This window comes from Mugil cephalus, chromosome 20, assembly GCF_022458985.1.
Source record: "Mugil cephalus isolate CIBA_MC_2020 chromosome 20, CIBA_Mcephalus_1.1, whole genome shotgun sequence".
In the NCBI taxonomy this organism is placed as follows: Eukaryota; Metazoa; Chordata; class Actinopteri; order Mugiliformes; family Mugilidae; genus Mugil; species Mugil cephalus.
The window spans coordinates 10,924,793-10,995,033 of record NC_061789.1 but is presented as its reverse complement, the minus strand read 5'-3'; the positions used below and the strand labels follow the sequence as shown (position 1 = coordinate 10,995,033).

The 70,241-nt window shown below is 41.5% G+C and overlaps 4 protein-coding genes across 8 annotated transcripts; all 4 read left to right on the top strand.

Annotated features, from left to right (window-relative positions):
* Window positions 1–27,743: 27,743 nt before the first annotated feature.
* On the top strand, window positions 27,744–34,612 carry LOC124997263 (prostaglandin E2 receptor EP1 subtype-like). Its single transcript, XM_047570844.1, has 3 exons — window positions 27,744–28,476; window positions 29,911–30,821; window positions 32,366–34,612. The coding sequence occupies exons 2-3, from the start codon at window positions 29,958–29,960 to the stop codon at window positions 32,636–32,638; spliced, it is 1,137 nt and encodes a 378-aa protein (XP_047426800.1). The 5' UTR covers window positions 27,744–28,476; window positions 29,911–29,957; the 3' UTR covers window positions 32,639–34,612.
* Window positions 34,613–34,922: 310 nt separating this feature from the next.
* ilf3b (interleukin enhancer binding factor 3b) lies at window positions 34,923–53,127 on the top strand. 3 transcript variants are annotated; one of them, XM_047571590.1, is made up of 18 exons: window positions 34,923–35,013; window positions 36,384–36,462; window positions 37,235–37,458; window positions 37,553–37,727; window positions 39,344–39,491; window positions 41,226–41,317; window positions 42,428–42,523; window positions 43,954–44,065; window positions 44,221–44,318; window positions 45,045–45,156; window positions 45,253–45,366; window positions 45,997–46,202; window positions 46,314–46,493; window positions 46,596–46,862; window positions 49,220–49,346; window positions 49,431–49,478; window positions 51,221–51,646; window positions 52,359–53,127. In XM_047571590.1, exons 2-18 carry the CDS (start codon window positions 36,460–36,462, stop codon window positions 52,487–52,489), a joined length of 2,559 nt encoding a protein of 852 aa, XP_047427546.1. In that variant the 5' UTR covers window positions 34,923–35,013; window positions 36,384–36,459; the 3' UTR covers window positions 52,490–53,127. The 3 variants fall into 3 exon arrangements, with proteins under 3 accessions (XP_047427546.1, XP_047427545.1, XP_047427547.1); XM_047571589.1 differs by having other exon boundaries at window positions 46,581–46,862; XM_047571591.1 differs by lacking the exons at window positions 51,221–51,646; window positions 52,359–53,127 and adding an exon at window positions 49,920–51,075 and having other exon boundaries at window positions 46,581–46,862.
* An 804-nt stretch (window positions 53,128–53,931) lies between these two features.
* LOC124997338 lies at window positions 53,932–60,432 on the top strand. Of its 3 annotated transcripts, none has more exons than XM_047570967.1 (10): window positions 54,014–54,158; window positions 54,330–54,566; window positions 55,681–55,981; window positions 56,146–56,215; window positions 56,448–56,503; window positions 57,426–57,651; window positions 57,758–57,855; window positions 58,804–58,928; window positions 59,265–59,394; window positions 59,491–60,432. In XM_047570967.1, exons 2-10 carry the CDS (start codon window positions 54,505–54,507, stop codon window positions 60,202–60,204), a joined length of 1,782 nt encoding a protein of 593 aa, XP_047426923.1. In that variant the 5' UTR covers window positions 54,014–54,158; window positions 54,330–54,504; the 3' UTR covers window positions 60,205–60,432. The 3 variants fall into 3 exon arrangements, with proteins under 3 accessions (XP_047426924.1, XP_047426923.1, XP_047426921.1); XM_047570965.1 differs by having other exon boundaries at window positions 56,146–56,233; XM_047570968.1 differs by lacking the exons at window positions 54,330–54,566; window positions 55,681–55,981; window positions 56,146–56,215; window positions 56,448–56,503 and having other exon boundaries at window positions 53,932–54,158.
* A 1,321-nt stretch (window positions 60,433–61,753) lies between these two features.
* farsa (phenylalanyl-tRNA synthetase subunit alpha) lies at window positions 61,754–69,917 on the top strand. Its single transcript, XM_047572761.1, has 13 exons — window positions 61,754–61,943; window positions 62,112–62,249; window positions 62,675–62,773; window positions 62,870–62,988; window positions 63,853–63,945; window positions 65,051–65,179; window positions 65,263–65,378; window positions 65,470–65,554; window positions 65,661–65,760; window positions 66,011–66,179; window positions 66,488–66,565; window positions 66,850–66,964; window positions 69,490–69,917. Exons 1-13 carry the CDS (start codon window positions 61,797–61,799, stop codon window positions 69,593–69,595), a joined length of 1,494 nt encoding a protein of 497 aa, XP_047428717.1. The 5' UTR covers window positions 61,754–61,796; the 3' UTR covers window positions 69,596–69,917.
* Window positions 69,918–70,241: the final 324 nt, after the last annotated feature.

Genomic DNA, 70,241 nt, shown 5'->3' with positions numbered 1-70,241 from the left:
TGCATTTTTTTGACAACACGTGTCTCGCTTGTTAAAAAGCCTTCAGTTCAATGAGTCAGCTGAAACCTTGTCCACAGATGAAGGTGATAGATGAGGCTCTGTGAACCTCCAGTGAGCTTCGTCCTATTAGCACATGCCCTGGAATCTGACTTTATAGTTGAAATCTTCCTCCTGCATGTCATGTCTTAAACTGTCTTCCATTAACACGATTTATGAGACACAGACCAGCATTAATGACCTTATTCGGCACCATTTTGGTACAGATTGAAATATCTCAACAGCTACTGGATCCAGAGGGTGATGACCAGAGGGGTGACCCGCAAGCAAAATGATAAGGTCGAAATCGCCAGTTGTGTTTTTTTAAGGACAAGTGTTGTTTTGTCAAACAAATTACCCATAAGGAAAAGAAAGCATAGTTCAGAGTGCAAAGAAGTTCTAACAGCCTGTCTGAACATCTATGGGAAGACTCATCAGAGAATGGACATGGGTCTTCTGAGGGTGTCCTGTGGTGTCTGGCAGCAGATACCACAGTTAGTGGGGGCCTTTGGGTCCTATGGGTTTAGAGGAGGTGATCTGAGGATCATCCCACAGATGGTTGACCAGTCATGTTCTTCATAGTTGTTTTGAACTGTTTTTTTAGTGTGTCAGGCTGCATCCTGCTGGGGGTGGCTGCTGGCATCAAGGAGTGTCATTGCTATGGGGTGGGGGCGTCTGGTCCGGTCTAGGTGGGTGGTACATATCTAAGTCCAAAAGTCCAAAAATTGTCCGGCAGAACACTGAGTTGTCACAAGTGGGTCAATGTTATTTATTTCTCCTGTCAGTGGTTTTAATGCACTTCACTCATTCAGCGATACAGGAGCTGTCTCTGTTGAGTAGTTTCACAGAGCGCCACACTACCCGAGACCTGTCAATCTAATAAGCCCCGCCCCTATCGCTGCTGAGCCAATCACGAGGCCCCATATTACAGCCAGGTTCCGAGAGCCTATTCACTAAGCAGGTAAAATCCTAGAGGCACCCTGCAATATTAGCAGAAGAGAAGCTAACAGTGCAACTTGCCAAAATGAATCGCTTTGTCACTTGAACAAAAAATAGAAATAAAAATGATGAATATTTTAAACTGTTTATTATTTGAATGCAGAATGCCAATAATGACGTATGTTCATAATTTGCACGAGGCTGAGTTTAATATAGAACACATATAGTAGGAAGGTGGTCCATTAGCTTGAAAAACATTGAGTATTGGTAGAATAATTACTGTGTCAACACACTAGCACACACGCTTAAAGATCGGTGCGGACCCGCTATGGTCTAGGCTCTGAAAATATAAACTCCGTGAAAATATAAACCAGTCTTTAGCCTATTAACATTTTTGTCTAGAAATATTTAGTTCGGAACACTGTTGCTTCTAACTTCTCAGACCTCGACTTCTTTGGTGTAATGCACAAACATCAGTTTGATTTTTTGATGGATGCAGGATTTTAGGGCCAGCGACTTCCAAATATGGTTTTGGATCTTTTGGAACTTTATCAAAAATCACAGTTGTGAGCGTTTTTATCTGCGATCTTAATTCTTCACACTGTGAGAGTTTCAAAAGTCCCACCCTTCTTGTGTGACAGGGCGCCAGGAAAAGCATTTGTACACCATATGTATTTTCTAGAGTTCTAGACTAAACAAAAAGAGCGCACGGGTTTGACGGAGGAAAGGACATTTTGGTTTTACAATAACTCCGTCTCTTGGGCTTAAATCACCTGTTTGTGTGACATTTTATGATTCAAAGCACAGCCTGGAGACACAGAGAGCCATAACAGTCCCGGTAGGGCTGGCTATCTTCAGAGATTTCCCAGTTCGATTTATTTAGATACATTTCAGCTTTGAAAATATTTTTCTTAGTTATGAAACAGATTTTCACAAATTTCATTGCAGATTTGTGCCATTTCCCCAACATCCTCCCTCATCCCCAGTGTATAATCAAGCGTCTACCGGGACAATTACTTGACCAGAAAGTGACTCAATGTAAAAGGGTCCAGCTACTCCTACTGTTGGCAAGTCAGGACATTTGTAAGACTTCCCCAGCAACCTGCCTCTCGTCATATAAAGCTATGAAGTCGATAAACTTAGAGACGATGGCTATTTTTAAGTCTCCGTCTCATGCTGTCGTCTTGATCTGTCAACGTTAAGTTGTGTGGACTCCTAGGTTAGTGAGACGTTGAGCAGAAAAGGCTTAACGGTCTAATGCTTCCAGGATACAATCCCTCATCCTGATATATATGAGTGGGCTGGCCAGCACATATCAGCCCACAACTATCTGCACGACCCCACTGACGGAAGACTGATGCAAAAAAAACACCCTGCTTTGTGTCACTGACAAGGCTACAAAATTCAGACTCGTGTTGAGATCAGAACCTCTGGCAATATCCCACCAACAAAGTATCTATCTGAGTCTAATGCCATGAGAGAAAAAGTGAAATACATCTCAGTCAGACTGTAAGGTGCTATTTCTTATCTACACATCTATTTCATCAGTCTAATCTGTGACTGTTTGTGTGCGGTGGTGAACTGTTTATTCTGGCTTGATGCTGCGTCTGCTGCTGAAAACGCCTTTTGAGTTCACAGAGAAAACGCGCTACTGTGAAATGTTTTTCTTTCCCATCCCTCAGGAGTCGACATGTTTATAGATGGATGCCGTGGAGCCTTAAACAGTCTTGACCGAGAAAACAGCCCTAAATTTAAGCACTCAGCTTCCTCGCTTTGTCCAGATTCTCATGTAAGCAGAGCGCAGTGCTGTTTGTTGCAGAGTCGGGGACAAGTCTCCGGGTGCAGGTGGATTTTTTTTTTTTTACTTCATCTTCTTCTAGGCTCCCTGGAGGAACGTGGCGGAAATGAATAACTTTGGAAAAAGCTGAACTGAATATCACAAACCGTGAAACCATCCCACTGTGAACCTCAGTTGAATTCTATTTCTGAAGATTAACAGAGTAAACAAGTGTACACAAACTTTCAGCAGCAAGGAAATGCCCTTCATTCATGTGAAAGGGGGCTATAAATCACTGTATTTAATTGTGAAGTTATTTGTTTGGAAAAGCATCAACTGAGACCACAAAATAAAACCTATAAATAAATCATCAATGTAGGCAGAAGTAGGAATAGCTTCAAATACTGTGCCAGCTACACTAAATGTTGAGAATATAGTCATTAAATAAAATGTATTATATCTTCTGCTGCAAGCTGCTCCAAGTAAATGTCATACTAAACCTATTTTACATTTTCACATCATGTCATGTTCAACCACCAATCCCTAAAAGTAAGAATAACCTACAGATGGTGAACCACCTTCCCACACTTGCTGGTTTACTGGAATAAAATCCACTTTTATACAGTTTGCAAGAAACCATTTTCTTTCTTTTAACGCCAAACGTCCAGCTCAGCAAGTCTAGGCCAAAGTAGTTAGACAGAAGTAATTTATTTATTTATTCAGAGTTTCAGTGTTTTTCACAAATAAGAACAAAGGTAAAATTGCACACTTTGACATTCCTGCTCATTTGCATAATTTAAATGAAAAATAATATAGAAATATTTTACAGATTAATAATTGACAATATCACAGAATTGTCAATTTATTTGTTGAGTCATTTATATAATTCAGATTTTGTCCATTTTTGTTCTCCATAGGATAAATCTTATATTTAAACAAACAAGAAAAATAGTGCAAAAATAAATACTTTGATAAAGACAAAAATGACTACGTTTGAAAAAAAAGAATCATTTCAGGAATGAAGGTGAATAAATTTAAAGAGAATGTAAATAAATGAAGCAATTAATACAAAAATAACAAATTATAACAATACTCATCTTGGTAAAAGTATTGGCATATAATTTATTTGCCTTTTTATTTCTTTTTGATTTTAATAGAGAAAGAACTATTATGACAAATACATAAAACAAAAATTCCATAAAATTTTTGGTGCGCTATTTGGCATATTAATGTATTTTCCTTCAGTCCTCTTAACACGTTGTCAAACTTGAAACATTTCTGCTTTCACATCTTGACACACGTGGTAATTTAGCTGCCAGGTTCACTGCTATCAGATCAGGCATCAATATGAAAACTGTTATAGTTTCTCGTGTAATGAATGTTCACACTGACAGCCGTTTCAGTCTTTGAAAGTCCATTTAGTTAAGTTCAGTGGGTATGCACCAGGCTGCTGAGGTAATAAACACCATCTGGGGAGGGGGGGTGAACGCTGATTGACCGCAGCCTATAAAGATCCAAAGTCTCTGATCTCTGGAGCCAAATTACGAAGAGGCACATTAGCATCGCCCCTGTTGTAATGGGTTTTAAATCTCATGAGTGTTCGACTTTGTGGTGACTCTGAGTCACTATTTGTCGCTTGCTCCCATAGAGATTAGTAGGTAGTCGTCATCAACGGATGCGCCGTCAATCTCTGCTCTTTTTCAAGCAGCAGGCAACTTTCCTGTTCTGAGATATCACCTTCTTTGGTCAACTTCACTTGTAGCGAAATTCTAAACTTAAATAAAAACTTAAATCAAACATTTCACTTAATTTTGGACCAGTTCCTCTGATTAATGGTTCTACCGATTCTAATAATTTGTCTCAGAGAAGTTTGAAATACACAGAGTGAACAACGTCCCCTGAACTACCAAACAAATTCTCGAATGTGACAATTTAAAGTTCATCATTCAGCACAGTCTATAAAAAATGTTGCGGTGACAGACCACACAATTCCAGTGTCATCTCCTATTAATAGGGAACGTCTCTGGAAAGTTTCTGAATATTTTATCGGCCGTTCTTCACACTCCCTGTGATCAAAAGCTTGTCGAGACGCGATGAAGCTTGACGCTGAGTAACGCTTTCGCGTGACAAACTGGAAACCATCTAGCCTGAGCAGCATGGGCCAAAGGAGTGGGAGCTAATTCCATGTTATTTACAGGCCCAGATGCAGGCTTTCAGCTCTGCCAGCTAATATTGATCTGTTTGGATACTCTCAGAAATCTGGGGATGCATTAAGGAAAGGAGCACTCCCAGAGCCACTCTACGGATGAAAAGCAAATGCAGTTAATTGTTAGTTAGCGATCAGAAGCCTTTAAGGAGGGAAACTCCTGACTGATTCATTGATCTCTGAGGTATAATGAAATAAGTTGTATTCTATTCCAAAACAGCTATGAATTTTAGAGTACAGACGTTTCTGATCCTGTAGTCTGAATGATCCCTAACTAAGATCTACCAGGCCAACCAAATTGTTCGGGTGGGGCTCTTTTTCTAACTATGCCCGGTGTTCCACTATGGGAATCGCCTTGGGTGTGATCAACTACTACCTATGACACCTTGTCTGTATCTGTCAACCGACTCATTACTCATTCTCGCTGTCTTCCCTGGAGAAACTACAATGTTGTTTCCCTCAGCGCACGTCCAGGCTAGCTTGGAACAGTTCTCAGGCGCCCCTGTCAAGGAGAACACAGTTTTCTGGCTTCGTTTCAATTGTGCCGAGTAAGTCTTTCAGAAGTAGTTACGTAGTTAAGGGTCAGTGTCTGCATAAAGGCGAGCTGTCACTCGGTTACTCTGTGTTCCATTACTTGGTAGCTTGTGACTGTGTAACTTGGGCTAATGTGTCGAGACGAGCTCATTCGGTCTTGGTTTGGTTAGCATTAGCTTGTTGTCTGAACCTAATCGGGTTAAGCTATCGCGCTGTGGCGGGTTAACTCAGTCAAGTGCGGGTAGTGTGGTATTAGCCCCGTGCTTCTTGACCTGAATACATACATTAAGAGCAGGCAGCTCCTGCACTACATGCTGTTTGCTGGATATATGTATAGCTTTTATAAAAACAGGCTGCAACTCAGCACGATCAATAGCATTTAACCTCCTGAGACCCTGTGTCAACATATGGGGACATTAGGTTTTAGGTTTGTGGTAGCTTATTCTGCTTATTCTGTAACGAAAAAACTGACGACTAATTCATCAGCATGACCTAGTAGAGGCCAGCTATGTACTGCAATTTGTGCATAACATATTTATTACTGCTAGTTGGACTTTGTGTTCTTTTTGACACAGACACAGGTGGTTACAGCTTCGCCTGGTACATCTTAAAGTTGCAAACGTTTTGTCTGTCACGTGTAGTTTCAGCCTTAGCTGGATTCAGCATTTCCAACCAACTCAAGAACTAACAAACAGTGAGTAAGTCAAGTATCTATTTTTACAATAATTGGTGATAATTGTCGATAATAAATGCAGTAATTGCTGCAAATTGCATGTATCGAGGGAGAACAGAAAGCGTAAAGGGAGTAACAATTATAAACGTAGGAGATAAAAATACTGCCTTTCCCGATGAATAGTTCCTTTCTATAAGGCATAGGTCTTCAACTGGGGATCTGCGGGGGGGGGGGGGTTGCAAAATCTAGATATTTATATATATATATATATATTTAAATTTCCCCCTTTGAATTTAGATTTCTTTAAATGCACATTACCATGAATCCAACATATCTTACTAAAGAAATAAATGGAGGCAGAAGATGTCATCACTTCATTCAGTGATACAGGAGCTGTCTCAACAGTGCACCGTTTCACACTAGACCTGTCAATCTAAGCGTCCTGTACAGTAGGCCCCGCCCCTATCAGCTGCTGAGCCAATCACGAGCTATCATATTACACGCTGACAGTCGGGTTCCGAGAGCCAGGTCAGTCCCCAGGTAAAATCCCAGGAGCATGCTTTAATATTAGCAGAAGAGAAGCTAACAGTCTAACTACTGAGGCCAAAATAGATCATTTTGTCATTTGAATAAGAAATAGAAACAAAAAAAATTATATTTGAACTGTGTATTATTTGAATGGCTTAATATTAAATGCAGAATTATAATAATAATGTATATTAATAAATTGCACTAGGCTGAGTTTAATATAGAACACATATAGTAGGTAGGTGGTCCCTACTTAATCTGTCCATCAGTTTGGGAGTGCTTGGCATGAAAATCGTTGAAGACCCCTGGTCTAAGGTTTGTATGTTTTGCAGTAAGAGGCTGAATGGAAGATACTCAAGAGTTTTGAGATTAGAATCTCTTCATGTTTTTGCATGTAAACAAGACTGAAGTTGCAAGAGACCAAGGATATAATTACTTACATAAATATGTACAGAGACATCAAACATGACCTGATTTACTTTTCTGAAAACTGCACACAACACTTTTTCCGGGAATTTTATTTTATTTACCTCAACCTGTATCCTCCACTTCTGCCCTGTTTATCCTACCTGATGCTTTACACTTGTAGAATGGTCATTGACATATTATTTAGGGTTTGTTTGGAGCATCTTATCAACCTTCCCAGTGGATATCGCCTGACGAGTAAAGGCTGTGTATTTCGGGGCTTCAGGTGTGGTCAGTGGATAGGGCTTATGGAAAGGGAACATTATAGTGGTGTGTAGTTTATGTGTGTGGTGTTTCTAATTACAGCTCAGTGAATTTCCTGACTTGCCAAATTATTTTTCACACAACAAACATTTGTAATAAGATTGTGTTGTTACTGATTTTTTGTTGTTGTTTAGTTTTTTTTTTGTTCTGTTTTGTTTTTTCAAATATTTCTTCCAAACTCCCATGATGAACAACATAGAATGAGCAAGACTGTGACTCTCTCCACTGTGATGTGAGATAACGCTAGCTTGGTGTACACTCTATTCTTATCAGAATATGAGTCTGGTGACATTTGTATTACATTATGGGATGTGTTTCAACCAATATGGAGGAAGAAAAAGGCCCTGCAGGGAATTGGATGGTCCCAAAAACCAATAAGAGCTGTTTTGATGTAAACAAATTGAAATGTGAAATGATTTGATTGGGATCTTTTCTGGTTTCCAACGAAGATACTCCAGACCAACTGCACCATAATAAAATGTATAGGTGAGGGAGTTTGTCTGGCTTAACACACACTGTTAAAATTTCACTGTACATTTATAGTCAATTACTGGCTAATAATCATATTACTTGTGCATTACTTTTACATTTTATATTACATTTTACAGTAATTTATTGTAAATGTATATATAAAAAACAATTTTCACAGTAATTTACTGTGCAAATAGTTAATACACTTAATTACAGTATTATATTGTGAATATTACAGTAAAAATACCGTAATTTATTGTGGAAAATTAGTAAAATGTTCCTTGAAATATGTTACACTGCAGTAGAAAGTGATGCTTTGCTACACGGTTGAACATTGTCTATTAATGCTTATTAACTCTGAATGAATGAAGACTTAAATGAAGACTTTAATGAATAAGTGTTCATTCATTCATTCATTCATTCTTCATTCATTAACTTTTTTAGTTAGACATCACATGCAAATTTAACAAATAATAAGCTACAGCGTCTCTAATCAGCAAGAACCCATTTGAGGACATTGGGATTAAACGTCCTGCTCAAAGATGATGCTTAGTTTTTTTAATTCTTAAGTCCTTGGAGAAATTAACAACACATAACAAATAAAAGCTCAGTAGGTTAATGGTAGTCAATGCAAAGCCACATAGCATATGTATGGCAGACGGTTCTTCATGCAAATAACTTGGTTAAGCGGGAGCTTGTCAAAGGGGCACTTGGTGCATCTAATTTATTTTTACTCTAAATGGTGTAATGCATAATTGGCAATACATGTGTGAGGGGACACAACTTCATGGAGCTGTTTACCTGTGTGTGAAGATGAAATGTCTGTTTGACTGTGGTATATTGCATGTGGTGACTTTATATATTGATTGCTGTGTATAGGTTGTGCGCGGTTCATGCATGTCTTCATGTCATATCTATTTATAGACAATATACTCTTGCAGTCTTGATGGTAGAGTATCTCCATGAAAATCACATTATGTTTTATTTCGTTGGTGCACCAGCTAGCATTTTGAACCTCAATAGTTTTGGCGAATTAATTTCTATACAAATGCATTTTTTTCCCACTCACAGTTTCAGAAATAGAAAGGAAACAACACTCTGTGTATGAACATGAATAGAAACATGATTTTGTAATAAATTCTCTCCGTCACAGGCTCCATTTCTTTTACTGCTCTTTTATTTTCACTCAAACTTTTATAGTTTTTTTCTCCCAGTCATCAGTTGCCAGTTACACAAAAACATGTGTTGTTATGGGCACAATAAATCAAATTTTTCTCCCTCAAATGAAAGCACAGGTGTCGGAGAGAACCACTGGAATTAATATGGAGCTTAGTACTTGGCTCCAAAAAATAATTATATGCAGATGTTATATGCGAACTTTCTTCTGTTGTTGTCAGATGTTTCTGGTTTGTGGCTTATTATCTGGTGGTGTAAATACCTAATTAGTTTATATCTGTCCATCACTTTATTCGTGTTATGTCACCAACACGACAGTTTTTTGAACTTTCGTGACAGTAATGAGTCAAACAAATTAGATCAATAAAAGCACTCATGCATCTAATCCTCTGGAGTGGATTGTTTAGTCATTGTGAATCACTTGTGATTGTGTGAATGCCTGAGTTTCCCTTCGGTGCCAAATTCCACACAGAACACTGGGTATACCATCTTTCATCGTCAAGACATTATCAGGGAGTTGACATCATGTCTGCATGATTTAAAGTTGTTTGATCTAACTTTATTTAGATCGCGGCTTCCAGATGTTTGTGTGTTTTGTCAGTGAGAGTAGTGAGTCATGCTCTCAGGCTTTCTGAACTCCTCTTCCCGTATTGGGGCTCGCGTCAGCTCCTTTCAAAACCAGGCCAGCAGTTAGGCCTCTTTAGGAAATCATTTTTTTTATATATTTTTATTTTTTGTACCCTCTGAACTTTTACATAGGAAGGGAGGTTATAATCCGGACTTCCTTAAGCAAAAGGATGTTGAATTTGAGTGTTTAATTTAAAGTCTGACACGTGTTAGTAGAAAGACGCCTTGAGATTTGAAGAAGATTAAACATCCTTTGTTTGTTTTATGAAATGAGGCTTTTTTCATTGATTTGATTGTGTGAATTTTCAGCTCGTCTGTTATCCCTACTTGACCCGCAGCGTCTCCACTCACAGCGGAAGGGCTGAACAGACGTAAGATTGTGGGGCTTGCTGGGAATAACAAATTACGTAAACTAATGGCTCCGTAATGGATCCTTTCGACGTTGCAGTGAGAAACATAGTGAATGCCACAGATGTGACTATGAACAGGGCTGTTCAATTTTAAACACACAGGAGAGGAAAGAATAAAAATAACACCAGACCACGTAGTGATGCTGCAAATGTTCTGAATGTATTTTGGGAATGTTTATATTCTTTGCACCGGGAAAAAAAAAAAAAAAAAAAAAAAAAAACATCTACACCTCTCATTACATCTTTATTGACCTAAATCGGGCAGAAAGAAAATCAAATGGCTCATTAGACATTTCTGGAAAACAAGTTTGTAATTCAGACTTAAATAATGAAGCAAAACAAAACAAAACAAAGAGCATATCTAGTGTTTATTGTGCAGAAGATAAGCCTGAGAAGTCACCAGGCTTTTTATTTCTGCTGATAAAATCTTAAAAGGAATGAAACGCTTGTTGACAATTCAACTGAACTTGGGGCGGCATGAGAAGAAAGCAATCGCTTTAACAGAAAAGATTTATAGAGTATTTATTCAGCAGGTTAACAAGAAATATCAGTTACAATTAAAGTGCAATAACAAATTCCTAATAAGTTATAAAGCTTCATTTGCCACCATGTTTCTTTTTGTAACATTACTGATTACAATATTTTTGTCTGTTATATATAGCCCCACTTAACTCATATGATATTCCAAATATGGTGAAACCATCATATTTGTTTTAAAATTGTGATTTTTCTTTTTTCTTTTCTTCTTTTTTTAATTTAATGAAACTTTCCAAATCCCAACTCAACACATGAACTGGTAAAGTTAGCATGCTTTGAATTTTAGCCTACCTTCGTAGGTTTGTCTCCATATTGTACTCCAGTGAAAAGAACGGACGGTGCATCGAGCATGCAAGAAATTTTACACAGTTTTGAATCAGAATCAGAATTACTTTATTAATCCCAATGAGTTTTCGTTACAGCAGCTCCTACTCAAAGTGTACGAGTGTTCAGAACAAAGAGCAACGTAGGCAATAAGGATATGTAAGAATAAGCAGGCAGTTTAAATACAGGTTTACAGTATCACTAGAAGTCCGTAGGCATGCTCACAGCTTTACTGGTCCTTATAGGGTCGTGTTTACTGTGTTTGTGAGGAAAGTCTAAATGAATGACGCTCCTTTTGTAATTTCATGCTCCATGAGTTGCCACATAATTGAGGGTTTTAAAAAACAGTGGTGGAGGTGGATGATAAGTTGATTTATTTTACTTTTGGTACTTCTATGACGTGTCTGAGAAAACTGTTTGTATTCTCAACGCATCCTGGTTGCTAGCTTGACAAACTGTTAGCCCCTGTGGCTTCTGGACACTAACAGTTGATGAACAGTGCTGTTCTTTGGGTATAGGGACATACGTACAGGAAGAAACTACTACTTAATGAAATGTAATGAGTAGTAGCAATGGTAGATGTATAAACCATTGGAGCCGCATAGTGGATTGGTGTATAACAACTCTGAGGCAACGACCAGTGGGAGTGACTACAGTCCAGTGACATATGACGGAAACATGGAGATACCAGAACTTTTACTGCAAGGAAAGACCTTCTGTCATATTGGTTTCCATCGCCAATGAATGATGGTTTGGAACGTCAGGTGAAGCCAGTCCTTCTTTTCAAATACAGAGTGGTAGGGGCAGGAAGAGCTAACTGTTTTAATGTTCTTCTGGTGTCACTTACAAACATATTATACAAGAGAGTTAGCCTCTAGTCAACGAGAGCACAGAACATCCAATAGCAACCAACTGGTAACTATATATAGATCAGGGACGAGCCAATCACTTAATATGTAGTCAAGGCTCTTCCCATGTCATAATCAAGAGCTTCTAATTTGTCTTTGAATAAAAAATAAATTGTCTTTATACTAATTGTATAAAGCTAAGCTAAAGCTGTACTTATTGGTGTTTAGCAGGTAGAGTCTTGTCCATGTTCAAGATCTTGGTTTAACAACCGTAAACATAATCAAGGGGAAACCAAAGTAATTAGAATTCATCATCTGAATTACTGTGAAATCCTTCCAGTAGTTGACGCGATACTTCGCAAAAGCCAAGACCATAGATCTAATGCTGGCACAAGAAGAAAACTCATTATGATTCATTCTGTGTGGTTATGCATGCCTACAATGCATTTCATGACAATCAAACCCTGTAATTGCAGTTTCTGGGTCACAAAAAGACAAGCCTGGCCTACGTTGAACCAAGTGCAAGAAATAATCAGGAGGAAAAACACAACAGTGATAAATAAAGACAATCTGAGAAGAGAGTAGCGGAAGGCTTGGAGGAAAAAAAATACTGCAGGATTGATGAGCTGAGTGGAATCAGGTTATTGGACACCTGACACTAATGGTGGGAATGGGTGGGTAGGCCCGAAATGAGATTTACTGCATGCAAACAGAAAACCAGCGAGCTGAATGGACGGATTAAATAAATAAATGACCCTAAATACCAACAGTTTTCCAAACGCTCCCTCTAAACGGTGTTTACTCAGGTGAAGGTACGCAGGTCATTTGGCCTTGGACTGACTTGAGTGGAGATGTGGGGCAAATGAACACAGAATTTAAAATGCTAATTTGCAGAGATAATTTCCATTATCTTAGTATTCCTTATCCAGTTTTCTCCTCCTAAACTGCTATGGTTCAATACTCCAAAAAAAGGCAGAACGGGAAATATGTGACAGTAAACTTCCTTCAGCCAAAGAGTACAAGAGTCTGGTTTTGTGGGATGTTGGCCCTTTGTCTTTCCCCTCATGACATTTTTTATGTACTTGAGACGAAGGGGAGGCCAGTGAAGCACCACAGCTGTGCGGATTAACGGGGGGGGGAACCGCAGCTTGACCACAAAAGGAAGAATACAGCAGGGACTCATACAGTCATACCCTAAATGCGAGAGTGAGAGGGACGCCTATCATGACAGAACAAGGTCAGGGCAGTGCGATAAATACATGTCTGCACAGCTAGTTTGCATTTCCAGGCAACAACACATGTTCCTCAGAACCTCACACTGCGGTCAGGTGTCTACAGGTTACAAGCCTTGCCGAAACTGCCTCGCTTTTGGCAACAAACGTATTCAGAGGAACATGTGTTGCCGTATTGGCTGTCTCCAGTCTCAAATGGGAATTGTCTGCAGCCTCCAGATGCTTCTGCACTTACTGGCAAATAAACATTTCCCCTCATCGACCAACCGGCAAGGACACTACTATCTGGGTGTGAATGAGTTCATTTACCGTAAGTCTTTTCGATGGGGTAATACTTAGTGCTTCCATCTGCCACATCATCACACAGCACCGTTTATCGATCAATTGTTCCAAAACAAATGCTGCGAAATAGTTTTCTGGTAATGATTTGTTTTTATAGTACCTGAGAGCCTTAGGTGTCATGCAGAGTTAAGTCTTAAATCCTGTTTCCAGGAGGAGAAATAACACATTCAAACACACGACAAAAATATCAGGCATAAACTTGCCTTGACTTGAAATTAACCTCAAGTGGAATCCCTCAACCTCAGGGATGGTGAAAGGGAGCTTTCCATTCATCTTTACACTCTGGAATCTAAACAAAGACAAACTGATGCTTATTCCTGCAGCACGAGGTCCAGCCAGAAATCTGAAATATGGATTTTTTTTTTCAATTCAGTCGACGAGCCTCTTTTTTCTGTTGCGACTTTGGATGGTGGGAACGTCTCCCCGCTGTGATTTCTTCCAGCTATACTAATTTCGTCATGCTGAGCTAATGCGTCAGTTAAATATTTTTATGACGAAATGCAAATATTTTTTCAGGATTTTCAGATGGACCATACTCTCCTGCAAGTTTCACGCTAAGATTTCGGCTTCTGGTGCTCGTGTTCTAGTTATAAGAAAGAGTGAAAACACTGATTCTGATGGAATCGCTCATGCATGCTACTGTTTTTTAAATGAAAACCATTAAAATGGGGCTGTGTACACTTTCATGTTTCATAAATGACGGCACTCAAGTACACTCTTAAGTGGTATAACCTCATTTTATGAAGCCAAGGGAAGTGAATAACAGAGCCAAACTGTCGACTGACAACAATAGTCATTATGTGAGAACAATAAACACTTAAGATACACACTGAAGCCCATACTGTCCCCATGTTCCCAGGTCACTTTGTAATTTTCTGTTCCTGTTTGGAGAATAACAAGTCAAGCGTTAATAATAGGTATGCAGATATGCATAGAGATAAATGCAGGAGGGTCCAAGCTGTCGATCAGCACGTCTTTTCTTTGGCTACTGTGGAGCTTGATGAGGGATGTGTTCTCCAAACCCTCAGGCCAAAGATCACATCAAAGCTTGACTCATGTCTAGAGAAAGTAAAAGAAACATGTACTAATATAAATAAATTATGATGTTTTTTTTTTATTATTTTGCAATTTTGCAATTGGAGGAGAAATGACGACATAAAAAACAGAGAAAGCGTTTCATTGGTTGCAACATTAGCACGCACAGCACGATGCAAGATGAATAAACGACATTTTTAAGTAATTTCCAGGAAGTTACAGATTCTAAAATACCATAAACAATTCTTACACCACAACTTATTTGCCAATGTTGAGTCAGAGACTGTCAGGTGAACTCACAAACACCAAACTTGAATTCATAGTGACATTAACCTGTCACCTAGCACCATCATCAGGTCAGAATCCCCTTTGGTCTTTGCTGTTAGCTGTTAGCATGCACATTTAGCTCCCACTGTGTCTCCGACCTATAGGCTGTACTGGTTTAATGTTAGTTAACTAATGTTAGCATGCTGTTAAGCTAAAGTGAAAAGTTTTTTTTAAAAAAAATTGTTAACATTTAGCTTAAAGCACTTTCTGTGCCTAAATGCCTGTATTTTCAGTCTATATACTCCTGGCCTTGTTGAAGAAAATATTTATTTATGAGAGCATATTTCTAACTTTTTTTGTGTTCATTCATTCAAAAGATTTTGTCAATGTTAGGCCAGATGCCATTATATTTTTATAGAGTTTTAACCCAGTTTAAAGCTGGTTTGTTTTAAGTGTTATCATGCTCTTACGTTAAATTTAAAAGATAAGCGTTCCTGTTAGCATTGAGCTCAAAGCTTCCTCTATGTCTCCCACATAAGACTTAGATCTTTGTACTTTTTTTTTTTCAAATAGTTCATCAGCATTGGGCCAAATATACTGGATGCACAGGTGGCATACAATGCAAGACGTATCATCTTCAAACACAGAATTTGATTTTATAGATACCTAGCACCAATATTAAGTCAAAATGTGGTTCATTTTAAGTAGTAATGAACTAATGTTAGCATGCTAATATGCTAAACTGAAAACATTCCTGTAAGCATTTAGCTTAAAGCCTCTTTTGTGTCTAGTATATCCCCAGGCTCACTCATAGTCTTGTTAAAAATATATTTGTTTATGACCGCATATTTCCTCCATTTTTATTAGTTTTGTCCAATCCAAACAGGAAGTGAGTCATTTATAAGGCTACAGCTAGACCAGAGCTCGCTTTAGTGGGGCAACAGTACATAATCTGATTCATGCATATTCTGGTGGTGTGTTAGTGAGTTTTAACTTTGAAATCCATGTTAGGTGAAGAGGAAACAAATAGGGGTTGGAATCAATGGTACGGTATCATCTATTAAGAGCCTCAGCCTTTGTTTTCAGCTATGCACATACTGTGCTTCTTTGTTTACTCGTCCACATCTGTGCTGTGAGGTTTAAAAGCTTAAAATATCACAAATGGCAAATTAAATCCCTGCAGCTGCTGACAACCTTGGCAGCAGCAGCATCCTAAAAGGAGACATCACTCAGTCAGAGAGTATTTGAGCTCTGGGGGTACTCGACTACGACTGGTTTACTGTTCGACAGATGGAAACATGGGAGCCGAGCCTGTCTTCACAGACTCTTCTTACATTTTGCACTTAATTCTTCTTTTGTACGCAGGCATCTCTGGTGCTCCACATCCATTGTGGATAAAAAAAAAGTTTTAGCTCTCGGCACAAACAATGTGAATAGCTACTGGGGATTGTCCGAAGTCAGCGGTCCATGGTGCTCAAGGAAATAAGCGCTACCCTGGGAAGGGTGGTGCTCAAGGTTAAGAGGAAATTGCAACAGGTGATTGAAAAAAAATGACTGCACGATTGCAAATCAAACTGTTTGACATTTCAAGGATGGTTGAAAGAAAAACAAGGGAGGATAGTATCTTTCAGTGGTATTGTTTCAGTTTGTGTGGCCTACACAGCAATGAATGACCTCACTGCAGCTCTTTGTTTTTCTCTAGTATGTGATGTGGCCTTCAGATTCACCCATCTACTAAATGCATCTGTACCACTACGCATTACAGTTCATGTTGGTATTTAATAATGCATCACTACCATCTTAACATTTGCAGTGTGATACATAATTTATAGTGGTTTATGCATTCATTTAAGGATTTATTTGTGTGTGCGCTGAAGGCTTAATTACAGTATTTTATACATTTATTGTTTTTGTCTGCACTTTTTCACAGCTTCATGTGAGCTTGTGGTTTGTCTTTCGGATGACACGATTTGAGGGTTATCGTTAGCCTACTAACTAACTAACTAACTAACTAACTACTAACTAAAAGAAGTTCACACTCCCACCTCCCTTCAGGCAAACTCCTCCTTCTAAAGTTACCAACAGGGAGTAGAAATTTGACAAAACTGATACTTGTCCAAGCAGCTAATCGAATCACTCAAATAGATTAACCCTAACCTTAGGGAAACGTTTGTACAAAGGCACACACACACACACAAACGGTGAAGAAACAACTGAAAAAAAACAAAAAAACATGAAAAACAAGACAAGGTGTTGACCTCCAAATTCAGATCTCAAGTATCTGTGGGATGCACTGGAACAAGCCTGATCCAGAAAAGGCCCCTCCCGTCCAGCAATACAACTCAAAGGCCCCCACTAACAGCATTTTGTTGCCAGATACCACAGGACACCCTCAGAGGACCCATGTCCATTCACTGATGACTCACAACTGTTTTGGAGACACATGGGAGACCTAGACAATATGAGTAAGGTGGTCATAATGTTAAGAATTGTGAAGGAAACTATCACAACAGCTGGCAACAAAACAGAAGATTCTTAGCTTGGAATGAAATGATAATTTGACTTGCCTATGTGTTGTACGAAATCCCTGCAGCAAGCATTTTCAAAGTTAATCTTTCAAAATAACACAAAAATGTTAATCTGACAGCAGGAAGTGTCGGACAGAACCAGACAGAGGGCCTTGTTGGACCGATGTGCTCCAGAAGAAAAATCTGCAGCATCTGTTCCCAATCGAGGAGGCCACAGGCAGGAGAGGCCATTACACTCTGGCTGGCACTTGGTGAATGAGGTCTTTATGAGAGGTTTGGATGTGACTTTGTAAACCAAAAGCAGCCAGTTCAATCTGCGGTTTAAACAAGGTTTTGGCCGTCATGCTACCACACATACACAAACATTTTGGTAGGTGAGTAAGGGTGGCTTACGAAACTGCCCTCCGGCACATATTTAGCGAAGAACTTCTGTACAATTAACACAGACACTTGAGAGCTTGCAAAATCACCACGGGAGGCCAACGTTTTCTTTTCGCACACTTTGCTGTCTCAGCAAAAGCTACTATTCAAATGTTAGTTATTCCTAGAGACTTACAGGTATAACTAGATTTTCAGAGTGGGCATTGGCAAGAACGATACGATACGATACGATACGATACGATACGATACGATACGATACGATACGATACGATACGATATGTACAATGGTACTTGAGTCACGATACGATACATTATTGCGATATTATGATTTTGCAACATATTGCAATATTCTACATAGTTCACTGAGAAATTTCAAATGCAGCTTAAAATACACACTGTATATATGTGCGTTTATTGAATTTGTACAGAAAAAGTGGTGGTGGAGTTGCAGAAGTTGTTTATGACTGGCCCATAACATGACTTTTTGTTTTTCTTTAAAAAAAATATTAAGAAATTCAAAATCGATATTGTATCAGGAGAAAAAACAGTCAGCAGGTCTGACTGGTTGTACTTTGCACCTTCCATGTGTGAATGCGTCAGCTTTTTCTCCGTAAAACAGTGCTGAAACTACCCTTAATAGATACAATTTTAAAAGATTCATGTAATTGTAGCCATCCATAGGGATAGAATTACACAAGTTACTCTTTCTAGCAACATTTTCTAGTTACTCATGAGGGCTTTCAAAGGCATTCCTAGGCCAGATAAGATGTTTATTCAGCTCGGGGTCTCCTTCTAAATGGATGTTGGCGGTAAACCTCCCATCAGAGGCACCCAGAACGCATCCTCCTCACCAGATGTTTAACCTAACCAAATTAACCTAAACTGGTTTCTTTTGAGGCAAATGAGCAGCAGAGGATCCCCTCGCTCCAGCCCTTAAGCTAAGAACAGCAGATGGGTGAGGAAGCTCATTTCCACCGCTTGTATCCACGATTCTCACCACCCATCATTTATGATTATAGGTGAGGTTGGAAAATAGATTGACGGCTCAGATCCCCTACATCACAACGCTCCGGTGCAACACCCACATTACTGCTGACGTCCCGCGATCATCCTGCCCAACAATCCTGTTCAGTTTTTCCATCATTTGTGAACAGCACTCACCCCCAACTTGGAAAAGGCAATCCAAGAGTTTCCAGTAGAATAATTCAGCTTTCACTAACAAGACCACATCTTATGGTGCAATGGGATGAGGATGGAAGGATGAGAGGGGATGGGATGAAGGAAGATGTGGAGAACAATGGTGGTCCACTGATGTTTGGATGGAGGATCGCAGGGAGTGAGATTCAGGGTCTGAAAGCTTTGGCTCTGTGCCCCCCCTGGTTCCTGCAACGGGATTGTAAAGAAGAAAAATAAAATGAGAGGGTTGTGCTGGAGGAGAACTGGGCCAAAAGGACAAGTAGAGGTAGGCCTGGTTAATAGAGACATGAACTTGTTCCTGCATCTAAGTTATATAACTTCATGACTCTGTTTGAACTCTGTTAACTATTAAGCTAAAATAATTTAAAAATACGATTAATGGCGATTAAATATCATTAATTTTCAATCTATATTAATAGCGTGCACTGTAAACTGAGTATTTTGACAAGCCAGAGCTTAGATATTTGTATATACATTATAATATGTATTGCAAGTTTGTGTACCTTGCAAAGTGAATGATTAGCAATGGTTAGAAAACGGGTACAAAATGAGAAAATAAGCATTTTATTACTACTACTACTACAAAAAAGATTAACCGTGTGGTTACAATGCCAGTCAAAGGGTTAAATCGTACTCATTATCAATCATTGTAGTTGTAAAGTCATATTTCATCGTTACGCCTCTTAAACCATTTATTACCTCCTAATTTTAATACAGCGACACATTACCTCACAATGTCAACTCATAAGCAGTGTTTACATTTTATTATCTCTTTCTTTTTCTTTGTACCAAACGCAAGATGCTGCCATGCCAACAGTGAAGGAGAAAATTCACTGGAGATCACCTCCGGATGACACATCTGATGGCCCTTCTCAGCAACCACTCAACTAAACTTGTTTTTGGAAATCGCATCTCTGTGGGTGTTCCTGGCTCAGGAGCATTAGCACTGTTTGGAAGTGCAGTGGATCTCGTTCGGCTCACACAGAGGAGCGGAGGGAGAGAAAAGAGCGTTTGTGTTGTGTGCAAGAAGACATCCCTCGTGGGGAAATCTGTAAGTGGCTCCCAGAGATGTGATAGCGTGAAAGCTTATGTAATCACGGATCCTTTCAGTGAAGATGCCATCACCGCTGGTCCGGTGGGTCGTGTGCTTTTCTGCCCTGCGTTGAGAATTGAAAATTCTCTGGATGTTTAACATGTAATGAAGGGGCAGTAAACACATGAGCTAATAACCTGGAATTTATAGACTCACTGTAAACTAGATGATTGCGCGGACTTTATTAGCTTCATTTATGGTGCAGAAAGGATTAAGAGGCTTTCTTTCACACAGGGAAATGTGCAGTGATTGTTATTCCAGACCTTAGTGTGGGGTTTTTGCTATCATAATATAACGACGAGCCTCGTCCTGCCTCCTGAGCTAAAGCCGGTATTAAACACGGAGAAACCGAACTTCATCTCTGCACATTCTTCTCTCGCACCTCGTTACTTCCAGTTCGAACACATCCAAATGGTCCTTGAACGTGAAATGCGAGAACGCCTTCAATCCGTGCTGCGCCATTATACTGTTATATGTTGTCTTAAGGAAGCAATTGTGGTATGAGAATCCTCATATTGGCTTTTGTTGTTCACTGAACTGAAAAGAAACCGAAGCTAACCCAGGAAGGAGCGAAGGCAGGATGATTTTTAAAATCCCAAACTTGGACACGTTCTGAAAAATAGTTGGCAGGAGTGTAAGTGTGGGCGCTTTTGCAAACCCTGGCGTATAAACATGGAACAAACCCTTGAAGTGTTCTTTGTGTAGGCAGAAATTGTTTTAATTAACAAACAAAAGGCCCAAAATATATTATTCTAAGTGAAATGTAACTCAGAAAATTTGTGACACAAACACCAGGCATGTGTTGTTGTAATGTAATGACATGGGCCAAAGAGGAGGTGGTTCCTGTTTTGCAGCTCTGAGGTTTATTTTTTTTCAAAAAGTATTTACATGTAGATAAGACGAACGAGTCAGAGTGGTCTTGTGCAAGAGATTTACCGTCTACTACAGTAACACTCTGTGAGCTCTAAGGTTCCCCTGTTGCTGGGTGAGGTTAACTATGCTTTCATAAAACGTGAAAGGACAGATTGAACTCGGTGCGTTCATCTCACTGCTTCATGTAGCCGAGCACTGAGAGGACACTGTGCCGACCGGTAAATATAGTTTTCAGAACTGCATCTTTGATAGAGGTGTGCTTACAGTCATGGTTTATATCCAAAAACGTTTAAGAAATGTAAAGTTCCTTTAAGGTGTTTCATCCAAGTGTCAAAGGCGCTGGTTTAACGTAGGAATCTTGGGATACACATGATTGTTACTAGTGTCCAGATTGCTTCATTGAGCTGTTTGGTGTCTTTCAGTTCCCTGTTTTGGTTTTCCACCCAAAAACATTTTGTTTCACTTTTACAGCACATTAATAGTCAGCCTCGGCCTTTTAACCATCCAACGAGGATGGATACTTATCACGCTCTTTTTTTTTTTTTCGTTTTGTATCTTAAATGTTTATGCTTTTTTATTGTGTTCATAGATCTTGTTTTAACCATCAACTTCTGCTAGATCTCAAAGCACATAACAACACGACCGAGTCCACCCTACAGGTACCCCACTGGCTTATATGTCTATGGATGTGTACATGATTGGATGTTTCCATTTTAAAATCCATAATCCATTTTACTTCATACATAATTTAAAACTTAACTATAGTCTGCTGTGTGTTTCTTGCAGCCAAAACTGCATCAGGCAATTAAAGAAAGTTGTTCCATTTACTACAAGTGTTTCTAGAGTGGTGACCTTTCTCATGGCAATTAAATATGCAAATAGTCTTTATATTTGGCCACAACATGCAGTGGAGTTTAGTGAAAAGTGTCAAATAAATCACAAACACTGCACCAACACTGCACCAAAGCCCAACAGCAGACAGACAAAGCTAGCAGCTAGCTAGTGAAGCGTAGTGTAGCATTTGGCTAATAATCTGCAATGATTGTTTGTTTGTTTTGGAGGTGGTGGTGATCAAAAACAGAGCAACAATGAAAGCAAATATTGGACTTAAATTTCCCTGGACCTGTTGCAAATGAATTATGCAACATGAAAAGGCTTTATAGCTTAAGTGATGTCTTTATTGTAGCTTTCAACGCTGCTATAAATTGGTTTAAATTGGCTAGCACATGCCATAAAATCAGCTAATGGAAGTTTAATGAATTTGAATGAAGTCTTTAGTTAATTCAGTTGATTATAAAACCTAATAAATACAGATGTCAGCCATCGTTTGAGTGAGACACCATCCATCTCTTAGCATTCAGAACAATGTGAAGATAATCAGTACTCACCACATGTCAGTGGGAAAAGCAAGCATGTCAAGTGACAAGAATAAAGACAGCTATTCTAGCACCAACTAGATGCAGACTAAACTTGGTGCCTGCGTAGGATATTTAAGAGTCATTGCAGCACACGTGTGAGAACACATGCGCCATCAAGCCCTGATGAGGCTCTGTATCCGGCCGCTCTACGTAATCACACCGTGCACATCACAGGCTTTGTAAACCAACATTATTTCTCACCGTCAGAGCTGCAGGAGGGCTCAGCCGAAATGAGACAGGCTTATGCATTAAATGGAGTTATGCATCGAGGGCATCTGCAACGGTGACTTATATCTGTCTGCGGATGACCTTTTCAGAATGATGCAGTCTCTCTCACACACTGGACAGAGCCAGTTTTTTTTTTAATTCATATTCACTAATGGAGTTTTCAGTTGATTTATACGGTGACTGAATTATAAGTGGCCTCTGCTCTTGTGCTGCCGTCGTTTCACACTCCACGAAGTCCGGAAAGTGGCCGTTCATCAAGTGCGCTTGGTGAAAGACAGGAATGATAATGTGAGGAGTTCAGTGACCACTGTTCATTCAAGCGGGGGAGATTATATAGGCCGAGGCTGAAATACACAATGGACAGGAGGGATATTAGAAGTCATGTGAATGGTTCATGAGTATGCTTTGATGTTAAACCACGAACACTAAAATGTATATGGTAACGCCTAGGAATGTCCTGTTACCACTTTTTGACGACCAAGCTCCAGGTGCTTCATGCACCTGTACTCTTCAGGAAAAAAGGGTCCTTGTCAGTTTTCTTTGGTTCAAAGCAGATTCTGTAACGTGTTGCGTCTTGTTGGGGTCTGAATGTCTTCTTGGTGGCAGCCGGTGAGGTGGAACCACATAGATGGTATGTAGGACACAAAGCATTTTCTCTGCATGTCTGGCCACTGAAACACACGAGAGGCAAAATTAATCCTCTTCAGCTTTGAGTCTTCTTGTGTTAGTCCCTGTACAAGCTTTAAACACCTTGTTTGGTCAGTTTATCCCCATCCCTCCTTCCTTCCTTCCTTCCTTCCTTCCTTCCTTCCTTCCTTCCTTCCTTCCTTCGTTCCTTCCTTCCTCCCAAGTTTCACATTGAATGGAAGCATCTGCAAACTGCCACCTTCAGGCTTTTTACAGCAATTTCGTTATACAATGACAATAAAAGCCTATTCTATTCTATTCTATTCTATTCTATTCTATTCTATTCTATAGATGGTGACTGAATTATAGGCAAGTGAAGTCTCCATGGTTACGGACACTGAGTGGCAAGAAGTGACAGTTGAACATGGAGATTAACTGCATTAGTTTGAACCAAAGGCCTTAATAGTGTCTAAATTGTAAAATAAATTAAAAAAAATGGGGAAGAGCTGTTGTGCAATTGGCTGAGCCAACAGATTTGAAAAGCAGAGAGTCAGAGATAAATTTTAACAGATACCTCCAACTGCCAAAGAAAAGAGAAGTAAATGGATCGCTGTGTTACAAAGAAATAGCTGGTGCTGTGGTTCACATTTAGTGTCAGGTAATATTAATTTACGCTGTATTTTTTGATGAAGTCTTACCTTAAGATACTTCTTAAGTTACGTTCTGGAGGGCTGTCGAATAAGTTTGTCCATGTGGTTGTTTTGGTGTAGTCACGGCCGACAGTAACTATTTCAGTTCCAACTATAAATAACAAGCAAACAATAACCTGAATATCTGTGATCACTCCTCGTCGACCTTTTAACGTGCGGTCAGACGCTACTTCACAGTAAAGCTCTTAGCGTAAGCATCTCTTGTTTAGCTACATTTATCATAAACTTAAACTAACTTAAACTAACTAAAACTTTTCCAAATTTGTACTAGTTCGCATGGATCATTGTCGAGTCTAATTGTCCTTAATTTGATCTGATAATCCAGATTTTTCCCAGTCTCACTGTATTTACAGCTGCATTTCACTATGTTATTGCCACAAGAAGCAGTGACGTCAATGCATACCCTCTATTCTATTAATGCAGCTCTGAGATTTGTAGAAAACCATTACACTGTTTCTTTTACTGCATTCCTCCATCCCCATAGGTCCACCCACAGCAAGGAAGATGTGGTTTACTGGTCAGTTGTCGAGGTTGGGTGAGTGTGGAGGGGGTCTATCTTCCAGAAGAACAAATTGATATCTGTATTTTCTGGTTTTAGTACGTGCAGTGATACATGTGATGCTAACAGCATCTATAAAATCGAACAATTGTTAAGGACTTTTCTGAGACAGCGGGTTGGCTGAGCGTTGGGGGATTCCTTTTTTATCAGCAGCCAAAAGGAAGATTCTTGTTTTAATAAACATTAAGTCGCTATCTTTTGCTGAACTGCTACAGCTTCACATTAAACGCGTTTAGCTGGCAAACAATTATGTTCATCTAAACAAGACAGCAGCCATTTTTGTAGTTTTTCGCCATCACACAAAAACTGAAGGAGCGGCCACAGTGAGCTGTTAGATGAAGAGCTGCAGCAGTAAAAAACAGCAATGGTTTGTATTGCTTGTCCCCTAAATCTGTGACCTGTAGCCTGTGTGTAGCCTGAGTGTGCACACAAAGACGGATCGCCAGGGATTGCCAGTAGAATACCAGTAAAAAGACTCATGAAAGATTAGGTTATTATTAGATTTTTAAATATTTCTCATTGATAAAATTTTTCCTCAGAAACTGTCTCTTAAAACAACAATCCACAAGTCTGGATAAGGGGTTATCTATTCATGTGTCAGTGACAGGAATTAACTGTTGTATTTGGAGTAAGTATTCAGATCTTCTCATGAAAGTACTCGTACAGCACTCTAGAAATACTTCAGTGACAGTGTATTTGTCAGGACAGGTGTTAAAAGCACATAAATATCTTTTTTTTTTTTTAAATTCTTTTATTTATTTATTTTTTTTGAGGCAGTGAGCAATTGATCATGCATACCAATGACCAAGACATGCATAATTATACAAAAAAATTTCCCAGACTAAAAGTGCAGTAATTATGAGGTTCTCGGGAAATAAATTCAGGAATTCTTCTGCGGCCGTATATTCAAGAGCAGAAATGCAGAGAATGATTCGACAAACAAACTGCAGCCAACCATGTCTGACCACGCCACCATGTTCTCCTGCTGCTGCTTCTGCTGTGGGATATTTAAAACTGAAGAAGACTTTTTTTTTTTTTTTTTAAGAAATAAAAATGAGTCCTGTGTTTGACAAGGTCAAGAGAAAAAATGTGTAAAGTAGCTGAGGGTAATGACCTTAGCATTCAGTGAAACATGATGACCCCTGCATAGCTTCTCATGCAAAGGCCTGCGTTGAACTGCCGACGTTTTTACCCGAACATGTCAGTCAACTAGCAGATTCCTGAGTAATGAAGTGAGGCTTTTGAGATCCAAAACGTAATTGTTGACAAGGTGTTGCTCCTCAGTCAGGTAGAGCTGGTATTCGGGGAAAGTGTGAACTATGCTGAACTGTCGTCCTCCGTGGTGTGCAACACAAACTCGCCCATATAAGACTTATTTACAGCTGTGTTGCCATGTGGTTTCCTGTCTGCCTGCCTCCCTGCAGACAGACAATGCAACACACCCAGAGGTGGAAAAAGTTATTTAAAGTTCTAGTCTGGCTTCTTTGAAGTGGACTGCCATGAGGTACTTCTGCATAGTCAGGGTATTACCTAAACTAGGTGGCGGTCACATGGGTCAGTCAATGAACTGTTGTGGACGTGGTCAGCAACAAAACACATATGGCTGCCTAAAATATTGATGACAAAGTGCACGCTATATTTAGTGCATTATCACTGCTTTTCAGCTTTTTTCCCTCCCTCACAGCAATGAAGTGACCATGCCACCAGACTCCATTGACTAAATCTGCAATTTTACTTTTGATTTGAAGATTTATTTTTATTTTCCCTCTATTTGCATGGAAATTTTAACATATTTTTGCATGATATTACTATGACACTGTGCATGCCATATTTACGACATCATCACTGCTTTACAGCTTCTTTTTTTTTCTCTTTAGCCAGGAAGTGACGCCCTTATAATGCGCTCCTCCAAGCTGCCGGAGTCTACTGTGCTCTCCTATTGTTTTGAGGCTAAATAAAGCACTTTTTTTTTTAAAGATTGCAACGAGCTGCTCATAAAAACAAGGGAGAGAAATTAAAATGAACAGAGGACGGCGTGAGCACATCTGTTGGAAAGACACACCCATTTGAAAAGGCCAAGGAAAATAAACAAAGTTTTATGTCACATCTGTGTCTCTTTCTTCTAATGTCATCCATGGCCCTCCATGCTTATTTATTTATTTATTCTACTTTATTTATCATTATTTAACGTCATATTTGCTATATTTATGGCACTGCTTTACAGCTTCATCTTATCAAGGAACTGAAGCACTTTGTAGGCAAAGCCTAAAGACTGCATTGACAAAACCAGCAATTATCATTTTCAGAATACATTTGTTAATATTTAACTGTATGGCTAAATTGCATGATGCTATATATTGTATATGCTATATTTACAACCTGCTTTACAGCTTTTTCCAGTGAGAGTGAAATACACTCTACGAAGCCGTAAAATTGCAATTGCAATTTTTTCTTTGCAGCACAGTGGAGTTGTTTTTGTGTCATAATAAAGCAATTATTTTCGAAGGATTGTTTAATTAGAGCGAGTTAAAGCCTCAGAAGGGAAAAATCCAAATCTTTTTTGACTTAATGAAGAACAGCATGAGCACATGTGTTGTTGCAGCCATTCGATAGCTTCCCATGTTGCAGCCAAAGAAAAGAAACAAGGTTTATAATGTCACATCTGTGCCTCTGCGCTCACGTTGAACACGGCCTCCGTGTTTTCCTTCGCCGGGGCTGACTGACTTCCTGCCTCTGTATCTTAATGGCCACCCATCAGATCTCTCTCCCCCGTGCTGCCCCTCATCGCAGGCTGCATTAATGAGCATTTAACTGTGCCGGGGTTTATCACGCGGCGGACTACTGACGGGCCTGCCGTTAAGCTAACGGTGCTTCAGCTGCACCTGTTTCTAATGTCTCGTCGTTCCTCTCTTTGGCAGGTTTTTGAACTATTCCGAGTTGCTGTTGAAACAACATTTTTATTGAAATGCTCTGGCTCATGCACACATACCAGAATCACTGCACAAGGCGAGGAGGAGGACATATTTCTAAACTGTGTGTGTGTGTGTGTGTGCACGGACAAAGAGCCGTATTGTATACGTTAGCATTATCTTTTAACATGACAGGGCGGTGATATTAGACGACCGATCAGTAGAGGAGGAATTTCAGATGAGTGCAAAGATATGGCTGATGAGTGGTGGCGGTGGGAACCTAAGAAGCTCCACATCCTCTCCGTCCATCACTTGATATGCGGCTTTAGTAGTTTGTGTGTTCTTTCTGTGCGTTTGACCCATTTGAAGGGAGCGTTCTTCTCCACCCTGAACTGTAGCCCGACGTCCCTCTAACGCAGCCGGAGTCTCGCCTGCTCTTCTCGGAGACTCTGGAAAATCATTCGCAGTCACAGCTGCAGCTCCAGACCGTGGCGGGGATGTTTGTAGTGGTGGGAGCGCAGCTGGTTCACATTGGTGAGAGCTGACCACAGGGGCTGTTGAGGTTCCTCAGATGAGATCCACTCGAGCAAGAGCTGAGCGTGTCTCTTGAGCAGGAAAAACAAGAAATGCAGGCTCCTTTTGAAGAGTCTAATATGACCCAACTGAGCATGGGCTGGCCTAATTATTTGCTGCGATATGGTGTCAAGTTCTCTCCAGATAGAAAAATGACACCGCGGCGAAAGTGGCACATGAGAGAAGCCTTTACATCTGCCGCTGGCTGCAGGTGTGGCCGGAGATCCATCTTAACATTTAACCTCCTGCATCCTGTATCCCATAATGTTTCAGTGAGTGAGTCAGACGAAGCGGGACTTTAAAATATTCATATGTTTTCTGTGAGTGGCCCATTCAGCCTGTTTACTCCGGGGAGCCTCCGCCTCGATGAAATTACTGGACGTCAGCGACTGAGACACCCAGAGGAGACACGGGTGCGGTGCAGCTCTGCAGTATAAAGAGAGCCGAGCCTCCTCGGAGCGGCAGAGGACATGCTTGTGCAGTGCAACGCAACAGGGAGTTGCTGCATAGTTCCAGTTGCATAATGAGGAAATAACTGTAGATGAAAAAAAAAAAAAAAAGAATAAAGTTCTCTTGTTTGTGGAGACACGTTAACAGTCTGGATTCATTTATGTTGAGAAGAGTCAGTTATGACTGACTGTCAAAATCAAAGCGACCCCGATCATCTCCATGGATTTCTTATTTCAAAGGTAGGTAGAATATATTTCCTGTAATGATAAATTGAAGACTAAATTGGTTTCTTTTAATATTTCAGAATAAAAACAATTTAACTATGGTCAGAAATAGCTTATTTAGAGCTTCCAGGATTAGAAATGCTTCATGATTCATCATTATCACTTTTCTTTCTTAATTATTTTCCTGTTTACAACAATATATGAAACACTTTTAATGTCAGAATTTAACTTTAAAGAAAATAAAAAATTAAAAGTAAATGCAATAAATATGTGTTGGGGAAAAAACACATAGACGGTGTAGAGATACTTAATAATATTAAAAAATAATATTTAACACTAAAATGAATCAGGGATTACGTATCTGCACAGACATCAAGAGCGCATTATCTGTACAATGAGGGGCTCTTGATGACTTCTTGATGTGTGGTGGTAAATAAGTCCACCGCACATCAGCCTCCAAAAGTGTCTCCGTGCTCCCCAGACTTATTGATCTTCTGTGCATAAATAAATGATCAAATTATCCCAGTGCGCGTGTGTCTGTGTGCAGGATTTTCTCTGTTTTTGCTTTACCGCTTTGCCTCTGTGCTGCCGCTGCTGCTGCTGCTGCTGCTGCAGTTAAAGGAATCATTTTAAAGGAATGCGCCGCGGCTGTCAGAAGAAACTGCCCAAACTTGTTCAGACTTCCCTCAGTTCGGAGAGAAGAAGCTGGACTCTTTGCCCCGAAACCCTCGGAGAAGATGATTTTTTTTTAGGGTATAGAGGAAAGGTCTTTTAGAGGAGACTTACAGCATAAATTGCCGCACACATATCCCTTCATAAAGATCAAGCAGCCGTGTGTGTTCTCTGATGGACGTAAGCTGCATCATTTAATTGGTATTTGTGTCTGTGAATCTGTGTGCGATCTGTCAGATTCCTCAAGGACTGATTGATAGCTCCTCATTATAAATAGAGTTGTTGCTGGAATACTTGTTTTTGCCATAAATCCGTCAACTTCTAGTGTGTGTCCTATTAGCTCAAAGGTTTTGTTGAAGTCTTGAGCCTCGGATCTGAGACAACAGCCTCTGGTTTATTAAATTTTAACAGGCGACTGTTGCAAAACTGCACGGCCGAAGGGAAACAACTCGGGGCTCGATGGATATGAGACACGAGTCTCCTTACTCTCGAGGGAGTGAGATGCGGAAAATGTCTCCAGATGCTTATTTACATGTTGGATTTGATGCAACAGAAATGAACGGCTGCTGCGTCGCTTTTAATCTTCAGAGAGCCTGTTTTGTAAAGCAGATGGTCCTGGAAGCAGTGGTGGAAAAGGTTAAAAAAGTTCACCGCTCGGATTCTGGAGGAAAGGGTGCAGCAGCTAAAAGTCAACGCTAAAGCTCCAAGGAAAATATTAATAACACTTGTAGCAGTTGGACGTATCCTTCGGTTTAACGGCTTCTTTCTCCCTCTCAGTATTTTCTCCACCAGAGGAACCACGTCAGGCCCAGAGCCCAGCTGTGATGCTGGCGATGCAACACTCCAACTCCTCTGGCACCGCTGTCTCCTTCCCCCTCTCGAACCTCACCGCCGTGGTGCAGGAGCCTGAGATGGAGGCCCACAACGCCACCGTCCCACGGAACAACCCCACGGCCGCCGTCCTCAGCATGACCCTGGGCATCCTCTTCAACGTGGTGGCCCTCATCATCCTCGCCAAGGCTTACAACCGCTTCCGGCGCCGGTCGAAGGCCACGTTTCTGCTCTTCGCCAGCTCCCTGGTGGCCACAGACCTGGCCGGACACGTCATCCTCGGAGCGATGGTGCTGAGGAGATACACCGCAGGCATCACCGCCGGCCCAACCGCCAGCTTTCGGGGTGACTCCGCGGATACGGACTCCTCGTGTCAGTTTCTGGGAGGCTGCATGGTGTTCTTTGGCCTGTGCCCACTCTTTCTGGGCTGCGCCATGGCCGCCGAGCGCTGCCTGGGCGTCACCAGGCCCCTGTTGCACACTCGCCTGGTGACCACGGCACGGACAAAGATGGCGCTAACCCTGATCTGGCTGCTGGCTCTGTGCGTGGCCCTCCTTCCCTTCTTCAGCCTGGGTGCCTACACTTACCAGTACCCCGGGACGTGGTGCTTCATCAGGGTGATGGAGGGCACCAAAGGCTCAGACCTGGCCTTCGCGATGCTGTTCTCTGGACTGGCTTTGAGTTCCCTGGCTATGGCCTTTGTGTGCAACACCATCAGTGGGATAACGTTAGTGAGGGCACGGCTAAAGAAGAAGCCCGGCTCGCAGCGGAGCTCGGCCAGGTCTCACGACACTGAGATGGTGGTCCAGCTGGTTGGCATCATGGTCACCTCCTGCATCTGCTGGAGCCCTCTGCTGGTGAGTGGAGGAATGAACTTAAATATCAATCTTTTCAGGGCAAAGCAGATTTATTCAAATAATATTAAAAAAACACAAAATCCTATTTAATCCTTAAACAAAGTATTAGTCAAGACAAGTTTAAGAATTTTCTTTCATATTTCTTTAAAATGGAAACCTGTCGAGGTTTGAAATGAGTCAGGACACAGAGGTTAGAAGCTAAAATGACACTCTTGACCGGAGAAGGCCGTTGGGCCCGGCAGGAAACAGGAAACTCTATTTTTCACAATCATTCACTTCAGCAGCCACATCCTTTAGAACGCGATGACTCAACGCAGGCTTCAGATCGAGAGGTGTTCCCTCTGTGACAATATATGCAATCTCCACATGTACTTTCTCCGCATGTACAAGTGCTTCGTCACGGACACTTCTCGAATTTCTGACTTGCACGTTTTGGTGTCTTAGGAAACTATGAAATGCAGCTCTGTGAGGTTGAGCAACGTTTGGCCGCGTGGAACCAGATTTGTAATTAATTACCGGAGTGTTTTTCGACACACGTAAGAATTCCTTTTTGCACGCGGGTGAAATCGCGCGTTCAGTAAACTGAGTGTGATTGATCGGAGTCAGTGATCAAATTGTTGCACAATGCTCGAATTTCTGCAACGAGTCCCAGACCTACAAAATAACTGCGTCACGGTTAGGTGGCAATTAAATCAGGGCCTGGTTTAAAGCTGGTGCAGATTTTTGCTCCCGTTGTCGATCGTGGAGGTAGGGGTGAAGAACAACTGATCAGGATGAGAGTCAGGCACGGGCACCAACCCTGGCAAGGAGCTCAAATATACTGATTTGTATAAGTGACGTAACATGTGAGAGGAAGAAAAGGGTTAACCCGGATGAAGTGAGGTCCAAAGTCACCGTGGGTCTTAATAGATCATTTTAATAGAGGTGAATGGAAATTACTCTCATGGTTGCACCATATTTAAACTCATAATCATCTCTGTGGAAGCTCTCAGTCATACAAAAAAATATAGCCCCCCAAAACTTTTAATCGTCAAGGAAAATATGATGATGATGATGATTAATGAATATGAAAATTATGAATATGATTTATTTTATGTAGTGTCAGTTGATTTATATATATATATTTCTATACATTTATGTATGTGTGTATATATATATGTGTATGTATATATATGTGTGTATGTATATATATATATATATACTGATTAACTGTAATATAGATACTAGTAAATGGAATAAAAAAGATAAATGAGGTAAAAATATAAATAAAAATGGCTACAAGCAGCATCAATTGTTCACGTTTGTGCAGGGAAATAAATGTGCAAAACAACTGAGTTGTGCAAATCACACAGCTCCACCAGAATTCAACAGTGTTATAGCTTCTGGGAATGTGTGGATAGGCCTTGATCAGGCTTCCACATCTGGGCACATTTTCGTCCATCCGTGTCCACTTGAACAGGGATCGGCCCCCTGAATGTAATACAAACACATCCATCACTGTGAACCCCTCGAAAACGTCTGTTTCCTTTTTTATTTCCTTGCAGATCTTTGGGCTGATGTCGGCCACGCGCTCCTACAGCGACACCCTCCTCAGCGACATAGACACCTACAGGAGCCTGATGGTGACGGGCGTCAGAATGGCAACGTGCAACCAGATCCTGGACCCGTGGGTCTACATCCTGCTGCGACGAGCCATCCTCAGAAAAATCTACCGCATCACCAGACGGGCCAGCTTCAAGGGGAGCACGTTCCGCTCCGTCCGCTGGGACATTGGCTCCTTTCAGATCTCAGAGAAAAACACAGCATCCAAGATTTAGAGGAATCGGACGTGGCATCTGTTCCTTTAAAGTGATGCTCCTTCATTTGGAAGTGGGATCGGACTCTCTTGACTTGACTTGTGGGAACGCAAACCACTCTGGTTTATGTAAATGAAGTATCGTGATCTTCCAGATTAGATGGTTTAATGTGCGCTAGCAGCGCACATGAGAGTGCAGTGGCAGTCTGTTCTCCGTGAGAGCAGATGTAAATAAGCAAAATGATTTGGTCAGTTTGACTGTCATGTATTAACTTTATACTCTCAAAGGAAACATCTCAACTCAGAAGTCTTTAAATGTTCGTTTTGTTCTCGGTGTAAAACGTCCGTGACTCACACGAGGGCAAAAGGAGAAAGGCTGTGCTTTTACCTCAGCAAGAAGATGTGAAAAAAAACACCAGTGTAGTGCTGTGACATAAGTGTGAATGTGTGTCATTAATTATATGTTTGTGTGAGAGTATCTGCGGAGTATCTAAGCTATGTGCTGCAAAAGCTAACTGAATGTGACTTTGTCGAGAAAAGGGAAATGTAGGATGACATAATAAATGGTTTTCTGTAAATGTTGCATTTCATTTTGGATCCTAATTGATACTTTATGTAATGCTTCCTTCCCTTTAACTTCTGCCAGGTGTAAATATAAGTCTGTCCCATGGACATAGCTGACTTTTTGAACGCTTTAAACAAGCGCACTGATCGTCTTGGCAGCGTTAGTGCAATCAGATGTTTACGTCACTTGCAAATGAAAGTAAAATTGGATCAGGCGGATTCGGAATAAGAGCCAATCATTACAGCTTCCTTAGTGGGAGATCGTCCAACTCATTTGAAACAAATGATTTGACTTCAAGAAAATATTCTACATCATGACCAGTTTGTCCAGCAGTGGCCACCACAGGAAATTCAGCCACACTGCAGATTGTTTGATACAGAAAGCAGACTCCAAAAAAAAAAAAAAAACCTACAATTTCATTTTTAACCTGAACCTTAGAGGCGTGAACCTCAACAGAAACGTATAGTCTGAAGACCTCAGTGCAGCATTTGACACTGTCGATCATGCCATCCTGCTGGACGGGCTCAGGGAGTGGGTGGGCATCTCTGGGAAAAACCTGTACGGGTTTGACTCCTACCTGAGTGGGAGAAGCTTCTCGGCTTCAAAGGCACCTCTAATCACTGCTATGCAGATGATATCCAACTCTACTTCTCCTTCAATACAAACAACCTGGAGACGCTTAATGTCAAACATGTCAAATCGCTCACCAGTAGCTGCTTCTTCCACCTCAGAAATATAGCAAAACTCCGGTCCATCATATCCCACTCTGAAGTACAATTGTGTGTACACGCATTCATTTCCTCCGGGTTGGTCTATTGTAACTCACTATCTAACTGCTTAAACAAGTCATCCATAGATCAACTCCAGATGGTTCATAATGCTGCAGCCAGGCCTAAGAAGTCTTGCCACATCACCCCCGTCCTATCCTCTCTGTATTGACTCCCGGTCCAATTCAGGGTTCACTTTAAGGTCCTCACTTTCACCTACAGAGCCCTCCATGGCCAAGATCCAGTTTACATCTCAGAACTCATTCATCCCGCCCACCACGTCAATGGAGAAACAAGAACTCTTCTCACCTCTGCTGCACCCATGGTGCAAGCAAGAGTGTTTCCAGATGTTCTGTATCCCTTAGCTACTACTGAGTTTCAGTCACAACCAAAGGAACTTTTGTTCTCTGGACAATACATATGTCTACAAATCACTATATTACATCATTCTGTGCAATGCCTTCATTGTAGGAACTTCCACGTTGTTCTCATGTCATTTTTGGTGCAATACGTGCTTTTCAGGAGCAATCGTCTTATTGTAGCTTGACTTTATTCATGATATTTTTGAACGTGTATGTATAAGCAGCCTTATTGTTATTTTATCCAGGTCTCATTTAATAATATATATTTGTGTGAGCACGACCTATAAACGAATACACTCTTATATTTTGCTGCAATTTCATTATTTTTCTTAGTCTTAGTGTATTAGTTTCCTTCAGCACAAACTAGCAGCCTTCAAGCACTGAAAAAAAAAAAACACAATTAAATGAATAACAGGTAAATAAATGAAATTAACCTGATCGTGTAATAGGATTATAAACACAATCTCGCGTTATCAATTATTATGATCAGCAGAGCCCCCTGGTTGAATCTTGGATCAGCTAATTCCATTCAACGCAACAATTATTAGCCACACCCATTATTTTCTATTAGCTGCATGTGTAGTCACGTGTAACTTCTGTCCAATGAGCGCCCTCGTTTTCCAGGTCGTGGGCGTTTCCTTTGGCACCGCTGCCGAGACCGGGAGCTAGCGTGAAGCTGTCCGCTAGCATTGACGACACCACGGTAAGCAATAAGAAAATGTCAAAATGCAACCCCTGACACATTAGTGGTTGATTGTAACACAACACATAAACACGGAGTTAACTACCGAAGTTTGTTATTATATGCTAGCATGGCCCCGTGTGCTTAATCACTTGATACTTTTGCCTTTGTCCAGCAAAGCTAAGATGCTAATGCTAACTGTTGCCGAGGATTCAATGGGGTCTCGGTCTCGTCTCCTCGACCATTTTGGTATTTGATAAGCAACAGAACCACGTTTAAATTCACATTAGGGTCCACGTTTGCATGGTCTCCGTTTGCATTTAGTTCTGCTCTTGACACATGTGACGCATGGCTAATGTTTTGGTGTTTTTTTTTATTATTTTTTTTTTGTCTGTTGCGTTTGAAGAGCATGTCGTCGGTTATCGGTGTTGGTGTCGGGGTCTTGTTAGCCAGACAGACTCTGCACCGAATTAAAATGGCGTCTGTATTTTTTTTAAATTTATGGTGCTGTGTGGTTCGGGTCCGGTCCGTTGTTTATCAACACACACGCTCTTCTTCTCCTGTTGAGTCTCTGGTTCGCTGTTGTTGTGACTGCACCACCGGGCTCCGTTAGACTCGCCTCGGTAACTTGTTGACTGTAGTACACGACTGTGTTTGTTGTCACACATTTATTGTGTATTTTGACTTCTGCTGCTCGGTTGATTTATTTACGAAGTGTGTGTTTATGAGCCCTGGGAGTGTGTCACGATAAATGAATGAGACGACCTCCCCGCCCACTTACACCCTCGTCACATCATGCGTGTTTAGTTAAAATTAAAAGTCCATTTTTATTCTAAAATATCAATGAATTAACCACGCTTTTATTTAGAGAACAGTTATTGCATTATTATTGAACCTGTTGGGCTGCAAATAAACATTTTGCCTATGTGGCAAGTGAACATCTGGAAAGCCAGATGCATGTGTGTTATTGCCTGTGTTATCCTCGGATGGAAGCTGTGTTTCCTTATAGCCTCTTTCTTCTGTGACAAATCAAAAAATAGTTCAGAAATGTTTTAAAGATGGTCAGATCTCAATCCAATCCAGCAAATTGGGATGTGCTGGACAAACAATCGGATCTATGGAGGCCGAAATAATCTGCTGCTAATGTGTTGGTGCCAGACACCACAGCACATTTTCAGAAGCCTAACGGAGTCTATGCTTTGACAAGTTAGAGTTGTTTTGGTCGCTAAAAGATAACCTACACAATGTTAGACAGGTAGTTATAATGCTATGGCTGATCTGAAGTCTCTTCCTCAGGTGTGTGTTGCTTCAGCTGTTGACAGCAGGTGATTTTCAGCGTAAAATGCTTTAACTTTTCCAACTTGTGTGATTTGTTTTTCATCCTCTTGTAGAGACGGACAGCAACACTGCCACCCCAGAAGAGCGCTGCCACTCACCGGACACACGGCGGTCACCACGGCCTCAATAATGGTGAAGATTTATTCTCCGAGTCTCGCGTGTTTGTCATGGAACAAAAGGCACGCAGTCAAAATAGAGGACGCGCATGCCCCTTATGTCAAACGTCACCGTTAACAGGACAAATAAACATGTTGCGTCTAATTTAAGTCACAGGACTCGCGCCAGCGCGCCACTGTTCCAGTCTGCCCCAGGCTTTAGGGACACATGCTGCAGCTTCCACATCACCGCTGTCCTCTGTAAATTGGCTTTGGCTGCCGGCGCATGTGCTCGGCTTGTGTAATCTCTAGAAGCTTGGCCTTGTTATTTATTGTAATTAATCAAAGTGACAGGTAAAGTAGGTCTTTTAATAAAACCCAGCAGGGCGTTTAATCTTTTCAGGTGGCGCGAGAGCCTGTCTCATGGGCCGTTATTAGTAAATTTAGTTGAATGAGTGTCCTGAACAAACCGAACGTTTTCAAATCCGTGTCATGAACTGAATTTGACAGAGCTGTGCTAAAAATAGTAATTATCCGTTATGTAATTCTACCAGTTCAAGCGATGATGAGATCTTAATGCAACACTTTGCAATGTGAGATGAAATGCCGTCATCAAGCGATTGATTTGTGGTCCTCGCGTTTCTTGAAAGTAGATAAAGAGAAGGGGAAGTTTCATTTCTGCAGCCTGATTCATCTTATCAGGGGTTAGCAGTGTGTATAAAGTTCATTCAAAGGCTTTTTGGATGAATAAGTGCGGTGCCGAACTTAACAGTGTCCCTTTCATGATCATGTTTCTTTTTCGCCCCCAGCCTCCCCCCATGCGCCATAGATCCATGCGTGTCTTCATGAACGATGATCGCCATGTCATGGCCAAACACTCTGCCATCTACCCGACTCAGGAGGAGCTGGAAAGTGTACAGAACATGGTGTCTCATACGGAGCGAGCCCTCAAGGCCGTCTCTGACTGGCTGGATAAACAAGAGAAGGGAACTTCCAAGTCTGACTCTGATGTCACAGACACTGACAAAGAAAGGTGAGGAGGGGGACAGAAGACATTTCTTGTGCCCAATTAAACAAGTAAAATGATTTCCCTAACATTTTTGCCTTTCCTGGACTTTATCCAAAAGTGACCCCAAAGATCAGGCCACCCGGTCTCTACGTGGCGTCATGAGGGTGGGGCTGGTTGCTAAAGGCCTGCTCCTAAAGGGGGACTTGGACCTAGAGCTGGTTCTTCTCTGTAAAGACAAACCGACCATCAATCTCCTGAAGAAAGTGTCCGACAACCTTGTTACACAGCTCAAGGTGAGAGAGTGAAGAAGTGCAAAAAATGTGACGATGCTTTAATAAGAGGACGACTAATATTGAACTTTAAAGGCCACAATTTTGTAACAAAGTCTATATCTACACAAATTGTGAAATTCAAAAAAAGAGATTTCCAATAGGTGAACAGAACGCCATGAAGAAATGTACCACCCTCTTGTAACCTTAGCAGACAAAAATGTCCATGACCAAAAACTGCTTTAAAACCTTAACGGATTAATATTTTTTTCTGATTTTTTTTCTGCATAAATCTCTTAAACCACTTCAGCACTTTACAAAACAGCCAAAACATTCAATCATTTTAGGGATTTTAACCCATTAAATGTCGGTTTGATCACTTCACTGTTGTTTTTGTGAGAAAAAAACACAAACAATTTAGCTATTTTCTATAAAACTAATGTTGCAGGCTGAGGCATTTTTTTTAGATCAGTTTACCTAAAATATTGACTTGATTACATTATTAATTTTCGTGTAGCATCAGATATAAAATTGACAAAATGTCCCATTGACTTCCATTATAACTATATTTTTTGATCTCTCAGCCATGACACATTAAAATCATCCATTTTGTAGTATTAGGTTTTCATTCATGAGGAAAAATGGTCGAATTTGTCAATTTTAGTTTTCAACACTTAAATCAGCCATTTACCAAATATAGGACCTATGTATTTGTGCTTGTTTGTTTTATTGAGTTTAACAGGATATTATGAGATATGTGTGTTTGTGTATTAAAAGGCATATATGCACTTTTTTTTTTTTTTTAAAGAAAATAAAGACATAGGCCCCTTCTCTAACTGCACTTCACTGTGAAGAAAACTCAGCAGTTAGTGAGTTTACGCACCTGGATGGAGTCGTGTCACAAACAGTTTGGAGCTTGGTTGTTTGGTCATTTCGTTCCTTTGACGACAAAGAAGCAAGATGAAGATGTGAAACATCCTCAGAAGGAGATTCTGATGTAGATTTTGTGGTGCAGTCAGATCATTTTGCTTGGTTTAAGAGATTTGTGCAGAAAAAATCAGAAAAAATATTAATCCGTTAAGTTTTTATACCAGTTTTTGGATATGGACGTTTTTCTCTGCTAAGGTTACAAGATGGTAATAAATGAAAGATGATGCCTGAGGGTTAAAAAACTGTTTCTTTAGAAGCAAAGCTACTTAGTATTAAAAGTTAAACTTGGATCTCCATTTTTACTGTTGCATATTATGTAAATGTTATATTATTGTAGTCATAGTTATTTTTGTTCCACTTGTGGGCAGCGAAGATCCACTGGTGAGTCTTACTTTGCTCCAGGCAAATCTAAAAATATTTCATCCGCAGCTGATGAACCGAAGTACAGGATTTAAAGACCCAAAGGAGTCTCGTGAAACAGAAGCAGCCAGAAAGAATAATATTTATGTACTTTGAACGGTCATTTTAGCAGCTGCAAAAAGTCCAAAAAACACAGTAACGCATTCCCACTATTCAGTTTCTTTTTTAACAGAAAAACTGTAACGCAACATGCGGTCCTGTTTTGCAAGGTGGCAACTAATGATGCGTTTAATCACGAGCCCCGACTGTGAGTCTGTAGCGATGGTTCCTAACCTAATCCTCCGTCTCAGGCCATCACAGAAGACAAGTACGTGGTGACCCAGCACATCCGCGAGGCCAGTATCGTCATCAAGAACACCAAGGAGCCCCCCCTCACCCTCACCATTCACCTGACATCCCCTTTAGTCCGCGAGGAGATTGAGAGGACGGCTGCTGGAGGTAAGCTCCGAAAACGAGGGGCTGCAGTGTTGTACTCAGTGGAGTCCTTCCTCCAGCAGGGAGGCCAGGCAGGCACCTAGGCTAGACAGATATTGTTTATTGGGCCTTCAATGGAGCTAGGGGACAAGAATGCACTGTCACATAATGAGACTCTGCTATGCTTATAGCTCTCTAGACACTCTCGTAGTTCCATGTAATGTAATTGTACATTTTTGATGGCCCAATATACAGTATAGGGCAGGTAGCTAATGGCTTTCTCTCCCCCCCCCACCCTCCTTAATGATCAATGTCACCGACGAAGGCTTACTGAGAATTTAACCAATTAAAAAAAGAGAGACCACGTTGTTTGCATGTGTTTTATCATTGATGATGAACGGTTTGCATTGCAGCAAAAATGAGTTGCAAAAAACACGCGGCGAAACTCTTTAGTCGTCAGACGTTGGCACCGACTGCCTCTGACGTTCCTTGGCAGGGGAGGCCCGGGGTTACAGATGATGACAGGGACACTAGAGTTTTGGGTAAACACGCTCACCCGCAGTCCAACTCGAGGCCTCACAGATAATCTACGGAGCGATTTAGCTGAATGGTTTCAGCAGAGTAAGATTTCTAGCGTCCTCTCGGGAGACGACACCGAGCGTCTCAGTTCCAGCAGGTGTTGAACCTTGACCTTATCTGTAGCCCCGCGCTAACAGCGACGCCCAAGTTTGGGTCTTTTTTTATATTTAGCGAGCCATCAGTTTTGCTGCAGTGTGGACTTGTTTTGATACCCACCTTTGTGCATCTGATAACTTCTGCCTGTGGTTCCAATTCTGATTCTCTCTGTCAAGCCTTCTAGTTTGTCAATTTTTAGGGACGCTGGACCTTTGACCAACTGGCCGCTCTCTGTCTCGGAAGGGGCAAAGTGCAGTGTACCCAGTATAGGGGCGAAGGGGAGGGGCTCTACCACCCGCTAACGCCAGAAAAGAAACCATTTTTGTTTTTTGTTTTTAGGATAGAAGGGTGCTTTCACACCTAGTTTGTTGTCCCGAAAACGGGGGAGTTTTGTTTGTTTTGTCTGTCCCAGAACAAATAAACGGAGCTGAGGCCGGTGTTAGAGATGGTGGTCTCCGCCCGCCTGAAATCCCTTCCCACAGCGGATTGTAGGCTTCATATTATATATGCGTCCTGTTCTTTCAGACACCTTCTCAGCATGTTTATTAATGTCACATCGCTGGTGAATGAACCACAGAACGCCTGACTCGATTCAGATTCTCCGCTTTTAATTCGATTGTTTATTCCCGCTAATGTAGAAACAGTTTGAAGCACGTGGTGTTGACGGCGTGCGAGAACTCGACTGCCTTGTTAGATGTCACACGTTAATTAATTAATCCCTGAATCGGTACAAAACATAGGCGTGAAAGCATCCTAAACCAACCGTGGCGAGACGACCTCCCATTTGATACAGACAAATTTTTCCAAATAAATACACTTTTTTCTTTTCTTTTTTTTTTTACTTAACCCTGCATTCATTCAGGTGGGTTTTTTTTCCATTGTTAATTGTCGTGCGCTGGCGGCAGAGCGAGACGCATTCACTGGGAGGTTGCGAGCGTTTGGTGGTTTCTTCAGCGGAGGGGTCCCCCTCCCCTTGCCCCTCCAGCCTGTGGTTTGGGAAAGCTGCCTGTGTTCCCCCTGGCCGGCTGACAGAACTCCCCTTGGTCAAACTGTACCTTGTCTTCTTATTCCACCTGCCAATAGAAACGCTTTCAGTCAACGATCCCCCGGATGTTCTGGACAGGCAGAAATGCCTAACTGCCTTGGCGTCTCTCCGCCACGCTAAGTGGTTCCAGGTTTGGATCTTGTCTTTATTTGTCTCTAAAAACAGAAGTAGTTTGAGTTTTATGCTGTTTTGTTCTATTTCTTTTTTCTTTTAATTTGGGCGTTCGATGTGTTTTATTCTTTTATTTGTTTACTCTTCTTGGAGCGTAGTAAAAAACCCGATGACCTGGATGTTTTGTTTCTTAGGAAACCTTTGTCATTACACTGTTGTAGAGTTGCTTTGCTCACTTAACAGGTTCTATGGCAGCACCATTATTCTTAAAATCATTAGTTTCTTCATTTGCAGATGTTTAACTCCAATCAGTAAAAATAAAAATCTGGGACTAACACACCATCTGTCCGGGTGCAATATTTCTATAATGTCAGTGTTTCTGTGAGTGACTTGTTGTTGTTGTTGTTTTCACATTTATGCCAGCTCCTCGTAGAGCACCCTTTTTCGCTGCCCCATTTGGTAGTTGCTGCCGAGAAAAACTGTTCCTCGTAGTTAACCATGTTTGATAATCATAGTACTGTCATCTGTGTCATCTCCGGCTTTCACACTATAACAACCGGCGCTCCATCTCTGCAGCTTGTTATTGTAGAGTATGTGGCCTCAACTTTTCCTGCTCTCTGGCTGTTTCTGTTCCTCTGTGTGCCACAAAACTCCACGGGAATATTGCACCTTGAGTCATACTTCTTTAAAAACCATTTTGCCACTAACTTTTCAGCTCACGTAAGCACATCCCCTTTTTTAGGAAAGAAATAAATAAACTGACTTGTTTCTCACATTGAAGCTGGTATTTAGTTTGAGGTGGATTTATTTATTTTTTTGCTTCTTTTCTCCTCATCTGGAGTCAGACGCATGTTTTCTTAACCCACATATAAATATTCCACATCAGATACCCACAGCATTGATGAACTTACAGACGATGATGTGATATGAAGCATAACTCCTTAATACCTCTGGACATTTCCATAATGACAAAGCTAAGCTGTTATAGTCTGTGTGGCTTCTTTTTTTTTTCATTAGCTTCCGTATATTTGGATGTTTCTGACTCCACGCAGCCTTCCTTTTTGACTAAAGCTTCCTGTCCACCTCATGCCCCTTCCTCCCCCCTCCCCGTCCCTGCTTGTGTCCCCAGGCCAGAGCCAACGGGCTGCGCTCCTGTGTCATTGTCATCCGGATCTTGAGGGACCTTTGCGCCCGCGTCCCCACGTGGGCCCCGCTTCGTGGCTGGGTGAGTAAGAGTCACAAAGATCCAGAGACAACAGGATGCGTTGGTTTTTCAGAGGATATTCACCCACTTGCCACTTTATTAGGTACACCTGTTCAGTTGTTTGTCAACACAAATAGCTAATTGGCCAGTCACATGGCTGCACTTCAATGCATTTAGGCATGTTGAGGTGATTAAGACAAGTTGCTGAAGTTCAAACCGAGCATCAGAATGAGGAAGAAAAGGGATTTAAGTGACTTTGGATGTGGTATAGTTGTTGGTTCACTTCCAACCATCTCTAGGGTTTACAGGGAACGGTCCGAAAAAGAGAAAATATCCAGTGAGAGACAGTTGTGTGGATGAAAATGTCTTGATGAGAATGGGCAGACTGGTTGGAGATGATAGAAAGGCAACAGTAACTCAAATAACCACTGGTTACTCCCAAGGAATGTAGAATACCATCTCTGAACGCACAACACGTCCAACCTTGAAGAAGATGAGCTACAGCAGCAGAAGACCACACCGGGGGCCACTCCTGTCAGCTAAGAACAGGAAACTGAGACTACAGTTCACACAGGGTCACCAACACTGGACAATAGAAGACTGGAAAAACATTGCCTGGTCTGATGAGTCTTGATTTCAACTGTTACATTCAGATGTCAGGGTCAGAATCTGGTGTAAACAACCTGAAAGCATGGATCCATCCTGCCTTGTATCAATGGTTCAGGCTGGTGCTGGTGGTGTAATGATGTGGGGGATATTTTCTTCGCACACTTTGGGCCCTTAGTTCAAACTGAGCATAGTTTAAATGCCACAGACTACCTGAGTATTGATGCTGACCATGTCCATCCCTTTATGACCACAGTGGACCATCTTCTAATGGCTACTTCCTGCAGGATAATGCACAATGTCACAAAGCTCATATCATCTCAAACTGGTTTCTGGAACATGACAATGAGTTCACTGTACTCCAACGGCCTCCACAGTCACCAGATCTCAATTCAATAAAGGAACCTTTGGGATGTGGTGGAACGGGAGATTCTCATCATAGATGTGGAGCCGACAAATCTGCAGCAACTGTGTGATGCTATCATGTCAATATGGACCAAAATCTCTGAGTAGTAGTAAAGTAAAGTACGCCATGAAGAATTAATTCAGTTCTGAAGGTAAAATGGGATCCCACCTTTTACTAGTAAGGTGTACCTAATAAACTGGCTGGTGTGGCTATACCAAGATTGTTTTTCTGGATGACGGTTGGCATCAGAGTCTCCTTTGATAATGTCTTGTCTGCCTGGATACCCAAAAAAAAAAAAAAATCAAGGCACCACCTTCACGGTTGTTAAACTGCAGAGACACTCTTTAACGCGGTGACCTAAAATCTCTTGTCGTTTGGTGGCTGAGCTTAAAAATAGCATCCCCGAACAAAGAGTCTCCCCCTCTCTCCCGCTTTGCAGCCACTGGAGCTGATCTGTGAGAAAGCCATTGGCACAGGGAACCGGCCCATGGGGGCAGGAGAAGCTCTGCGGAGGGTTTTAGAGTGTCTGGCTTCAGGAATCCTCATGGCAGGTAGGCTCTCCTCTCTGTGTGCTCCTACATTCTGTTGGTTTGATGTTTCTAAATTAACCGTAGGTGTGAGTGGATGTTTGTCTTTCTGTGTGTTAGACTGATCCTGTCCCGTAATGTTGCTTATTCTAAACTTGTCACATTTCTTCATGTTTTAGATGGAGCTGGAATCTCTGATCCATGCGAGAAGGAGCCCACAGATGCTATCGGCCATTTGGACCAGCAGCAGAGAGAAGACATCACAGCAAGTGCACAAGTGAGTAGAGTTGGCTAACGCTGCAGACTCATATTTCAGTTTTGAAAAATGTATTAGTACCAGACACATGTGGTGTTACGTCACGTCTGTGGCTTAGCTTTTGTGCAACTCTCACTGAGAAAACGTTATAATCCAGTCAGCTCTCAGGCTTCTCAGAGCTGTAGCTTCTCCCACACAATTCGAGATTGGAGGGAGGTTTCTGATCACATTTTTATTTTTACTTCTCTCATACGCGCTGTCTGTATTTGCTCAAGTGACCTTTTAGCCTGCACGTGTTCGTAACAAGCTCAAAATAAGTTCAGCAGAAGTTCACCGAAAGTTTATAATAAGTGTTTCATCTTCTGTGCGCAGACTGAAGACCTTTAGTTGTCTCGTTTGGCTTCGCTTGCGCTTCCTCTTGATCTTCTCACCTCCTGTCTAAGGAGACTCGAGAGATGGAAAGTTCATAGAAAGGATGCGCTCACATGTTCTGTATAATCGTCATTTTAAGATGTTTGTGCGCCGCTATAAAAGAATGTGAACTGACTGGACAGCCGTCATTTGAACGACACTTTATTAAGGAAAACAAGAATTACCATCACACAGGAAACTTATCCAAGGACTTAATGAATCAATATTGGATCTTTAAAGTCAAGAAAAACAATTTTTCCAGCACTAATTAACCGAGTTGGGTATATTTACAGATTGGTAAATCCATATTTCCCACCATGTCTCCTCCACCCTCAGCATGCCTTAAGGCTGTCAGCCTTCGGACAGCTTCACAAAGTGCTTGGAATGGATCCCCTCCCCTCGAAGATGCCCAAGAAACCTCGTAGCGAGACTCCGATCGATTACACGGGTAAACCGGGGTTACGAGAGTTGAACCGATCTGCACGTTTTAGTAAAGGCAAATGAGACGTTTCATGTTCTCATCGGATGATGTGTTGTGATTCAGTGCAAATCCCACCCAGCACGGCGTACACTCCACCAATGAAAAGGCCCATCGAGGAAGAGGAGGGAACTGACGACAAGAGTCCAAATAAAAAGAAGAAGAAGCTGCAGAAGAAATGTAAGTGCTCTGGAATAATTCCTAAGAATTAAAAAAAATAAATCTCTTAATAGATGCTATTCTAAATGTCTAAGTCGTCGTTGAGGCGTTTTTAAAATGTTTGATCGGACTGGGCTTCAGCCAAGCCTGAACTTTGGTTGTAATTGGTTTTAGAGCCGACCACAACCCTGTAGCTTCAAAACTTCTGCTTCTGCTTTAATGGTGGTTGGCTGCAAAAAAAGGAAAGTAGAAGAAGAACTTTCTATTGTGTGGAAGAACTTTACCCTGGAATTAAAAATCAGTCATGTAGCAATTTGTAAATTGTGCAATGTGTATGTTTTTTGAGGTGGTTATACAACAACACACCACAAACCACACACAAGAGAATCCATGGTGTCCACTCAAGCAAAGGCTGCACCAAAGCAACAACAAACACTGAGAGACAATAATAAGGAGGAAAATACCACGTTCATGGCGCTGGATTACCAGAACATTTCTGTGGTGGATTTTCTGGATCCAAGTTAAAAGCTGCCCTCTCCTCACTACATTAACTTTTACAGTCTTTTTATTGGACTTAATGCAGTACGTGATCGAAGACAATACTGCGTGTGTTTTTACTCTGGTATAATTCCCGTCTCTTTGTCCCACCAGCTCCTGAGGAGAAGGCCGAACCTCCCCAGGCTATGAATGCCCTAATGAGGCTCAACCAGCTGAAGCCAGGTCTCCAGTACAAACTGATCTCCCAGACCGGCCCAGTTCACGTCCCGGTTTTCACTATGGCCGTAGAAGTTGATGGCAAAACCTTTGAGGCTTCTGGTCCATCCAAACGCACCGCGAAGCTGCATGTGGCTGTGAAGGTACATTTGAACATTTGAAATGTCACAGTTGGATATAAACCAAATATCTTTCTCCTGCAGTTGTTTTTTGTTGTTGCAATGCTTTAAATTGCGGGTTTTGAACTCTTTCAGGTCCTGCACGACATGGGTCTGCCCACTGGAGTGGAACTAAAGACCGCTGAGCCCGTGAAATTAAAGGAGGCGGTAGAAGCGACGGCCGTGGAGGAGCTGAAGCCAGTGGAAGTACCCGTAGACACTGCAGCTGCCGCCGTCACAGGAGCAGCCAACGCAGACAGCACTGACGCAGCAGAGGTAGGGCTGCCAGCAGGCTACGTTGGTTCTTCCTTCCCGTGCCGCTGAACGGTCTTCGTTTACCCACCATATCTTCGTTCTTATCAGACTGCTCGTCAACAGGGACCAATCCTGACCAAACACGGCAAGAACCCCGTGATGGAGCTGAACGAGAAGCGCCGCGGCCTCAAGTACGAGCTCATCTCGGAGACGGGCGGCTGCCACGACAAGCGCTTCGTCATGGAGGTGGAAATCGACGGGCAGAAGTTCAAGGGCACGGGGTCCAATAAGAAGGTGGCGAAGGCTTACGCAGCCCTGGCGGCTCTGGAGCGGCTCTACCCCGAGGGCTCTTTGGCCGAGTCAGCTAAGAAGAAGAAGGGACCCCCCATGGTAAGAAGAAGTCTAATCCTGTCTTGGTTGTTGGTGGTTTACTAATTTAAAATTGAATGAAGAAATGGAGAAGAGGTGGGCAGGTACCACCTTGGTAGAGAGACAGATACCTGTGATGCAACCTACATGCCAATTATGAAATTTATATAACTTTGGAGTCATATAAAAAATCTTCCCCATACACCTACCTTGAATGAGGAGCTCTGGAGACAAACAAGTCATCAGAGAAGTGCGCTTTCCTGCCAGTCTGGCGGTGTTGTGATTAACGGTGCAGAGTGACGTCAAGCCTCAAGTGGTCGTTTGAGGAACTGCAGCTTTTAACACTTTATTTTTAACTCCAACATGTTCTAAAAAGACTAGAAAATTAAGAAAGCTAAAATATTTGTCTAAGCTTCAGGTTATCTGTACATTCATGAATACAAACCAGAATGGTAGTTATTTTTCATATAGTGACGATAAAACGACTTAAAATATATATTTTTTATGGTGTTGTGGCATTTGGGTTACAGTTACAGTTACAAGTTACAGTTACCATTAATTTACATTTAAAATAATGCTTTTATAAAATAACATTTGCTGGTTTCAAATTAACAGCTGGACATGCCTGTAAGAGGCATGGCCTTTGTTGTTGTTGAAGATGTGATCATGACATCATCAACATGCCATTATGATGTCATCATGACATCATCAAGTCACCAGCGAGCGCTTTTATATAGGACCCGTTTGTCATTGTCACTAACAGTTTAGAGGTTGGGCTGAAAGGTCCAACCTCCTCCGCTGACTCTGGTCTGTTCAACCCAACAGCCAGATGATCAGCCCACTGTGGCTGCAGGTGGAGGTCTCAGCCTCCTCAGGACACCAGGCTCATGCTAACGGTTGTAGCCCTCAGCTAATCCAGTGGAAGGCCATTAGTGGCCCTTATAGTGTTTTTATACTATAATAACAGGCACATTCTCTCTGTGCCTGTCTGGGTTTTCAGCCCCACTTGGTCATGACCTCCATAATGTCATGACTAGAGATTGGCCCATATATCGGCCACCCGATATTTGCGTTTTTTTGCTGGTATCGGCCCATACATTTTTTTTTTTTTTTATTCCGGCAAGATTTACAGACAGGCACATCCACAGGCAGCCCTGTGCTGCTGAAGATGCTGCGAACTCGTGCAACCCATACATTCCCCTCCCCCACTAGCCGAGTGCGTGTAGCTGCAAGCTGGAAAATGCATGTACTCATAGGCCTGTCGCGTACCCTAAAAATAAGAGTTGAAAACAATGTGTTTTTCAGTTTTTTATTTGTTTTTGCTTTTTTAAACAGTTACCAAACAAAGATCAATTTACTTTATCACTACTTACTTTACTTTATATAACAACAGGCCTAACTTTTACTGTTGTTGTTAAGTGTTAAGGAGCTGCTAGCTGACATTTTTTTCCTCTCTCTGGCAAAGTAATAGTGCAAGTTGTCAATCAACCACTGTCAACAGTTTAGATTGGAGCTGTTGTTAAGCCTTTGGTTGAAATATGTGTTTATGTTAAAGCCAAGGTGTAAGACTAATACTGCCTGTAAGCTAAATATAATGGTCTGGGAAAGACCACGGACTAAAGCAGACTTCAGCACCTCGATGTGATGCACATTGAGAAGGAGGTGATTGATAGAGTCAAGCAAGAAAAAGTAACTGACACATTCACCTCTCTCCAGGTGAGACGGATTAGAGTCTGCAGGGTGTGTTCAGTCCAAAAGGAGAGACAAAGCATAGAATGATGTCTCTCAGACAAGGTCGCCTATCTTTAATGACATACGTATCTTTATCTTTTCATTTTTTGGGGGGCTCTGACCCTGTGATCCCCCCTGCTTGTTTTCTACCTCTTTTTACCTTTTAATTTTATATTTTGTATGCATAATAGTGTTAAATATTCTTTGAGTTTAATAAATGTTTATGCTTTTGGTTAACGTGTAACATTTGTAATCATTGTGTCATTTTTATCATGTAAATGGAGGCACAAAAAGCAGCATTGACCCCAAATATCGTCTCAGAAAAATCTGAAGCACGTATCAGCCGTCAGCCTATGCTGATGTGAAAGAAATTGGTATCGGCCCTAAAAAATCCATATCAGTCGATCTCTAGTCATGACCACATGGGGCCTGTTTAGACCTTGCATTAAGATCCAATGTAAGCTATTGGATCACGACTATCAGGGTCCCACAGCTTTTCATCTTTGTCCATCTGTTTCATGGCCTCAAGCCATAAATGTCTTAGGTTCTTGTCCCTCTCTTGAGGGAAACAGAGAAAATCTCAGCTTTGTCTTTTAAATTATTTGAAATTATCTCACTACGATTTTAAATGTTGTGTTTCCTCTCAGCACACCCAAGGGTTTGGCATGATGGGAGCCACTGGAGAAGGGCCTGCACCCAGGGGTCGAGGAAGAGGAGGGCGAGGCCGAGGAAGAGGCAGGGGCTTCAATAATGGAGGAGGCTACGGACAAGGAGGTAAAAAAAAAAAAAAAAAAATCAGCAGAAGTGGTTGTGATGTTTGATATTGTGTTACATTTTCCATTTGTGTCGTCCTTCCAGGTGGCTTTGGTACATATGGATACGGGAACAACGCTAACTCCGGATATAGTGAGTGTTCATTATCATTATTATAATCTTGGTGTGTTTGTCATTCGTGCTGCTATCAGGCTTTCATTTACCACTTGTGAACCCGTATTATTACAATAATACAACATGCTGGGATGTTCCCAGTGATTTTACATTTCTCTGCTTTAAGCCACAGGATTGTAACTGTTTTTGACAAGCCCCCACCCCCCCACCCTCCTCTTCTTATGAGTCCCCCTTTCTTCCTTCTGGCAGCCTGTTCTGAGGACTGACCTACCTGAGCGTGACAGGAGCAGAGAAATCTAAAAAAAATAAATAAAATAAAACAAAAAACAATATAAGTTTGAACACAATCTGACCAAATGAGTGACTGAACTGCCACCGTTTTAAGGCAAGAAAAAAAAAATCAAAATAAAATCTAATTTTGATATTTTCTTCCCTTCTCTGCCCTGTCTCACTCTTTAGGTGACTTTGTCTCAGACTGCTATGGCTACCACGAGTTTGCAACATAAATCCTCCCCACTCTTAAAAAGAAATAAAAAAAAAATAAAAAACAGTTCCCGTAGAGAGGATTTAACAAAAAAAAAAAAATGGACAAAATACTCAGTTGTGTTCCAGCTGCATCATGAACTCCCTTCACCACCGAGTCCACAACCCTGGAAATAAAAGTGACAGCGACCCACTGCTCTGTCTCGTCCTGACTCCTCGCGGAGACGATCCGACCACTGCATGCATGTAGCCATAAGACACTTCCCGTTCTCTGAACTTGCCGTGGATGAACCCGAGCGCCCGGACCTCCCCGAACTGTGGGGCCGATTTAATGCCTGGATGTCTTAATTTGTCAATTCTGGGGACGGGGCCGTGTTTCCGGAGTTAAACTGGACAACGATACTGCCTTCCTGGATTAACGTTAAGACCACAACAGCCTGGTCTCTTCGTCTCCATGCGGCTTGTATGAAAAGGAAAAAAAGATACAAAAAGCTAGCACGATTAGTTTCTGTCTCATTCTAATGCCTTTTCTGTCACTTCTGATCATGACTTTGTATTTTCTGTTTGGCTTTTAATCGTTGCTCATGTAAAAATCTGCTGTTTCTGCATCATATCCTCAACACTGTTAAGTCACGGCTACACTGAATGCACCATCCAGTCTGTTACGGCATTTGGCCTTGATGAACTGAGGGCTCTGAGTTTGCACACGCGGAGCGAATGAACTTAAGAATCTGACGTTTCCTCAAATACTGGCAGAGGCTTTTATTTTAACACTTTCCATGTAATAAAGATGAACGATTGTTTTAGTACGAGGCCTCCCCTCGGTCTGATCCACTCCACAGCACTACTAGTAATACAAACACTTCCTGTTAGCTTTTCCTAAATAAAAGCCTGGTAGGAAACCCTGGGCTTTTATTGTGAAATATTTGCAGTCGTATAAAATAGCCTGAATGGATTAAAAGACACACTCACACGTCCAAAACAATAATCCAGTGCATCCGAATCTATTATTTGTGCTGACCTGGCTTTTATTTGAGGAAATGTTGTGTGTTTGGGAAGGGAAGGCTACTTGCTTTAGTTGTTTTTATATGTTTATTTTGTTTGTTTTTTTAAATAAATGTGACAACACTCATTACTTTGCTACTACAGGGTCTGATTTAATTCCCTTTACCTAAAATGTAATATATGTAATACATATATATATATATATATATATATATATATATATATATAAAGAAAATCTGTAAATGTGTGCTCACTGTGTTGTTGTTTGACAGATTATTACAACAACGGTGGGACGAACGGAGGAGCGGGGGCAGCCAGCAGCCCGTCAGGAGGCCCCCCAGCCAGCAGCACAGCACCGGGGTCAGCGCAGGGCTCCTACGGTTCGTACTACCCGGCCGACGGGGCCTACACTGCCAACGCCGCCAACAAGCCTCCCAAAAAGAAACCCCCGGTGCACAAGGGAGGGAAGGCGGCTTTTCCCGGCCCGCAAGGGGTAAACAGCGGATCTGCGGGGGGCTACCAGTCCACCAGCCCCTCTGGACAGGTCTCCTACAACCAGTACGGCCAAGGATACGGACAGGGGGGGAAGAAGACTTTCAACCAGAGCCAAGGGGGCGCTGGAGGGTACTCGTACAGCACTGCCTACCCAAGCCAAGTGACGGGAGGTGCAGGAGGTAACCAGGACTACAGTTATGAAGGTGGGTGTTGAGGGCAGGTCGGAAGATAATAGAGGGTATTTATGTGACGTCACAACAAACAGTCTCCATGGTTACAGCCACTGAGTGGCAAAAAGTGACAGTTAAACACGATTTGAAAAGCAGTCAGATATATTTTTACATGCATTATGAAGAAACAACTAGTATCCAGGCACAGAAACCTGGTGTTGTGGTTCACATTTAGTATCGGGTAATATTAATTTATGCTGTATTTTTATTTTTTTTTTTATGAAGCCATACCTAAAGTTACTCAAGTTTCTGGAGGGCTGTCAGATAAGTTTGTCCATGTTGTCGTTTAAGTGTGGTTACGGCCGACACTTACTATTTCACCTCCAACAATAAATAACAATAAAACAATAATTAGATTACAGCCGGACGCTACAGTATTATATGGCTAACGTTACTTCTTAGTAAAGCACTTAGCGTTAGCATCTTTTATTTAGCTACATTTATCATAATTGAAATGAACTTAAACTGAGGCTAATTCGCTTTTGTAAATGCGTACAAGTTCGTATGGATCATTGTCGCATTTAATTGTCCTTACTTTGATCCTCGCTGCATTCACTGCTGCATTTCGCCATGTTTTTGCCACTCAGGGGGGCGTGACCCCTAGCAGCAGTGACATCAATGCATACCCTCTACATTAAATGTTACAATGGGAAGTTTAATTTCCTGTCTCGTATTTTTCTCCTAGGTTTCAACAGCCAGTCAAGTTACAACTCGCAAGGAGGCGGCAACCAGGGCTTCGGCGCCAACCACTCTCAGTACCACAACCCGGTGGGCTACGGCAGGGGAGACGGCAGCATGAGCTACCAGTACAGATAGACTCTGGGAGCCACCCAAGCATCGGCGTCTCAAGCCTTCTCCAAAGAAAGCGACTTGAAGACTTGGCCTGTGCTCTCTGCCTTCCCCCCCTCCCCTCATGTTCATTTATTATGTGATTTTTTTTATTTTATTTTTTTTTTCTTTGGGTGCGGGGGGAGGGTTTAATGTAGCACATGTCAGCACAAAATGACTCGTCTGGACTTTTCAGTGTCAGAGCTGCGTCGTGGATGTTTTTAGTGCTCCGTTTCAGTGGTCTGGTCAGTGCTTATATGTCTATATTTTATTTTTTAATCTATACTACCAGTCCTCATTGTCACTAAATAAGAAAGCTGATCAATAACTCACCGGCTGACTCTGACTATATTTCCTTTCTTTCTAACCAGATGTGAGGCTACAGACGTTTTTTTTTTCTTCTCTCTCTCTCTCAATGTGAATTTAGTAAAATCGGCTGTAATTTTGGCTTATTTTGTAATTAGTTTTTGTGATGTAGTTATTTTAATAAATGGTTTTGATTCCGGAGCAAACACGCTGATGTTAAATCAACATTTCTGCTCAACGTAGCTTTTCAATTGGGTGGAATTTGTTCCTATTGATGTATAACAAGTGTGTTTGTATTAATAAATGATTTTTATTTTGAATACAAGTCTCAGAGGTTTCACGTAAAAGCCCTCCAGCAGAGGAGTGGATCTTATTAAATAATAGGCTGGATGGCATGTAACTGAAATATAAGTACTTTCAAAGCCATTAGTTGTGGCGTATAGGTATTATTTAAACTTTCATATTTTAAAAAGTCTAGAAGACTAGAATGTTTTTTGCTGGTATTGGTATCTGACGATACATTTTTTTGAAAGCAGACTTCAGCACCTAGCTGTGATGCACATGAGAGTCAAGCAAGAAAAAGTAATAGACATATTTGCCTCTGTCAAGGTGAAGCAGATTAGATTGGAGTGTGCAGGGTCTGTTCTAGTCTAAAGACTGTTTAGACGTTTTATTAAGACCTTGTACTGCTGCTCCAGAACCAAGCACATCTGGCATACATGCTAGCTCATTATTTATTTATTGATATCCACCCTGACGTTAGTAAATGAATGAGGCAAAACAGTGCTTAGTTGGACCCCAGCAGAGTAGTCTATAGGCAGTCTTTGATGCAACTCAGGACTCATTGCATTCACAAAAGAATGAAGACACATGCAACCCACGACTACTACTTTTTATTTATTTATTTTTTTTGGTAACTTTATTTTACCAATTATTTAGAAAGACTGTCAAGATTAAAAACAATAATTTATGATCCACGCTCCATACCAGGTGGTGGCGGTAATGCACCAGAAAATTGCCAACCGTCAATAAACCTCAAAAAGAAGAAGAAGAAGTTATCCCGCTATGCTGATTGGTTCTGAGCTGGTCACGTGATTTATGGGCGCCATGTTAGATAGCTTACCTTAAAACCCACAAAATTCACCCATAGTGGCAATAACAGAGAATTGAAAAAAAAAATTGGATCAAAAGTTTCGATATGCCACAGTGCGCAGCCTACGGCTGCAGGACAGGTCCGGGACAGGGGAAAAAGCTCCACCATTTCCCCCGTGAACGAAGCCGGAGAAGATTATGGGAGCAGAAGGTTAAAAGGAAGAACTGGGTGGCAAGTGATTTCTCCCTATTATGTGAGGTAAATGTAACTTTCTCTCTTTGACGTTTGTTAAGATTTTAAAGGAAAAATAAATTCATACATCATTAATGTGTACAAATGAGTGAAGTTAACCAAGCCCTATGTTAGCCTTGTGCTAGCTAGTTATCACCCTCTTTATTTATTTGTTTATTGTTTTGCTCTACACTGAAGGAAACATAACCCGTTACTCAAAATACCGCCATCTTGGACATCGCGCAATGCATTGTGGGCTTTCGCCGAAGCCCTGTAGCTCTGCCTCTGGGATTGAAAGAGTCCACCGCAATCGACAGCAACAAGTGTTCGCAGCGGGAGTTTCGGTTATTTGAAATAATTTTCATTCATAACAATGGGTGGATCCAATCGATGTACTGTGCACGGATGTAGCAATGATCGCCGATATAAATCCAAGTAAGTTTAAATGCATATGTCCGTAGAATTATTGTTAAATGTCCTCATTGTATAAGTAGCTTTTCTTATTATTGATTTTTTCCGCTGCATTTCAAGTCTATGGCAGCCCCTAGAACGCCATGGTGAAAAGTTTTGAAACTTGGCACATGTATTCAGGACAGCCCTATGGTCAACCTCAAGAATTATCATGCCCATACAGTAAACTCTCTAGCGCCACCAACATGCCAACATTTGAAGTGCATTCAGCTTCATAACTTTGGACCCCTTGGTCCAAATTTCACAAATGATGTACCATTGGAATCCTTGGATCAATACGAGTTCAACGCACCATATGGCGCCAATTTGCTTCGTATAGGATTTTCCGCCATTTTGAATTTTATCAAAAACCTTCAAAAAGCATTTCAGTCTCACACAGATTGCCCAATATCCACGGGACTTGACACATAGAATCTTCAGACCAAGCCGCACAAAAGTTATCATGTGGATTTTTCAATTTTGCTTCCGTTTGCCCATAGCAACCAACCAAACTTGGAGGCAAAGCCGCCAAACAGGAAGTGAGGCCATATCTCAGCAACCGTTTGATGTACTTCAAACGTCTAACGCAGACTCAAGGCGACTTTCTTGAGAGGCCCACAAATGTTGCTGACCTTTGACCTTTGGGGGCGATATAATGACAGAAATTGAACTTTTACTCACACAGGGCACAAATTTTGTCCAATTTACACAAAACTTTGTGGCTATGGTCTTCAAATAACACTTGCCTGCTATGCTGCTAGGCCCCCGACGCTACTTGCAGCTTTAATTAATTTAAGTGACTTCCCCTGTCCTGGGTGGATGTGTTCAAACAAACGATTAACATTTCACTAGTTTTATTTTGATTCTGTTTACATTTATTGTTGCTATTATCGTTAATAATTTAATCGGTTTACCAGTAGTTTCAGTCAGATTACAGTAAATACATGTACCATAGTTGTATGCAATGTATGTTCTGTCTGTCTGTGCTTATGAATGGGGTTCACGAGAGCACAATGGAAATAAACAAAGGGCTTTTGTGTTATCCTTTTTTGCAACTGTACCGTTAATCTGAATTTGCATATGTGTGGTGATATTTTAGGTGGATAATCAAAGATCATGTTCCTGAGCTCAGGTTCCACCTATGCCCCCCCAAATGGCGCCATCTGTGGGTGAAGCTCATCAACAGAAACAAACTAACCAAGATCAGTGATTACATCAGAATCTGCAGCAATCATTTTGTACTGGGCAAACCAATTGGAAAACAGCCCCATCCATGCCTGTACATGAGGGGGTATTCAGACAAGGATAGCCACAGTGACAACATTGAGATTCAAAGAATCATTCGCAACTGGTTTCTGGATAATGATGAAAACACATATCTGACTACAAGGCGTGGGAAGGTAGGTTTTAAATCTAAGCAGACCGTAGGCCACCTCTGCTTTTTATTAAAATGTTTTTAATGCATTCTTATAGTTATTTTGTCATTTGTTTTTTTATGTTTTATATTGACCTGCAATTGTAAGTATTTTTAAGGTGTGATGATAAAATCTTTCTGATTGTAAAGGTGAAGAGAAAGAGTGCTGAGGACATTCCCACAAAAAAGAGAAGAAGAGGCCTCAAGGATGAAGCTTCCAGTGAGTCCCCAGGACCCAGTGAGGAAGCCACATAGGCATATTTAGTTGGCATCATTACTACATGTATACATGGCAAAGGAGTCAAATTTATAGCCTAATAGTACATGTCATGCAAATTGCCAGTGCAGATGAACAAGCCAGCCAATAAGTGTTAAACAAATAGATTAGAGAAACATAATCTCAATGATTGCTTACTTTTTTCAAAGTATGTTTCTGTACCACTCTGTAACAGATGTGGATAGCTTGACGCGCTGTCTTCCCAATCATCTTGGAGGACGTCAGGATCAGGTAGGCAGATTATGCCCCCATCTAAAATTAATTTGGACAGCCTCTGGTTCCCGGTTTCTTTTGAATAATCTACCGGTGTAGCCTTTGATTGGAGATTTAATAAAGATGCTGCACGTCAATGGGCAACTAAATCTTTTTTTAATGCATTTGAAACTACAACATCGCGTTCGGATAAATAATGTTTAAATCATATCACCTAACTGGTCTCCGGTGTCCATTGCAGCCGTCCGTCAGAGCTGCGGAGCATGGTCCGGAGATGCTTCTTTGGACGCTTTCAATCCCAGAATGCTTCGGTGCATAATCACAATGCATTGCGCGATGTCCAAGATGGTGGTATTTGCGAAACGGGTCATAGCAGCTACCGTCTTTTATGCTGTGAAACGCGACGCTGAAGTTGGCTTCCGATTTACCAGCCTCCGATTCAGTTCTTAAAGGGAAAGTTAAGGGGAAATGAACTGGATGTGCAGTGTGACTGTTTACCCACACATTGTTGTTTTTGTGACACTTCTTGATGTGAGAACATTTTAGGCAACACATGAACTGTGTCTGACACCCATAATTGTGTTAAATTTTATGTGAAAATGCTAAATGCTAAATTTTTTTTTGTTTGATACCTCTAGACCTCATTAGACCAGGTTTCACAAATCAGAGACTGTTATAATGAATGTTTAGCACTAAACAGTCGCACTGCAAAATCGGAAGCTAACTTCAGCATCGTCTTTTCTGTGAACCTTTAGAATATACATATTAAATAAAATTACAAAGTTTGTTTCATGCATGTGCTTGTGGTGAAATGAGAGATCTCTGGCTAAGAATACAAGATAAGGCCCACTTGTTTATAGCTGTTATATATTTATTTGTATTGTCTTTTGTCTACATCTTCTTGACTCCCATTTAAAAAAAACAGTCATTTTGCTCGTAGGACCACTTTGATGAAACTCAGTATGAGAGGGCCAGAGCTGATGGCCTGAGGAAGCTCAAACCGAATGCTGTCCCAACGCAGTTCACGTTCACACCACGGCCCCTTGAGAGATGCACCAGGTGCTGCAAGAGACGAGACCAACCATGTCTTGGTAGAAAGGAACACGTACAGCTCGACCATTCGTATTGTTCTACAGAATGTCCTACGTCCCCTAAAGTTAAAACAGGTGAGAACTGATTGGACTTATTTGAAAGTTGGTTCTCTCCACTGAGGAGAGGAGTGCAAAAATAAACACAGGGCGCAAAGTGCAGCTACTTCTTATTCTATTCCAGATATCAAAGATGGTCTGACGGACAATGTGTGCACTGACGGGGCTGTGAGCGGGGACACGGCCAGCGGGGACAAACAGTTGAACATCTCGAAAAACCAGGTATCCTCATTTCAGCAGGCTCTTGTAAAAGAAAGGAAAGAGAAGTGGAAGGTCGGCAGGCAGAGAAAACAACTTGAAGAAAATATTTAAGAGTCTTCAACGCAGACCAGCTTTACAGACTTAGCCAAGTACAGAGGGGACAAAATGGTCAGCTGACACTGTCAAAAAAGGGCCTTCAGTTAAAGTTTCCATGTGGTCCTACTGGATACAACCTGCTTCTTGCTCAAAATCAACCTCTACCATCACTTCGATCGCTGCGAAGGAAACTGGAAGGTGTTCCCAAACAGCCAGGCATCTCTTATATACGATGCAGTATGTGCTTGCTCCTCTTTACAAATGTGAGAAATCTATTAAGAAAAGAGTTTTGAGTCAAGTCAGTGGGGTCAGTACTTAATGATGGGAGTCTTTTGGTTTTCTGCAGAAATGAGGAACAGAGAGCTGAGATGTGTAAAAAGAAAATCAGTTCAGGGAAAAAGTTGGAGAAGGGACATGCTGTATGTGGGTGGTGTATGGAATACCTGTTGATGAAGACCCCAGGGAAATTAAAGGATAACATGAAAGGAAACTTGGAGAGAGGGTAGAATAGATTCTTCGTCTTTTGTTGTTTTTAGTTTATTTACTCATGAAGGCATGTGAAAATAAAAAAGTAACCCTCCAGAAATGGGTGGATAGTGCGGCGAGCTAGGTGTAACTCATACCCCAGTCCAGTTTCCACACCTTTCCAAAGGGTATAGAGATACAGAAGCGCTGGGCAATAAACATCAGACGGGATAAATTTACAGTGACCAATAGCTCACGAGTTTGCAGCCGGCAGTTTTAATTGAACCACCCACTCAGCGGACGACGATGACGAGTAATAATTACACTCTCCCCGTCCCCACGGGCCTGGAGTTTGACCACAATTACTGTACTAGTACTGAGCCTGCTGCGCTGGGTTTGTCTCTCCAGTGTGTCGAGGAACTCCGCGCGGAAGTCGCAAGGCTTCGACGACAGATGGAGGAGAACGCCGTCAACAGCAGGTTCTGCTTGGAGCGTTTTTCTGCGTCTGATGAGGACATCCAATTCTATACAAGGTAAACAAGCATGTTTGACCTGTGCTGACGAGGTCGTGTTTGTCATATTAGTGTGTGTAGTGTACAAAAACACAGGCCAATAATGCTTCTTCACGAGCATCATACAGCATTCAGTATTAAGCTTTCCCTTATCACTTTACAAAAATATGTTGGATTCATGTTAGTGTGTATTTAACAAAATGTAAATTTCTGGGGGAAATTCAAATATATACAAAAAATGTATAATCAACCAAAGATTTTGCAACCCCTCTGCAGTACCGCCACAGATCCCCTAGGGGTCCCCTGTTTGAGACCTATGTTATAAGACTTATAGGTTTATTATATTTTTACATACAGATTTGCAAGTCATGCCCACTTCATAGCCTTTTGGAGACAAATAGAGCCGGCCGCCAACAAGATGGTACAGGTTACAAGACCATGCTGCATTGGTCTGACTAACCAGGTCCCCCACGCTGCAAGTGCAATGGTGAGTATTTTTCCATTTTCTCTACAAATTCAATAATAATCCAAACAGATTCAGCCGATCAGTGTGTGAGGTAATAATAAACTTTATTTCCCTCAGATTCTTCAACCCGTCGATGAGTTTTTCCTTTTCATGAACTACTTGTCATTGGGTCTGAAGCTGAAGGGTTTGGCCCAACGATTCAGGGTTCCCCGCTCGGCCGTGAGCCGGATCGTAAACACGTGGGCTGACTTCCTTTACGCTGTACTAGGAGCTGTGGGTATTTGGATGGACGAGGAGACGGTCAGAGCTCACCTTCCAGACGTGTTCCAGGATTACTCCGACACCCAGATCATTTTAGACTGTGTAGGACTCCGTTGCCAAAAAAGACGTTCTCTTCTCCTTCAGAGCGAGGTGCTTTCTAGTCGTAAATCCCACTGTACGTTTAAAGGGTTGATCGGTTTGGCCCCTCACGGCGCCGTGACATTCGTGTCGTCTCTCTACGAGGGCGCCATTAGTGACAAAGGGATCTTAAAGCAGTCTGGAATAGTGCCGCTCCTGAATCCGTCTATGGCCGTCATGGTGGACGAGGGCTTCCTCGTGGGAGACTGTTTACCCTGCAGAGTCCACATCCCTTCCTTCCCGTCTAAGAGGACACCGCTGTCTGGGTCAGAGGTCATAAAGACTCACGTTGAGCGTCTCATTCGCAGGGTGAAGGAGCATAAAATATTCAGCACGGTGATTCCACTGTCGCTCACAGCCAGCATCAACCAGCTCTACACGGTTGCCTGTCTGTTAGTCAACTATGAACACGGGCCCTTGGTTAAAGCGTGAGCGAGCTAATGCTAATCTCTATGCAGAGAGACAGGTGGTAATGTATCGTAAATAATGAATCATCAGAATCAGAATATGCGCTCGTTGACCGTCTTTTTTGTCGTGACCTGTGAATATGTTGCCGTACAAATACGTGCGTTGCTCTCAGTGGGAGCCACAGTCGTAACTCCACAGAACTTGTCCCATTTAAGTTCCATTTTGTCAACTGTATTTGACACAGCCTCAAAAATTCTTGCTCAGTTTTGTGGCATGACACTTGGTGGTTTTGGTGTTTCTGATAATGTTAATTGTGTTTTTGTGCCTTTGTGGGTTATTATACTTTCATTACTTCATTTGTTATCATTATTATTACTATTATTTCCCACTAACTTCTAGGAACTATACAGAATAGTTGCTTTAATCATCGTAGGTTATCTTTAAATAGCTCAAATCAAGATCAAAATAAAGTCAAAATAATTGAAACCATAATTGTCCCTTTCTTCATTTCATCTTGATAACATTTAATTCTTTTTTCTTTTTCTTTTATCTCTGAGCTGTAAATGTCCCCAGCTTTAATTTCAGAACGTGATGTGAAAAAAAGAAATACAGTGATAAGCGTTACAGAATGACATGTTCAGTGTACAAACACAATATGCAATACCAATGAAAGAATAAACTTAGTAGTCTATGTCATCATTTTTTACTTTAATGACTCGTGCATGAAGAGGTATTTGGGCACGGAAGTGTTAAAAAAACAAAAACAAATCACACTTCAGTTTAATCTCTGTTAGTACAGCACAAACATGTCATCACAGGCAAAAACCACAAAATCACTCCAGACTAGCAACTAATAACAGTGGCTCTCTTTGAGTTTGTGTGCTCCATGGTCAACTTTAAGAAGACAAAGCAATCAGGGCAACATGCATCTGGATGAACAACAAAGGCCACACTTGGTCAGGTTTAGGTTTCTTTTTTTAATCTCATAGTCATGCAGACCACATTAGATGAGGTCCACATCTAAAACCAGTGTACCTAGACTTCTCTAATCTGGATTGATTAATCTACAGACCCTGGAGATTCATTATAACGCAGTCTCTGATTTGTGAAACCTTTATTGTGTTTGTCTTTAAGGCACCTGCCTCCATTGCAATTCCCCTCTTCATGAGTGCAGTCTGCATTGTTCGTCTAATCATCCTCTTAGCCTGGCTTTCTGAAACTCTTATGTGACTCTTACCTGCCTGAAGTGGTTGGACGTATAAGAAATGGAGGGAGGAGCAGGAGGGAAGAGACCAATCTTTACAGGACACACTGGATTAAATTCTACTTTACATATTATGGAAAAACATCACCAGATATGTTTTTTTTTTTTTTTTTTAATTATTAAAAATTAATTAAAGGATTTCCGATTTATATAGGTGTGTGTGTTTTATGCTGAACAAATATTAGATTGTAAGCCACTGCAGTTATCATCACAGACCACAGGGTGTCGGTTACTCACTGTTATAGTTTGCTACAATATCAAAGAAGAAGAAGAAGAAGAAGAAAAAGGACCGTCCCAGGAATGCTACGTCACATCCAGTTTCATTCTGGCTTCAGTTCACAGTGCTCCAAGCATGGCGGACACCGGTGTGGTGGAGATCCTCCTGCAGCGTGTCGAGAAGGCGGACGGCGGCGTGGACAGCGTGGATGTGGCGGCCAGCCTCGGGGTGGACCACCAGGTCATCGTCGGAGCCGTGAAGAGTCTGCAGGCACTTGGCGAAGTGAGTCCCCCGAGTTGAGATGAGGCGGAAATCAGACCGTCGGTTATTCTGACTGATGCAACACGGACGCCAGATACAGCTGACAGCTGATTAATGTCAAAATGCTGCAGTCGCGATGAAAAAGGTCTGACTCCCAGGTGACAGGTGTCCTTGTTCCCTGCTGTTCAGGTCATCTCAGCCGAGCTGCGCTCCTCCAAGCACTGGGAGCTGACGGCGGAGGGCACCGAGATAGCCGAGCAAGGCAGCCATGAAGCCCGGGTCTTCAACTCCATCCCCCCGGAGGGTCTGGCTCAGGCTGAGCTCATGGTGAGTGTCCCATGTGATGCATGTGTTTGAGATACTTAAATAATATCATGCTGATCAGGGAGTTTGTTTACATGGAAATGTGTTTATTATTGTTATTTAACATCAGAGTATATGTTGATCAGCCACCACATTAAAACCACTGACAGGAGAAGTAAATAACATTGACCATCTTGTGATAATTCTGTGTTCTGCTGGGAAACATTTGGACCTGGCGTTCATGTTGATGTTATTTAGACATGCATCACATACCTAAACCAGACCAGTCACCCACACCCCATAGCAATGACATTCTCGTTGGCAGCAGCCATCCTCGCCAGAAGGCATCCTGGCACAGACACACAGTGTTTGTTTACTTTGCATTAACTTTCGTTTTCGTCAAATTCTTGTACTTCTTTAGTGACACTGTTTTTTTTCCCCATGTATAGCAACTGCCCTTTGGGAAGATTGGCTTCAGCAAGGCCATGTCCAACAAGTGGATCCAACTGGACAAGGCCCACGAGGGCGGTCCCAGGATATTCAGGGCTGTATGTGCTCCTTCATATCCACCTGCTTTAGCAGCTTCTTTCTGGCCCCCATTCTCAGTGATGTGATTGTGTGTGTGTTGGTGTTTTGGCCTTCAGGCGGAGAGCATAGAAGATCAGGTCAGACAGAAGCTGCTCCAGGTGCAGAAAGGCAACAGCAATGAGCTGGAAGAGAAGGAAAGGAATGAACTGAAGAAGAGAAAGCTGCTCTCTGAAGTGTAAGTCCTCAGGCCAGAAACCTTTGCCCTTGGCATCAAAAGAAAACCGTCTCCAATGAATCAAAAGCATCAACATCTGTCTTAAAGGACATGATGTATATTTTGGATCAAGCTGTGAAGTTTTATTATTTATTAACTGATCTCTGCTCTGACAGTAGTTTTTGTAGAATCATGTTCAAAGTTCATATTGTTACTCAAACCCTGAAAGTGCCACATAAAGGTAATTAAAGTCATTATTGAGGAAAGATTTTACATTAATTCCACGCAGTGTGTGTGTGTGGAATGTATTTGTACAGATTAATACAGATTTGTACAAATAAACTAAGGTTTGTTGAACCACCGACGAGGACATTTGGATTTTGGTCTTAGATGATGAAAATATTCTTTGGATGGACACTAAGTTGCATATTCCCCCAAAATCCTCTTACTCTGGATGACATCCCCCATGTAATCGCACTACATATCTATAAAGCTGAAACGGCTAAGCATCCTTCTCTGAAGGGACCGTTTTATCCGTCTCACATTTTATCCTCAAAATATTTTTTTATTCCATCATGGGAAGTTTGATTTTTATTTTATGTATTTAGCAAAAACTGTCTGGAGAATATCATCTGAAAGTCCCTTGGTTTTCACTATAATCGTTCATACTTTAACTGGTAGGAGTAGAAGATATATGTAAAATTTAGCTCATTGCTAAATGGCACTTAGGGAGTCTAGGCCTAGGGACTAGAGAGAAGTAAGTCTTGAATACTGATTTACTTACATACTGCCATCACAACCCAGCTTCAGATGAGCGCACAGAAATGGATGTTGTTCTATTCTTTCTTTAACCTCGTGTAAAGTCATTTTAATTTATGTCTCTAGGACGGTGAAGTCTTACTGGATCACTAAAGGCAGCTCCTTCAGCACCACCGTGAGCAAACAGGAAACGGAGCTCACCCCCGAGATGATCGCCACGTGAGTAATAATCCCTTTTTTTTAATTCATTAATTTTTAGACGAAGCTGGAACATGTGTCCCGTCAACCTCCCTGTGTCATTCAGTGACAGTGTGCAGGTCTCAGACTGAGGACACAGAGAAACATCTGCCCAAAAATGGGGACAAGTCCAAAGACATGGACTTAGTCCTAAAGGCAGGGCAGGACAAAAAGATGGCGACCAAAGAATGACCAGGGTTCATGTAGGGGTGGGTGATATGACGATATTAAATCGTGAACGATTACGACGTGAAGACGATCTGTCAAACTGTAGAGATCGTGGGAATCGTCTCGGGCACATTATCGAATAGGTTTCGTTTTTTTTCTCAACTGATGAAGCGTAGGCAAATGTTCTTTGCCAGCTTTGCACAAAGCTTGCACGCATGCCGGGTGGCAACACGACAAACCTGTTCAATCAATTGAAAAGGAAGCATCCCAAACAATATACTGAAAGCCAAACAGGGAGGCACCGCACCTGGTGGCACCGCAGGCAGAGGCGGCAGCTAGCATAACACCAAAATGGTCAACATGAACAGACGTTTGACAAATGCATTAAGTATGACAAGTCAAACAAGCGATGGAAAGAGATAACAGAAGCAGTTACCTTTTGTCTTGCAAAAGATGAGGTATCCTTCAAGACGGTACAACACCGCCATGCCACGTCTCTTAAACCTGATTGTTTGCACATGCAGACAAAACTGCAAATTTTTATTTAATATAAAATCGGTTAAGAAAGGTTCTTTGGACTAAATTGCCAGTTTTTCATTTTTCAATTTAAGATCGTGATAAAATCGAAATCGTCATTGTATTTAAAAAAAAAAAATCGTGATGATATTTTTGCCATATCCCCCACCCCTAGGTTCATGTTAACTGGAGTAAGGCTGCAGGTTGTCCTGAAATATATTAATAAAGTATAAAAATGTAAAAACTCCCTGATGCTCTTGAGAAACAGTCAACATTATTCCCTGTTCCGTAATGTGAAGCCTGATCTGTGTGATGTATGAGAGGTTCACCTAGGCAACAAGAGCCTGGGACGTCCACTAGCTACGAAGCCACAGGTTGATAGTTTTCTTGTGTCGTGTTGCAGTGGCAATTGGAAAGATAAGACTTTCAAGCCGTACAACTTTGAGGCCATGGGCGTGGCCCCTGACTGCGGTCACCTGCACCCCCTGATGAAGGTGCGATCCCAGTTCAGGCAGATCTTCCTGGAGATGGGGTGAGCGGCTGTGAAACACTTTGAAAAAGACATGTCTCACATTCATTTAAAACACACAAAATTAAGTTTTTTCCTGTCCGCAGTTTCACCGAAATGCCGACCAACAACTTCATCGAAAGCTCTTTCTGGAACTTCGACTCCCTGTTCCAGCCTCAGCAGCACCCGGCCAGAGACCAGCACGACACCTTCTTCCTGTCCGGTGAGCAAACACTGTCCTGTCTCATACAAACTCTCCCTCAGAGTCCAATCAAGGTAATTTCTGATCTTTCTAACTGATCATTGTTTTTCAGACCCAGCGCACGCCCTCGAGTTCCCACAGGAATACCTGGAGAGAGTGAAGAAGATCCACTCAGAAGGAGGCTATGGTTCACAAGGGTGAGACACAATCAAACGATTATCACGAGGAGTAACATTTGAGTTGGTGGGCGCAGCAATACACAGGATTCTTTGACAAATATAACAAATTTTTCCCTGGTTTCAGGTACAAGTACGACTGGAAAATTGAAGAGGCTCAGAAAAACATACTCCGCACTCACACTACAGCAGTCAGCGCTCGCATGTTGTACAAACTCGCGCAACAGGTGAGTTGCATAACTTGTCCCAAACAATAAGAAGCATTTGTCTCTTGGGTTAGTCTTTATACATGCAGCTTAAACACACTACAGTGTTTCTGGCCTGACCAAGAGCCAGGTTTTAATGGAAGCAAATCCCCTACAGAGATTACAAACTCGTGGAAAGAAGAGACACTCATATCGAACATGGCTGCAATGTTCCTAATAACAATCACAAAGCTCTGATCTCTCTCCTCCTGTTTGCTTCCTCGTCCACCAGGAGAAGTTCACACCCGTCAAGTACTTCTCTATCGACCGGGTGTTCAGGAACGAGACCTTGGATGCCACCCATCTGGCCGAGTTCCACCAGATCGAGGGTGTGGTGGCCGACCGCGGGCTGACATTGGGAGACCTCATGGGTGTCCTGCATCAGTTCTTCACCAAATTGGGTGAGCATGTACAGACGATACAAGGAACTGGCTTTCCGCATTGTTGCAGAAATAACAATCATAACTCTGCTTAAAACCCATGTCACTACCCAGCGCATGTCTGAAATAAATTAAAACTATGTGCACATTCTTTGTTTTAGTGGTACAAATGTTCAATCCAATGCAGTCCAAAGTTGTATAAATTTAGGATAGGGATATCACAGCCAACACAGATAGTTCAGAGGTGCCATTGGTGAATATTGATTTGTACCCTTCGGATAATTGTTTTGTGTCTTCAGACATTCAGTAACAATGTTTTTCTCTTGTAGGAATCACCAAACTACGCTTCAAGCCTGCCTTCAACCCATACACAGAGCCCAGCATGGAAGTGTTCAGCTACCATGAAGGTACAGTGCATCTCAGATCAACTGGTTTTACATCCACGTACGACTTAGTTTCCACCGACAGATTATACTTTCCCATCTTTCCTGCAACAACCTACATAGCAGTTTTAGTAAAAACAAGCTTGAGAGCTCATTAGCCGCAGATAAGCTCTAAAATTTCACAAGGTATTTGGCATTTTAAGAGAATGTCATGACAGCTTTTTAGTGTGACCTCTTACTAGGCAAACTGAATGTGTAAAGTTGTTATAGTTTGATTTTAACTGTTCTGTTCTTTCCCACAAATACAGGTTTGGAAAAGTGGGTAGAAGTAGGAAACTCTGGGGTCTTCAGACCAGAAATGCTGCTGCCCATGGGTCTCCCCAAGGATGTGTCCGTGATCGCCTGGGGCCTGTCTCTGGAAAGGTGAACACACAATCTAACCTTGTTTCAGCTTAAGAACCACATGTGTTTAGAAAGCAGAGCACATTTGTGCGTCTTTGAATATTACAGTTTTCCATGTAAGGATTAAAGGTGTTTGATTCAGTTTTTCTATGGATATCATCAGTTGATGATAACACCTATAACACCTGGTCTCACGTGTGACCAGTGATGGGAATAACTGCGTTAAAATAAATGGCGTTACTAATGGCGTTACTTTTTTCAGTAACGGGGTAATCTAACTAATAACTGTTTCCATCTTTATAACGCCGTTTTTAAATGGGGTGCGTTACTTGGTTCTCAGCCACGGGAGCCACAAAGCTTTTTTTTTTTTGGTGAGGAGAGGAGGAAGGGGCGACACAACTGCATAGGCAGTAGGTTTTCACGATAAGCCGATCTCAGGCAGTGTGCAGTTTATACACAAATCACACCCACACCAAACTGGCAGAGGTAAGTGGCAGCAATGTGGAATGTGAAAGTAAAAGTTGCGAACCGTCACTGGTTTGACCAGCTCGACCCAGGTTTTTCCCTCGGACTCATATCTGCCTGTTACATTATGACTTGACGGACCTGACAGACTGTATAACTGTAGAAGCTCCAGCTCAAAAACAAGTTCGATCTTTTCCCAGAAAGACCGATCTCTGAAGGGCAGAGATTGTTGTTCCTTTTTTTTTTTTTTCAATCAAACAAAATGTGTTACATGATTGTTAATGTAAGCTCATAGGTGAACGGCAACTGGTTATATCCAGTTTGTGTAGCGATCATATCAGGCTCTGTGCAGGACCCAGTGATTTATTCTAATAATATCAGCAGCCTTTTGAAAGAGTGGGGGTTTGACGGGTGCAATCTTCAGGTCATCAACAAACTGCAACTTTATCTGCAATGTACGCGATGACGTATGAGGGAGGAAAAAACAGGCACGCAGCTCTCACAGCTGGAGGTCCGACCCGGGATTTTTGCCTGTGTGAAAACAGTATGTCTACCAGTTGGGGTCTGAGGGGCAATAAATATTAAAAGTTCCGTCTAAGTACGTGTCTATACAATTCTACATGCAACTGGCTTGTGAAATCGGCTAAGAAAAAAAATCTAATTATTAGACATATTGAAACTTAAAAAAAAGAAGAGTAATGCAATAGTTACTTTCCCTGGTAACTAGTTGCTTTTATAGTGGAGTAATTCAGTTACTAACTCACTTACTTACTTACTTTTTGGGAGAAGTAACTAGTAAATATAACTAATTACTTTTTAAAAGTAACGTGCCCAACACTGCATGAGACCGCCTATTTCAGATGTTTATCAGTATTTGCTGAAAAGCAGCTTTTGTCATATTTCAGATTTTGCCATTTTGCTCAAAGCTGGAACTCTTAAGAAACAAGCTGCTCAGTTAAAAAATTAGCTCTTCAGTTGAGAAAGAAGCTTTTTTGTTCAGAAAGACACTTTTCAGTTCAAAAACAAGCTCTTCAGATACAAGCTCTTCAGTTCAGAAACAGGCTCTTCAGTTCCAAAACAGGCTCTTCAGTTCAGAAACAAGCTCTTCAGTTCTGGAAGAAGTTCTTCAGTTCAGAAACAGGCTCTTCAGATAAAAACTCTTCAGTTCACAAACAAGCACTTCAGATAAAAACTCTTCAGTTCAGAAACAATCTCTTCAGTTCAGGAAGTTCTTCAGTTCAGAAACAGGCTCTTCAGATAAAAACTCTTCAGTTCAGAAACAATCTCTTCAGTTCAGGAAGTTCTTCAGTTCAGAAACAGGCTCTTCAGATAAAAACTCTTCAGTTCAGAAACAAGCTCTTCAGATAAAAACTCTTCGGTTTGGAAAGAAACTCTTCAGAAACAAGTTATTCAGTTCATAAACAAGCAGTTAAGTTCAGAAGTAATAAATTCTTTAACCCCATGATCACCAAACTACTTGAGAAAAAATGTTTCTTTCAAGAAGTAATAACAGAATTCTACTATATGTGTTTGTTTTTCCCTGAACATATTTCAGAGAATTTTAGAGATTTTTCTTAATAATATTTAACAATAATATTTCATATATTAATATTTTCCAAAATGTAACAAACTAGGTTTTGTGATATGTTAGATGTGTGAGTTAGATATTTGTGCGCTTAATAAAAGAAAATGTGAATTTTTCATCCGTTTATGTGACATTAACAAATCTTCAGGCAACGCTCACTTAGGAGACAGGAAGTGTTAACCAGTTCATAGCAGTAGCGCATCTTGTACAACATCGTCTTTGTGTTTGAGCTTCATCTTTTGCGGTCATTTGCATGTCACACTACATTGGATCAGTGGACGCTTTATGTTTAAATCTCATTATATTTGAGTTTTACTTTGGGATCAGTGTCACCTCAGATGAGCCGGGATCTGTGAATGCCTCTAATCCTTGCTGTGTAATCCTCCCTCTGTTGTTTTTGCTCTCATCTGCTAAACACCACACAAACTCTTTTTTTATGGCGGCATTTTGCACAACAAGAACTGTCTCTCACTCAGCCCTCTTCTCTGTCCCACAGGCCCACCATGATTAAATACGGCATCAACAACATCAGGGAGCTGGTGGGACACAAGGTGAACCTACAGATGGTCTACGACAGTCCGATATGTCGACTGGAATCCTGAGTTACACCCAGCTATCATTATTAATGCTATGGAAGGACCCATTTTGTCTCATTACACCTCAGTTCTGTTTCTCACTTTTTCTCTATACATATTATACTTCAGATAGATCTTAAAATATTTTTCAAAGGGCTTTAACACATTGTAGCAGCATTTTTATGCCAAGTCCACAGGCTGCTGCCAAGCAGAACATACAAGTTACATACAGCTGTTGTTTTTTTTAACTGTGCCCTAGTTACTACACCAAATCAGCTTCTTGTACGGGAAAGTAATAAAATTCTGGGATTGTAATAAAGCTTAAATATAATGCATTTTCCAACTATCACTACAGTCTGACTTGTTGGTTTAATTTCTTAAAAGCTGCCACATGTGTTTGACAACAGCTTGAGAGGAAATAACTCTATACCACTGGGAACAAAGTGTTAATATGCAATAAGTATCTTTCTATGAGGTTGTCGCTAGTTATTTCAAAAATGGCTTGGACGTCTTTCCAGCTTTTAGCTTTCTAGCTTTTTTAAAAGTATGCAAAGTTAGAGATCCCAAAGATCAAAAGAAAGTTGCTCTGTCCCACAAAACACTGCTTCTGTAATGCCAGTTCCTTCAACAAGAGGAGGGGTACACCCTGGACAGGTCTACCACAGGGTTAACA

What these genes read in the sequence shown, in the direction of transcription:
- LOC124997263 (XM_047570844.1), top strand. Translation starts at nt 29,958, where the DNA reads ATGCTGGCGATGCAACACTCCAACTCCTCTGGCACCGCTGTCTCCTTC. An exon ending in TCTGCTGGAGCCCTCTGCTG is followed by an intron (nt 30,822 to 32,365) that starts GTGAGTGGAGGA and finishes ATTTCCTTGCAG; the next exon opens with ATCTTTGGGCTGATGTCGGC.
- ilf3b (XM_047571589.1), top strand. An exon ending in TTCAGGAATCCTCATGGCAG is followed by an intron (nt 44,066 to 44,220) that starts GTAGGCTCTCCT and finishes TTCATGTTTTAG; the next exon opens with ATGGAGCTGGAATCTCTGAT. An exon ending in ACATCACAGCAAGTGCACAA is followed by an intron (nt 44,319 to 45,044) that starts GTGAGTAGAGTT and finishes CTCCACCCTCAG; the next exon opens with CATGCCTTAAGGCTGTCAGC.
- LOC124997338 (XM_047570965.1), top strand. Translation starts at nt 54,505, where the DNA reads ATGGGTGGATCCAATCGATGTACTGTGCACGGATGTAGCAATGATCGC. An exon ending in TGACTACAAGGCGTGGGAAG is followed by an intron (nt 55,982 to 56,145) that starts GTAGGTTTTAAA and finishes CTGATTGTAAAG; the next exon opens with GTGAAGAGAAAGAGTGCTGA. An exon ending in CCCACGCTGCAAGTGCAATG is followed by an intron (nt 59,395 to 59,490) that starts GTGAGTATTTTT and finishes TATTTCCCTCAG; the next exon opens with ATTCTTCAACCCGTCGATGA.
- farsa (XM_047572761.1), top strand. Translation starts at nt 61,797, where the DNA reads ATGGCGGACACCGGTGTGGTGGAGATCCTCCTGCAGCGTGTCGAGAAG. An exon ending in GTCTGCAGGCACTTGGCGAA is followed by an intron (nt 61,944 to 62,111) that starts GTGAGTCCCCCG and finishes CCTGCTGTTCAG; the next exon opens with GTCATCTCAGCCGAGCTGCG. An exon ending in GTCCCAGGATATTCAGGGCT is followed by an intron (nt 62,774 to 62,869) that starts GTATGTGCTCCT and finishes TTTGGCCTTCAG; the next exon opens with GCGGAGAGCATAGAAGATCA.